This window comes from Nicotiana attenuata, chromosome 7 (assembly GCF_001879085.1).
Source record: "Nicotiana attenuata strain UT chromosome 7, NIATTr2, whole genome shotgun sequence".
Taxonomy (NCBI): domain Eukaryota; kingdom Viridiplantae; phylum Streptophyta; class Magnoliopsida; order Solanales; family Solanaceae; genus Nicotiana; species Nicotiana attenuata.
Genome location: NC_031995.1, coordinates 92,818,154 through 92,890,242, shown reverse-complemented (window position 1 = coordinate 92,890,242; position 72,089 = coordinate 92,818,154). Strand labels below are relative to the sequence as shown.

Sequence of the window (72,089 nt, the reverse complement as noted above, 5' to 3'; positions counted from 1 at the left end):
GGAAGGGTGGTAAAATGATTAGGGTTTGGGGGGTATAGGTTAGTTTAATTTAGGTAAGGGGAAATCTGGACCGTTGATCAAAATGATCAACGGCCAAGATCTAACAAGAACTGGGTCGGGTAGTAAGGGGTTTGTGCTGGGTAGACTCTGGGCCTGGTTTAATTGAATTGGGGCTGAAATTGGGCTAGGTAGTTAGGCTAAATTTGAAAATAAGAGGGCCATTTGTTAAATACCCATTTAATTGATAAAACAATTTTTAAAAATAACTAACAGGTTGTAAAAAATGATTTTCATGCCTAGAAGTATTTTAAAATAATTACTTAACATTTTAAAAATGTAAAAGGCTATTTTCTGGGAAAATAATGTTATGATGCATGCATAGGCTATAATTGCAAAGTAATTGCAATTGCATCCTAAAAATACAAATGTGGCTATTTGTGCAATAATTAAAACTTAGTACAAATGCAAAATGATAAAATTAAGCCACAAAAATTATTATAAAACTATTTGTGATGCAATCAGTGATTGTTTTATAAAATAAATGCTGGGATAAATTAATTAAAATGTTTTAAAAATGCAGAAGTTGTATGAAAAATATTAATTGATGCCAAAGCATAGTTCTGAAAATATTTTGGGGAAAAATTGGGTATCAACATGTAGAACTGTGCTGCACTGTTTCTATGTACAGTGCAGGCAGTCACTTTCCAGCTGTACACAGCTGACTTCGTACTGCTGTCAGGGAAACACAAGGGTATCAGGTCCCTGTGTTGATTCTCTATCTTCTGAAATTGTAGCAGTTCACATTAGCTGGAGTCCGTTGATTTGTGATATGTACCAAGTGTGCCAGGTTCCTTATCTGGTTCTTTGACAGTAAGTTTGTTGGACCATTAAAACATAAAGCTAAGACATTGGAGACCCATCAATTATACATTGAACACTTATGCTGCTTGAAACTAAACTTCTCGCATAGACTCTTCACGAGCTTGTTGTCAAATGGCGTTCCATTATCAGTGATTATGTATCTTGGTATGCCATACCTAAAAATTATATATGACTTGATAAAATCGGCAATAGTATCCTTTTTCACCTCCTTGAGTGGAACAGCTTCAGCCCATCTAGAGAAGTAGTCCGTAGCGGCCAATATGTACATCTGTCCCTTTGATGACTTTGGAAGCGATACAACAACGTCAAGTCCCCATGCATCAAAAGGCCATGAAGCTAAAGTTGGATGAAGAGGCTCTGGAGGTTGATGGATGTAGTTGGCATGAAATTGACACGCTTGACATCTTTTGGCATGCTCCATGCAATCCTTCACCATTATCGTCCAGTAGTAGCCCATCCTCTTGATGCAAAAATGGAGCTTGGGACCAGATTGATATGCTCCACATGAGCCAGAATGTGCTTCCTCCATCGCTTGGCGGGCTTCTTCTTTGTCAAGACATCACAATAATAGTCCTTTAAAAGAGTGGCAAAACAATGTCCCCTTATAGAAGATGAATCGTGGTGCTCTTCCTTTGATGTTTGTTCTTTGTCGCAGATCCTCAGGTAACTTTCCATGTTCAAGGTACTCTATCAGTGGTTTCCTCCAATCTTTCTCTTCAATCACTCAAACAGACGTATGATGGCTTTCATTGATTTGAAGATTAAGAAGTCTAGGAATAACCCATCGATGACACACATATACCTTTGTTGACTCATTCTCTCCAAGTGCCATGGTCGTGGCTAAGTTAGCCAGAGCATCAGCCCTGCGATTCGCTTCTCTTGGGATATGGTTTAAGAACACTTGGTCGAATCTTTCAAGAAAACCAAAAGCATATTGATGGTATGGAAAGAGATCTTCCTTCTTCACCTCGTAACTCCCCAAAAGTTGGTTGATGATCAGCTTAGAGTTGTCGTGGATCTCCAACTGTAGAATTTTCATGTCTAATGCCATTTCGAGACCGACGATCAAAGCTTGGTACTCTGCGGCATTGTTGGATCATGTTTCACCTAAAACAAAGGAGAATGGCAAGACTTGTCTTTCTGGAGAGATCAACACAACACCTGCCCCCGCACCGTTACGACGTGCAGATCCATCAAAGAACATTGTCCATGGTGGAAGTTCTTCGAACAAAACGTCTTCATATGGAAACTCATCCGAAAGCTCCCATTCCGCCGGAAGAGGGTGATCAGCCAGAAAATTGGCTAGTGCTTGTCCTTTCACAGCCTTTTGAGGTGTGTATGTGATCTCGTATTGGTTAAACACTATGGACCATCTTGCTAGGCGTCCAGAAAGAACAGGTCGAGCCATCACGAACTTTACGGGATCTGCTCGAGAGATGAGTTTGATGGTGTATGCTTCAAAATAATTCCTTAGCTTCTTTATCGCATAAACTAACGCTAAGCATATTTTCTCAACAGGCGTATAGTTCAACTCAGCTCCTATCAGAGTTCGACTAAGGTAGTACAAGGCTTGTCCTTTCCTTCCTCATTCTCTTGAGCAAATAGTGCTCCAAGTGAACGTTCTTGTGCCGTGATGTAGAGTATCAATGACTTCCCAAGCATTGGCGCCCTTAACACAGGTGGATTTAGCAAGTATTTTTTGATGCTTTCAAAAGCATTTTGACATGACTGATCCCAATGAAAAAGGATATCCTTCCTCAATAGGTGACTGAAGGGTTGACACCGTCCGTCCAGATTAGAGATGAACCTCCGGATGAATGCTAAGTTTCCTTGGAGACTTCGAAGCTCCCTCAAGTTCATTGGCTTGGTCATTTTTTGGATGGCGTCAAACTTTGCAGGATCAACTTCAATTCCATGATGATGCACAATGAAGCCAAGAAACTTTCCTGAGGTAACTCCAAATGCACACTTGAGTGGATTCATCTTCACGTCGAATTTTCTTAACCTTTGGAAAACAATTCGAAGGTCTTCAAGGTGGTAACACCTACTCTTCCTCTTCACCACCAAGTCATTGACGTAGCATTCAACCCTCTTATGAAGCATGTCATGAAAGATATTTTGCATCACACGTTGGTAGGTGGCACCAGCATTCTTCAGACCGAAGGGCATCACCTTGTAGAAATATATCCCTTTTGGAGTTTGAAAAGCAGTACACTCTTTTTTTTTGGGGACATTCTGATTTGATTGTATCCGGAGGACCCATCCATGAATGGCATAGCTTCATGCCCTGTTATAGCATCGACCATGAGTTCAACAATTAGTAGCGGAAAGTCATCTTTCGGACATGCCTTGTTTAGGTCTAGAAAGTCAAAACAAACACGTATTTGACCATTCTTCTTCTTGACAGGTACAGTATTCGATATCCATGATAGGTACTTCACCTCTCGAATAAATCCTGCCTCGATAAGCTTGTTGACTTCGACTTCAATTTGTGGTACTAACTCAGGTCGGAACATGCGTTGTGACTGCTTCACAGGGCGTGTTCCACTTTTGATCCCCAAATGATGAACGGCTACCTTAGGACTAAGACCAGGCATTTCTTTATACGACCAAGCGAAGACATCTTTGTACTCAGTCAATAACTTGGAGTATTCCTCCTCCTCCTAAGGCGTAAAAAGCGTACTAATGAAGGTGGGGCGTGGATCTTCTAGAGTGCGTAAATTGAGTTTCTTAAGCTCATCCACAATTGATTGTCTGCCATATTCTAGTTGAGTGGGAGCCTCGTGTACTTCATCATCAACGTCAAGGCATGGGCTATCTTCCATAGTTATGTGAAAGGATGTTTCCACAAAGTCTGACTTTTCTGTTTGACTGCCTTGGATAGTCGGCATGGCTTCTTTCTCTTTCTCTGCTTCTTTACGAGCTAGGCAAGTGTAAACAATGGTTCTCTTTTGCACATTTAGTGGACCATCTGTGGATATTGACAAAATAGACTTCCTCTTCAAACGTGATGGGAAAGCACTACAGATTTCTTTGTCAGCAATAACTTCAAAATGATCCCGCTCCTCATGGAATTGATCCTTATGTTTTGCTAGTATCTTTCTAGATGGTGACTTCCTTGTGGTTCCCGGGCGACAAAAGACAGAGGTCTTTGAGGTAGTGAAAAATTCCTTTAGATATTTGGAAGATACACGTTCACTTTTGTGACTTAGCCTTTCAAACACCAAGACCCGAGGGGTTGAGCCTCCAATGCGATCGAACACTAAAGTCCGTTGTTTTATTTTCTTGCCCTTAACTTCCTTCATCTCCTCTACCGAGGTGTATTGTGATGAAGCTATCTCTATGCTTCGCTTAGATGAAATTTGAAAAGGCTCTGCCAAACTGAATCCCAACCCAAACTTTAGAGTGGCGACGTACTGCCCTTGCTTTCTCAACTTTATTTGGGACTCATTGAGCCCATGTATCTTTTCACCAGTGACTTTGTGTTTGAGTTCTCCTAGTCTTGATGGATTGGAGAAGTCGTACCTAGACTTTTCAAGCAGTATGAAGGCCTTAGGATCAAAGTGCCCTTTTATCTTATCAGCTTAGAGATTGCCCTTAGCAGACTCGCAATTCACGGATGGGATTTGTGCAACTGGGACAGTCATATGCTCCTTCAAATCTTATATCGCTATGTGACTTATTTTCTTTTTTGTAGTACATTCTTCTAAGGTTGTCCTTTCTTTCGATGCTCACGCGGAACATAGCAAAAAACTAGATGCTCTTTATCAGTCTTTGTTTGTATGTCACCTTCAGATGATGATAGCTTAATGGAGACTTCTTCAGTTCTCTTCTTAGACAGCTTGGCGACAGTCCATTGAGCCTCATTTTCCTCTTCTGAATTGACATCAGCTTCGTCGACTAATGACAGTCTCTCCACTTTCGGTTCACAAGAATCTAAGTAGAATTTTGCGTCTGCAAAGTATGACTCCGTCTAAGTGAAAGGCTTAATGTCTGCATCAATTTTGACTATCTCTCCATCCCTTCTGTACTTCAGACATTGATGCAAAGTAGATGATACCACCCCATTCTCATGGATCCAAGGAAGTCCAAGCAACAAGTTGTATGATGTTTTAGCAGCTATGACGTGAATCAGGGCGTTTGACTTCATCTCACCAATGTATAATCCCACGCGGATCATACATATGGCTCGTTGTCCTCCTTGGTTGAAACCTTGGATTGTTAAGTTACTTTTGGATAGCTCATCGATAGAGATCCCAAGCTTTTTTAGCACCATCTTTGGCATGATGTTGACAGCCGAACCATCATCAACAAGTATGTGATTGAGATGTTGTTCTCGAATGGCCCCTACAACAAACAAAGGTCAGTTATGTGGCTTAGAACCCAACAACAAGTCATCATCTGTGAAGGAAATTATTGCACAACATGTGACAACTTTTCCGTTATCATGATGTTCTTGTGTTTTCATTGGAGCAAGCTCATCGTTGTTTTCCTTTGTTTCGTCAGTACTAGAAACTACATGAGTTGCACTAACGTGACCTCTATGAAGGAATTTTCCAGGAAAGAATTCATGCAATGTGATGGGCTTTCGGAACTTCGGCGATAAGCACTGTTAATCTTCTTGCTAATGGAAGATTTGATAACTCTTGGTGGTTGTAGCCTATCCAACCCTCATCATCTTTGTCTTCGGACTGAGTTTCTAGCTCTAGTGAACCTTCAAGATTTTTCCTTGGAAGATCAACTTCAACGGGCTCGAAACTTTCAAATTGTAAGAAGGCAGTGCTTGACGCATTTTGCAACCTTGAACACTTCTTTTCTTTGAGCGCGATACTTACATAATTTGCTTCTGCTGTTTCATCCATGTCTATGATGATTTTTCCTTCACTTACAAGAGTCATGATTTTCTCCTTCAAGACGAAGCATTTCTCTGTAGGGTGGCTAATGACGCGATGAAACTTGCAGTATTTCGGACTGCCAACTTTACCAATTTCCTCTGGCCTTTTTGATTCAGGGAGATCGATGACTTTCTTGGCCAGCAATTCATCAAGGATTGTGGGTACATCCGAATCTGGAAATGGATATACTTTCGCCTCTAATTCCATCAAGGTGGGACGACGTTTCTCCTCTTTGGGATATTGACTTGGGGTCTTATCCTCCTTCACCTTTTGCTTGGTTGTGACTTTCACGGAAGTTGCTTTCACCGCCATAGATTCTTTGGTTTGGTGCTTTGATGCAACATTTTTCTTGAACTCCTTCTGATCAACAAATGGAGATGCCTTTCCATGACTTGCGATACTTAACTCCATGTCGTGCACTCGCGTTGCAAGTTCTTCAAAAGTTCGCGATTTGATCCCTTGTAGGATGTACAAAAGGCCCTAGTGCATTCCTTGAATGCACATCTCCACAGCAGATATTTCTGAAAGGCAATCCTTGCAGTCCAAACTTCACGCCGTCCAATGATTAATGTAATCCACCAAGGGCACGTCCTTCCTTTGCTTGGTGCCTGTCAACTCTATCATGCTTACAATTCTTCGGGTACTGTAAAAACGATTGAAGAATTCCTTCTCAAGTTGCTCCCAGCTATCAATGGACTCGGGCTCCAAGTCAATATACCAGTCAAATGCGTTCCCTTTCAGAGAACAAATAAATTATTTTACCAAAAGGTCACCATGCGTTCCAGCATTGCTACAAGTCTCGACAAAGTGGGAAATATGTTGCCTCGGGTTCCCTTTACCATCAAATTGATGCAGTTTTGGTGGTTGATAATTGGTTGGCATGGTTAGACAGTCTATCCTCTTAGTATAAGGCTTAGAGTAGTACAACGAACTTTGCGATGATCCGCCATATTGAGCTCTGATGGTGTTAGTTATCATGTCTTGCAGTTGTTGGACAGATAACGCCGCAACTGAAGTGGATTGCTTTTTCTTTTGAATGTTGAACTTGGCAAGTGATTCCTCAATAGTCGTCTTTTGTGAGGTGGATCCAGGTGAACGAGGAGGGACGTGGCTCGACTCCAGGTGCATAGGCCTCCAATTTCTTCATGAGTTGAGCGATTTGAAGGTCTTTGTCTTCAACAGATTTCTTCAAGACTTCTATAGTCTGTTCCATCATGGCAAACTTCTCATACACGTTAGTTGCGTCAGTCATTAAGCGTTGACTTTCGTTGAAACTGGAGAATCCACCAAATCCTCAAATTCCCCAAGGTTGGAGGTTGTTTGAGAAAAATCGTCAAATAGCGAGAATGGGGTGTTGCCCCCAAAGATCGCGGTTGCAGACGTCGTGTGAGATCTGCTCTTCTTTGCCATCTCCAAAGAGGCGAAGTATTCGGTTCCATCCAAGCCACTAGCCTTGAACTTGCTTCGAGTGATTGGGCCAACATGACTGAGCTCAGCAGACACGACAACAGTAGCATCTTTGCATGAAACACTACACTTGCGGAAGGCCATTGTAGCAGTAGATCTGAAGTTTGTAGTTTTCAACTTGCAAGGAGAGATGAAAAGCAGAATTGGTCCCACTAGGCGTGCCAAAATTTGTTTGTTGTTGTATGGAAAATAAACTGCAACAAAAATAATATGAAAAAAAAGAGATTTTATTGATGAATATTTGTGAGTACAATTCTTTATATCACTTGATTCTCCTCTATGAAATTTTCCGTGATTCGAGGGCTTGAGAAGCGTCTTTCTCGAATGTAGGACAATGTAGACCTCCTTGTAATGTATTTAATCTCCAAGAACATCGAGCAGTACTTTGTTGTTTCGGGTTGATCTCCGAGAAGAACTTTGTTGACCACTCCTTTGTAGAAGAACTTTGCACTTGATGATTGATCTCTCTGTTTGCGGATGTCTTCACCAATTGCGGAATGCTCTCCTCCAACTCTCAATCTCCCCTTAGAGTAATGAACTCTCTTGCTTGATTCTGATTGGCTCATGTGAGTCATCAAACTTATCGCATAGCTTATGTGATAAGCTTGCTTGTGATTGGCCAAGACATGTCATGTTAGACACTTGGAAACTCTTGATTGGTCACTATTTTGGACTGGGATTGCCACATCATTAACACGTGGTGCCATCTTGTTAGCTTTGTTGACTGGACGTGCCATGTCACTTGACACATGGCCTGAGTTTGGGCCTTAAGATAAAATGGACCTTAGGCTTAAAAATAATAAAATGGAGTAATTTAATTCGTAAAGTTTAAATTAGTTATTTAACTTAATTGAATTTAATCCAAATCTTGTATGGATTAGACCCAATAATTTTATATGTTTACAGAATCAACTTTGATTCACGTCTAAAGTCCATAAAAAGGATTGTCGGCAACCTCAATCCAATTTTCAAATGGATTACTATAATATTTTATTAGAAAAATATTTTGGCAATAAACTTGCACAATAAGTCACGGCCTTGGATCTTTTCTTAACCTATTGGAAAAGGATTACTAAAGGTGATATTTAATCTTATATTAGAAGAAAAAGAGTTTCGACATGTCTGCTAAAAGTCCTTTAATAAAAAGTTAAAGGTATTGTTGACGAGAAAGTGCAAAATATAATGTATCCATGAGCCGCACAATCGAGAGAGATATTTTGACACGGAAAATTATTTTCTTGTCCTATTATTATTATTGTAGGCATGCAAAATTTATTGAATTTAAATTTAATAAAATAGTTTGTCCTATACTTTAAATTTATGTTAGTCCTAATAAATATTATGGACCTATATGATTGGATTGATTATATTAGTCCAATATATATGGATTAAATAAGTAAATCCAAATTTATTGGGCTAACCCTTTCACTTGGGCCATAAGTGATGAGCCCATTTTATTAGGCCTAAGATGTCATCTTCCTAGAGGCCCAGTTTGGTGCCACATGTCAAATGACATGGCACGCCCAGTCAAATGAAAAAGCCAATAGGATCATGCCACGTGTCAAAATGACAACGCATGCCAACTCAAAGTAAATGGCCAGTGAAATTGCGCCACATGTGCAAGTGACATGTTATGGCCATCAAATGTGGCCTTATCACGCTTCAATTTGATTGGTCGGAAAGAGTTTGTTCTCGTCACAACTCTTCTCTTCCACAACTAGAAATAGGGGTCTTCATACTTAAGAAAGGACACTAGAAGTTATAACATGAAGAAAGAGAGAGCTCGTGGATCAAACACCACAAATTTCTCTACAAGTTTCAAGCTTCAAGAAATCAAGTTCAAGTTCAAGAAATTAAGTTCAAGCTCAAGAACGAAGAACAAATCAATTTTCAAGGAGTACGAGTTCAAATCAAAGTTCCTGCTAGTTGAATCCAGATCATCGTTCACGGCGACAAATATAGATTCAAGATCAAGCTCAAAGGCCCTTGAATTTATTTACTATTGGAAAGAAGAATCAAAGGAATCATAGAGATTGTAACACTCAAATTATTTGAAATAAAGAATTACAATTATTGTAATATTTTTCAGTCTCGATTATTTTCTTGATGAATTTTGTTGTCTACAAATTCTGGCATGCCCAGTGGGACAATATCTACCTCTCATTTCAACTTTCAATCACCAAAGTTCAAAAACATCGAAATGGCTTCACAGAAAAACACCTCAAGATCAACTTCCACTAAGAATGCAAATTTTGAGTTCTATGCTAATGTGAAAAAAATCCTCGATATTACCTTTGGACGTTTTGGGCTAGTTACAAGGAGCAAAGCAAGCTCTTTAGGACAACAAGCACTCCAAGTGTCGTCTGTATCAACCCCTATTTTCAGATCTTCATCCTCAAAAGAAGCAAGATCCTCTACAAGCACGACCCAAAAAGGGAATGACATTGCCGAAATTATCGAAAAGGTTCTTGCCCAACTCAGTTTGTCTAAGTCCAAGAAACCCTTCATTCAAACCGATGATGATGACTTGAGCACTGGATCTACTCTAGTCGCTATTAATGTGACATCTAGGCTCTATCCCAATAATGATCCATATCATTTTTCATCCTCTACGGTGATCATGCAAGCAATGGTTATTGAAGCTTCTACCATAGAAGAACAACTTGCAAATTTGACAAAACCAGTTGAAGGCTTGTCAAAGCGCGTGCAAGATTAAGATGCTAAACTTTCCAAGTTAACAAATAAATTGGATAGCATATTAGACGGAGAATCCACACAAACACCTTTAAATCTTCCAATTTCATAAGAGAAAGGAGACTCTTTCGAAAAGCAAGAAATAACAATAAAGGAGATCCAAGTCTCCGCTGAAGTTTTGATTCCCGTTGAGAAATTGAAGGACTTCATCATAAAGGCTATCAAAGATAAGCCTGAGTTATCATCCAAATTATCTCTCACATATGCAAAGCCGTATACGCAAAGAATTGATAACTTGAAGATGTATGTTGGTTATCAACCTCCTAAGTCGCAACAATTTGACGGGAAGGGAAATCCCAAACAACATGTAGTGCACTTTGTTGAAACTTGCAACAATGTTGTACGTACGGTGATTATCTTGTCAAACAGTTTGTTCGATCTCTCAAAGGTAATGCAGTCGATTAGTACACAGATCTCAAATCTGGTTCCACCGATAGTTGGGAGCAGTTGGAGCATGAGTTTCTCAATCGCTTCTATAGCACAAGACGCGCCGTAAGCATGATCGAACTTACAAATGCTCATCAACGAAAGGATGAGCCAGTTATTGACTTCATCAACCATTGGAGGAGCTTAAACATCAATTGCACAGATCGCCTTAGCGAAACTTCTGGCACTGAAATGTACATTCAAGGCATGCATTGGGGTCTTCGCTATATCTTACAAGGCATAAAGCCTAAAATATTTGAAGAACTAGCAAAGTCAAAATGGAAGATTAGCAAGCAATTACAATGTTCAACGTGACTGGAATTTGGAACTTTGGTGTTTCAAAATTTGGAGTTATCATTATTACTTTTAATGTAGATTGGCCAAATTTTACATGAAAAGAAAGAGAAGAAAGATGCTGTTTCATAATACTTCGAGCCTAGTCTTAAAGCTTATATATAGACAAGTCTTGAAGTAGGGGGCATTTTGTAACAACCGGCCGGTCGTTTCGAGAGTTATAGCCCCATTCCCCTATTTTTTGCTTTTTTTGTGTTCTACAGCTGTATTATGACTTGCCGGGTTAGTTGGTTCGGGTCCAGAGTGATTTCGAAGTGAATTGAGGCACTTAGTCTCTTAATTGGAAGTTTAAGTTGGAAAAATTGACCGGATGTCGACCTATACGTAAACGATCTCATATTTGAATTTTTATGGTTTTGTTAGCTTCGTTAGCTGATTTTGGATCTTGGTCATTTCTGCAGAACCGGACGAAGGGCTGCAGAAGCAAATCCGCAGGAGCGAGACTTGGAGCACAGGTGCGAGCCCAGTAGGTTTAAGTGAATTCCACAGGTGCGGAAATTGTTGTGCATGAGCGGTTCCGCAGGTGCGAAAATTAGGCTGCAGGTCCGAAAGGCCTAGGCAGAACATATAAATACGGGACTTCGAGATTTTTCACCATTTTCACATTTTGCAGCTCGGATTTTGAAGGATTTGAGGAGGATTTTGAAGTGATTTCTGAGGTAAGCTCCTTGTGTCAATTTATCTTCGATAATGGTGCTTCCCCACTGATTTTGCACCTAATTGGTGAGATTTTGAAGTGAAATTTGGGGGTTTAGGGCTTGAGAATTTGAGAGTGAATTTTGGGGATTTGGATGACCAAATGGTGTCGGATTTTGATAACTTTAGTATGGATAGACTCGTGAGTGGATAGGCTTTCGGGTTTTGTGACTTTTATCAGATTTCGAGACGTGGGCCCAGGGGGCCGGGTTGAGCCTATTTCGGATTTTGGTTTAGAATTTTATGTTTTTCTTATGAAATTGATTCTTCTTGTGGCTAGATTCGGCGCATTTGGAGACTGATTCGAGGGGCAAAGGCATTTCAGAGTAAGATTTTTGCGTAGTTTGAGGTAAGTAACAGTCTTAAATCTGGTTCTGAGGGTATGAAACCCCGGAATTTAGTATGATGTGAGTATTTGGAGGTGATGCACATGCTAGACAGGCGTGTGGGCGTGCACCCTGGGGGATTGTGACTTGTTCCGCCCCGTGAGACTGTAAAGTCGAATAGCTTATTATTGATTATATGTCTCCCTTGTTTTCTAGAAACTAACTGCTATTCATGTTAGAAACCATGCTTAGGCCATATGATATCACTGTTGGGACCGCAACGGTCGTGTACTTGTTGAATTGACTGCTAATTATTGTCTTGCACTCAGTCACAGTCTTACGTGTGTGTCATACCTCCATTCCCTCTTGTTTCTTGTTAGTACTTGTTATTATTTCTGTTTGGGCTGAATTGTATGGTTTCTGTGAGCTGAGAGGCTGGAGAGGTTAGTGACTTTGATAGGGCCTGAGTGCCGAGCGGTGAGCTATGTGAGAGTATATGGATCAGGTTGCATGCCACAACGAGCCTGAGGGCTGAATGTATATGGATCGGGTTGCACGCTGCAACAGGCCTTATGGCTATTTACCGATTGTAGATCGGGTTGCACGCCGCAACGAGATTGGATCGGGCTGCACGCCGCAGGGTTGTAGCGCTTGGGCTGAAGGAGCCCCTTCGGAGTCTCTACACCCCCAGTGAGCGCGGGTACCTATTGAGTGTGTGTATTGAGGGCTAAGAGCCGAGTTTTGAGCTATTGAGAGCTTGAGTGACTGTTACCTTGAGAGGTTGTATTTGTCTCGCTTTGTTGCTACACTTAGCTGATTTATGTTATTGTTCTGAACTTCTGGGAAATATTATATCTGGTCTACCTGAACTTAGTAAATATGCAGCTGACTTGACTTATATTGCCGAAATTTACCCATGTCTACTTTCATTGTTGAAATTACTTAAATGAACTGTATTTGTAGAGATCGTCACTGGTTCTCAGTTCTTTATTTGTTTCTGTTACTTACTAAGTTGGTTGTACTCACGCTACACCATTCACTTCATGTGCAGATCCAGGTGTGTCCGGTCACGGAGAACGTTGAGCTCGTGCGTGATCAAGTATCGGAGATTTACGAGGTAGCTGCCGGCGTTGGCAGTGCTTGTCTCTCCGTCTTTGCTATCTTTCTTTTCTGTATTGACATTGAGACACAGACTCTTGTAGACACTGTTTCTTAGACTGGTTGCCTAGATGCTCGTGATTTGGTGACACCCCCATGTTTGGGGCTATCTTTCCGCTTTGTATTTTGAGTTTAACTCCTGTTTCTATGAAAAACTATGTTATGAAAAAGCTTTTGGTTTATCTTTTATGAAGTATCGAAGTATCTTGTAAAAAATTAGTTTGCCTAGTACCATCGATAGGCGACATCACGACAAGTTAGAGTTTTGGGTCGTGACAAGTTGGTGTTAGAGCCTAGGTTACATAAGTCTCACAAGTCATGAGCAGATTTAGTAGAGTCCTGCAGATCGATACGGAGACGTTTTTACTTATCTCGGAGAGGCTGCAGAACCCTTAGGAAAATTCCCATTCGTGAATTCTTATCGTGCAAATCTGTTGATTCCGGTAACTAAACTTCTGTTATTCTATTCTCTCATATATGGTGAGGACACGTGCTACTGGGCAGGACGGACAGCCACCAGTACCACCAGCCAGGGCCACGAGAGGCGAGGTCGCAGTAGAGGCTGAGGTCGTGGTAGAGGCCGCGGTAGGGGCAGGGGTAAAACTTGCACAACGGCTAAGGCAGCACCTGCAGATCCACCAGTTGCCCCAGTTCAGGATCAGGTCCCAGTTGTGGATGCACCAGCGGGAATCAACTCAGGCACCAGCTGTGCCCATCGTGATCCTAGGCTTTCAGGAGCCCTTAGCTCAGATTCTGACCGTGTGCACCAGTCTTGCTCAGGCGGTCTCTGTTTCAACTGCAGCAGCCACTTCAGAGGTTGGGGGAGGCACTTAGACTCCCGTCGCCCACACACCAGAGCAGGTGATACAGGGGCTCCAAACACTGGGGGTACCACCAGCCCAACCAGTTGCAGCTGCTCAGGACTATGTGGTCCCTATCATGATTGATGATGAGCAGCATAGATTGGAGAGGTTTGGAGGCTCCAGCCCCCATCCTTCAGCGTTGCAGAGGGAGAGGATGCGCAGGGCTTCTTGGATAAGTGTCAGAGGATGCTCCGTACAGCAGGTATTCTGGAGACCAGTGGGGTCTCGTTCACTACTTTTCAGTTCTTTGGAGATGCCTTCACATAGTGGGAGGCATAGGTCGGTTGGTGCAGCGCCACTTACATGGCAGGAGTTCTGCGTTCTCTTCTTGGAGAAGTATGTGTCGCAGTCTCACAGAGAAGAGCTGCGCAAAGAGTTCGAGTAGTTGCATCAGGATGATATGACTATGACGCAGTACGAGATGATATTTTTTAAGTTAGCCCGTCATGCTGTTTGGTTGGTTCCCACGGAGAGGGAGAGGATCAGGAGGTTCATTGATAGCCTCACATTTGAGTTACGGGTGCTTATGACTAGAGAGAGGGCATATGGTGCTACCTTCGAGGAGGTTCTCGACATTGCTCGGCAGATAGAGTTTGTCCGCGGCTAGGATCGGGTTGAGAGGGAGGCCAAGAGTTCTCGTGGATCGGATAGTTTTGGTGATGTTCCTTCTGGAGGCCAGTTCCACCACGGCAGAGGTCGTCCTTACAGGCATGCTCATACGGCGCGCCCAATTCACCGTGGTGCATCCTCTGGCCATGGTTCTCACAATTCTTTATCAGGGTCACTCATCTCTCAGTGCCCTTCCAGCTCAAAGTTCGTCCTGTGCTCCATCGGGTCAGGGCTCATCTATGTTAGGTCCTTCTACAATTTATCCTGGTGCTCGGGGCTCCCTTCAGTCCCCACCACCAGCACCGGGGAGTTGCTACAAGCGTGGAGAGTTCGGTCATATCAGGAGGCAGTGTCCCCGCCTAGTGGGAGGTCCGGCTTAGTAGAGGGGCCAGCCTATGACTTCAGCACCAGTTACTTCACCACCGACCCACCAGCTCAGGGTGGAGCTTAGTCAGCTAGGGGTCTCCCTAGAGGGGGAGGCCGATCAGGTGGCGGTCAGGCCCGTTTCTATGCACTCTCTGCCAGACCAGATGCCATTGCTTCAGATAGAGTGATCACGGATATTATCTCAGTATGTCATCGAGATGATTCTGTATTATTTGACCTTAGTGCCACCTATTCATATGTGTCATCATATTTTGCTCATTATTTAGAAAAGCCCTGTGAGTCTCTAGTTTTATCTATTTGCGTATCTACACCGGCGGGCGATACTATTATTGTAGACCGTGTATATCAATCGTGTGTAGTGACTATTAGGGGAATAGAGACTAGAGTTGATATGTTGCTGCTTAGTATGGTTGATTTTGATGTGATATTGGGTGTGGATTGGTTGTCTCCATGTCATGCTATTCTGGACTGTCACGCTAAGACTGTGATGTTGGTGATGCCGGGGTTGCCACGGATTGAGTGGCAAGGTTCTTTAGACTATGTTCTCAGTAGAGTGATTTCATACTTGAAGGCCCAGCGGATGGTTGGAAGGGTTATCTTTCTTATTTGGCCTTTGTGAGGGATGTCAGTGCAGAGACCCCTACTATTGATTCTGTTCCGGTGGTGCGAGATTTTCCGGATGTGTTTCCTGCAGACCTATCGGGCATGCCGTTAGACAAGGATATTGACTTCGGTATTGATTTGGTGTCGGGCACTCAGCCCCTTTCTATTCCACCATACCGTATGGCACCGGCGAAGTTGAAGGAATTGAAGGAGCACCTTCAGGAACTCCTTGATAAGGGGTTCATTCTGCCAAGCGTGTCACCTTAGGGTACACCAGTTCTATTTGTGAAGAAGAAAGATGATACTATGAGAAAGTGAATTGGTTACAAGCAGTTGAACAAAGTCAAAATCAAGCAAGTATCCTTTGCCTCGTATTGATGATCTATTTGACCAACTTCAGGGAGCGAGGGTGTTCTCCAAGATCGATCTGAGGTCTAGGTATCACTAGCTGAAGATTCGAGACTCGGACATTCTTAAGACAGCTTTCAGGACCCATTATGGTCATTATGAGTTCCTCATGATATCTTTTGGGCTGACCAACGCCCCAGCAGCGTTCATGCATTTGATGGACAGCGTGTTTTAGCCTTATCTCGACTTGTTCGTTATTGTGTTCATTGATGATATCCTGGGGTACTCTCGTAGCCAGGAGGAGCACGCCCAGCATTTGAGGGTCGTATTGCGGCGGTTGAGGGAGGAGAAGCTTTATGCCAAGTTCTCCAAGTGTGAGTTTTGGCTCAGTTCAATGGTGTTCTTGGGGCTCGTGGTGGCCAGTGAGGGTATTCAGGTAGATCCAAAGAAGATAAATGCGGTTTAGAGTTGTCCCAAACCATCCTCAACTATAGAGATTCAGAGCTTTCTTGGTTTGGCTGGTTATTATCGTCGGTTCATCCAGGGTTTCTCGTCTATTGCGTCGCTCTTGACCAAAATTGACCCAAAAGGGTGCTCCTTTCATGTGGTCGGACGAGTGTGAGGAGAGCTTTCAAAAGCTCAAGACTGCCTTGACCACAGCTCCAATTCGAGTTCTGCCATCAGCTTTCGGTTCTTATATAGTATATTGTGCTTCTCAAATCAATTTTGATGTAGGAGGGTAGAGTGGTTGCTTATTCTTCGGGTCAGTTGAAGCCCCATGAGAAGAACTACCCTGTTCATGATTTGGAGTTGGCTGCCATTAATCACGCGTTGAAGATTTGGAGGCACTATCTCTATGGTGTGCCTTGTAAGGTCTTTACTGATCATCGCATCCTCCAGCACTTGTCCCAACAGAAGGACCTCAATTTGAGGCAGCAGAGATGGTTGGAGCTACTAAAGCACTATGATATCACCATTTTGTACCACCCGAGAAAGGCCAATGTGGTGGCCGATGCCTTGAGTAGAAAGGCAGTGAGTATGGGTAGTCTTACATTCCTTCCTGTTGGTGAGAGACCTCTTGTAGTTGACGTTCAGGCCTTGGCCAACCGGTTTGTGAGATTGGATATTTCGGAGCCCAGTCGGGTTCTATCTTGTGTAGTTCTCAGTCTTCCTTGTTTGATCGCATCAGAGAGCGCCAGTATCATGATCCTCATTTTCTTGTCCTCAAGGACAAGGTTCATCACGGTGATGCTAGAGATGTGACAATTGGTGATGATGGGGTATTGAGGATGCAGGGCCGGATATGTGTGCACAATGTAGATGGGCTACGGGAGTTGATTCTTAAGGAGGCCCACAGCTCGCGGTATTCCATCCATCCGGTTGCCGTGAAGATGTACCAGGATTTGAGATGGCACTATTGGTGGAGGAGGATGAAGAATGATATAGTTGGGTTTGTAGCTCGGTGTCTCAACTGTCAGCAGGTCAAGTCTGAGCATGAGAGACCAGGTGGCTTGCTTCAGAGGTTAGAGATCCCGGAGTGGAAGTGGGAGCGGATCACCATGGATTTCATAGTTGGACTCCCTCGAACTTCGAGGAAGTTTGATGTTATTTGGGTGATTGTGGATCGGCTGACCAAGTTCACGCACTTCATTCTAGTTGGTACTACTTATTCCTCAGAGCGTTGGCTGAGATTTACATCCGAGAGATTGTTCAACTTCATCGGGTGCTAGTTTCCATCATTTCAGATAGAAGCACGCAGTTTATATTGCAATTATGGAGAGCCATGCAGCGAGAGTTGGGTACTCAGGTTGAGCTGCGCAAAGCATTCCACCCTCAAATGGATGAACAATCCGAGCGCACTATCCAGATATTGGAGGACATGATTGTGAGCACGTGATTTTTGCCCTATATATGAATTATTCCCAAAAATTCAAACAAAATAATTTCTCTTTCATTATTTTACACTTTTGTGAATTTTGTGTTATTTTCTGTTAATTGTTTGCATTTTATTTGTGCATCTTTATTTCATATGAAAAATATAAAAAATATGCCTGACATTTGCATTTAGGATCTAATTTTATATTTAAGGATTACTTAGTGGTTAAGTTGCTTTTAGAACAAAATTTAAAGAAAATAACAAAAATAGTCCATTTTTGCATTTTTAATTGTTAGTTGTTGAATTTGTCTTGAGTTTACTTTAAATAGGAATTAATTAGCTTAATTTTGGAAATAAATTAGGTTTCATTTTAATTTTTGCATTTTTATAAAATCAGGAAAAAAAAAGAATAATACAAATTGAAATACAAAAAAACAAATAAAAGAAATAAAAATGAAAACAAAAGCAATTAAAAGGGGCTGCCTTAATAATGCCTAATTGGGCCATTTAATTGACTTCACCCAGCCCAAACCAGTGTCACGCCCGTCCAGGTCTGCCCCAAACCCGGCCTGCTCCCCTACCCTTTAAACGACGTCGTTTGATTAAGTTTTAATCTTGACCGTCGATGTTTATTGATCTAACGGACAGGAAGCCCATGTTCAATGATATATATATATGTCCTAACCTTACCCACCCCCCACCCCCAAGTCCGTCTCCCTCACTCCCCCATAACCCATTCTCAGAGACCACCGCCCTCCACCGCCTGCCGCCTGCCGGAAATCGCCTGCGGCGGCGGCCGGTCACCAAACGCCCCCAAAAACACACCACAGCACCTCCTCCCTCTCCTCATTCCCAATCTGGGATCAGTCTTCCTCAATTCCCTTCCCAACTCCTCGAATCTTCAAAATTACTGTCACCGCCTCCGCCGTGTCCGGCGGCGGTCACCCCAAACCGGTCCAAAATCACACCTCTTGCTCCTCTCCTCCTCTCCTTTCCACATCCATGTCAATTCTCCCTCAAATATCACCCGAATTCCTCGAATTCCGATTCAAAGTTCCGCCCCAAAACCCTAATTTCTCCAAACAGTCCCAGATTAATACCATACACTCCCATCACCCTCCTCTACCCAAATCCCTAAACCGTTGTCCCCAAATCCAACAGGCACTGATACAATTTCAAATCTAGGGTTGGAGAAGTTTGAACCTCTTCTGGGTTTTTGAAGGTTCGACTTGGCTCAGTTGATGTATTGTGTTTAGTAAAGTCCGAGTCAGTAAGTTCTTTCTTCTTTATTCAATTTTTTCCGTTTATGGTTGATTCTCTGCTCATGCTTTTGATTTTCTGTAGTTTAATCTTGTATGTGGATTGATTTTGTTCTCGTGATCTTGTGTGAATCAATGTTTGTCTCTACTAGTATAGGTTTAATCGTTACTGATTAGTTTAGTTAGGCTTCATCTTTGTTTAGCCTTCTATTCGTTTTTAGGATTAATCTTGACTCAATTTTGATTCATATGCTTGATTTCAATTATTTGATCAATAGATGTTACTTTTAATTTGATTTTAACCTAGTTCATTTATCGTTAATCCTTAGTTCACTGACCAGCCCCGGTAATGAGTGGAGTTAATGTGAATAATCTAGATTTTTGTTAACCATGGTCAATCCTTGACCAATTATCAGGGTTGGAGGTTTAGGTTTGCCTAGGTTAGTAGTTTCAGGGGTATCCATGGGGTAATTTGGGCACTTAAAAGGGGTTAGAATGTTGTAGTTCAAGCTAGAATCCTCTAGGACCTTCCAAAGTAGGGCTTTAGTGTAAGGTTCAGTAATTTTAGTGTGTTAACTTGAGAAACAAGTCAGTAAAGAGAGGACTAAGCTAAAAATAAAATAGGGACTAAGAGGAAAATAGAAAATTGGGGGCTGCCCTCATCTTTGCCTATAAAAGGCAGCCTCTAGTGCCTTGACTAACAAGTTTGGGACCTCACAAATCTTACACAAAAAAAAACTAGGCTATAGTTTCCAGAATCCAAATTTGAATTCCCAGATTCAAATTCTAGATCTGAAATTTTGAAGTCTCTTTTCCATCCTAAAATCAAAAAAAAAATACACAGAAGCTACAGAAAAATTCAAAAAAAAACGTACAGTTCCATTCATTTCTTAGGTTGAGTTCAAGTTTAGTGGTTGACTTGCATTTCTTAGCTCAAATTCTGATAGCTGAGGTTCAGAATCATTTCTGGTTTGATTTCGATTGAGTTTTGAGTTCAAACAAGTCAGTTTTGGGTCAGTTAGTGGGTTTTTGATTGCTGAAATGTTCCTGGGGGTTTGAGAAGTTATCTTGATTGAAATTGCTCTTGATGTTGCTGCGTTGACTGATCCATTGCTGGATTCCTGAAATTGTTCCTGAATTGCTGTTGAGTCCTGCTATTGCTGCTGACTTCTCTCATTTCCTATTCCTTTCTAATTCCATGTACACGGCTTGGCCTTTGATAATTGTAAGTTGAAACATGAAAGAGTTGAAGCATGAAATCTGAGTTACTCCAATTTTTGTAACTGTGTGTTCAACATTCAGCTTATTGATGTAGATTAAATTTCTGTTTGTATTGTACTAATATGGACTGTACCGGACTGTTTAGACTATTGGGCTTGTGATTGTTCATCTAAAAATTAGCCTTGAACTAGCATAGTTTAGTTAATTGTGTTAGTCTGACTTTTAAAATCAGGAGAATATTGTAGACTTGGGATCAATTCTGGCATTAGCGCGTATGCTCATATCAAGGACAATTTTAGGCCCAGTAAATATGTGTGGTAGTGCAGTACTTTAGTATCTAAAATTAGTAATCGTAGATGTAGTTACTCAGTACACGTTCGCTACACTAAGTCCATGAATTTAGCAAGAGTAGTTAGTTCCATGTCAATTCGGTGAATCCTATAGGAACACGCGGCAAAGTTTAAACGTGGCTGGAGCATGAAACTGGAGTCTGTTAACCAGCAGTTCGTTGATTTGAATGAGTGTATCTTGTTTCATTTGTTTTAAAATCATTGATTACCATTAAAGCAATATGAAATAAGAGCAAGGCTCAACAGCCTGTGCTGACCGAGTTGGACCTCAGCTCTGCTAAAGCCCGTCCCAACTCTAGTCCTAATTCGTTTCTCATTTGGGCCTGTGCAAAGGCCCATAAATGGTTTACAGCCTTTTATTTAAAATATAAAGCTGGACTGAAACTCCACCTCTCTGGGCTAATATCGAAGCCCAGTGACCTGACTTTTGCAAGTAGGCTAATAACTAATTAAGTAGGGCCTTTCTTTTTTTTTAGAGAGACAATACATGAATATAAAATTGTAGATTACCCCAGGTATGCCTTTAATGAGATGAGCCTCGCTAAATAAAATACATAAACCGCGGGGCCCTCAATAAATGTTACATAAAAATACTTAGAATTCGGGCAGACCGTTTTAGCAAATTTCACGGTCTTCCCCAAAGATAATGAATGCATAATTGCTTAGGGCGCGTATTTTAATAATATTACCTTCCTAAATGTGGGTGCACATTTATGTGACCCAAATCCGAATCTCAACGAAGTTGAAATGTATTGACAATCATGGGTGCACTGGTGCGACGTGGTTCGAGACGCATTTTTCACGACGTTGCAATTTTTATTAAAAATAACAATAAAAGCGGTTAAAATAAAAAGCACATAGGTTAGAATATGTTTAAAAATCAGATAAAGCAAATACAACAGTTGAGCGACCGTGCTAGAATCACGGAATCCGGGAATGCCTAACACCTTCTCCCGGGTTAACAGAATTCCTTACTCGGAGTTCTGGTTCGCAGACTGTTAACAGAGTCAATAATTTCCTCGGTTCGGGATTCAACCGGTGACTTGGGACACCATTAATCTCCCAAGTGGCGACTCTGAATGTTAATAGTAAATCCCGTTCCGACTGTCCTTCAATTGGAAAAACTCCTTTACACCCTTATATACTCCTTTCGGGGGTGTAGTAGTGAAAAAGGAGGTGTGACAATGATATGTGCTTGTGTCATTGATTTTGGGGGTTCATGGGACCAGTTTCTGCCACTCGCGAAGTTTGCTTACAACAACAGTTATCAATCGAGCATTCAGATGACTCCATACAAGGCTTTATATGGGAGGTGGTGTAGATCTCTGGTGGGATAGTTTGAGCCGTATGAGGCTAGGCTTTTGGGTACAGACTTGGTTCAGGATGCATTAGACAAGGTGAAATTGATTCAGGAGCGGCTTCACACAGCACAGTCGAGACAGAAGAGCTATGCTGACAGGAAAGTCTGTGATGTGTCTTACATGGACAGGGAGAAGGTTCTACTGAAGGTATCACCCATGAAGGGTGTTATGAGGTTTGGGAAGAGCAAGATGAGCCCTCGATTCATTGGGCCTTTTAAGGTACTTCAGAGGATTGGGGAGGTGGCATACAAGCTTGCCTTGCCACCTAGATTGATGAGTGTACATCCAGTATTTTATATTTTTATGCTTTGGAAGTATATCAGCGATCCGTCTCATGTTTTGGATTTCAGCACGGTCCAGTTGGATGGTGATTTGACTTACGATGTGGAGCCGGTGGCCATTTTGGGGCGGCAGGTTCGAAAGTTGAGGTCAAAGGATATAGCTTCAATGAAAGTGCAGTGGAGAGGTCAGCCCATGGAGGAGGCTACTTGGGACACCATGCGGGAGATGCGGAGCAGATATCCACACCTATTTGAGACCCCAGGTATGTTTCTAGACCCGTTCGAGGACGAACGTTTGTTTAAAAGGGGGAGGATGTAACGACCCGGCCGGTCGTTTTGAGAGTTATAGCCTCATTCCTCCATTTTGCTTCTTTTTTGTTATACAATTGTATTATGACTTGCCGGGTTAGTTGGTTCGGGTCCGGAGTAATTTCGGAGTGAATTGAGACACTTAGTCTCTTAATTAGAAGTTTAAGTTGGAAAAGTTAATCGGATGTCGAGCTATGTGTAAATGACCTCGGATTTGAATTTTGATATGTAAATGACCTAGCGCGTTCGGAATGTGATTTGGAGGTCCGTAGTAGAATTAGGCTTGAATTGGCGAAAGTTAGAATTTTGGCGAATTTCACTGGCAATGGAAATTTTGATATCGGGGTCGAATTTGATTTCCAAGAATTGGAGTAGGTTTATGGTGTAATTTATGACTTGTGTGCAAAATTTGAGGTCAATCGGACGCGGTTTGGTAGGTTTCGGCGTCGTTGGTCGAATTTGAAAGTTTAGAAGTTCTTTAGGCTTGAATCCGGGTGTAATCCGTGTTTTTGGTGTTGTTGGGGTGATTCAAGGGTTCGACTAAGTTCGTAATGGGTTATATGACTTGTTGGTATGTTTGGTTGAGGTCCCAGGGGCCTTGGGTTGATTTCGGGTGGTTATTGGACTTGGTTTCTAGTTGGTGAAGTTGTTGAAGTTGGTTGTTGCTGGTGTAATCGCACCTGCGAGGGGCCTAGCCGTAGATACGGCAAGATGGGCGTAGATGCAACAAGCTGGGAAGGAGGCGCATGTGCGAGAAAGGGAGCGCATCAGCGAGCCCGCATATGCGAGGCTGAGCTGCAGATGCGGAAAAGGGGATCTTGGTCATTTCTGGAGAAGCGGACGAAGGACCGCAGAAGAGACTCTGCAAGTGCGAGACCTGGAGCGTAGGTGCGAGCCCAGTGGGTTTAAGTGAATTCCGCAGGTGCAGAAATTGTTGCGAGGAGCGGTTCCGCAGGTGCGAAAATTAGGCCGCAGGTGCGAAAGGCCTGGGCAGAATATATAAATACGGGACATCGAGATTTTTCACCATTTTCATAGTTTGGACTCGAATTTTGGAGGATTTTTAGGAGGATTTTGAAGTGATTACTGAGGTAAGCTCCTTGTGTCTATTTATCATCGATAATGGTGTTTCCCCACTGATTTTGCACCTAATTGGTGAGATTTTGAAGTGAAATTTGGGGGTTTAGGGCTTGAGAATTGGAGAGTGAACTTTGGGGATTTGGATGACCAAATGGTGTCGGATTTTGATAAATTTAGTATGGATAGACTCGTGAGTAGATGGGCTTTCGGATTTAGTGACTTTTGTAAAATTTTGAGACGTGGGCCCGGGGGGCCAGGTTGAGCCTATTTCGGATTTTGGTTTAGAATTTCATGTATTTCTTATGGAATTGATTCCTGTAGCCTATATTAATTTTCTCGTACTGCTTGTGGCTAGATTCGGGGCATTTGGAGACTGATTCGAGGGGCAAAGGCATTTCAGAGTAAGATTTTTGCGCAGTTTGAGGTAATTAATAGTCTTAAATCTGGTTCTGAGGGTATGAAACTCCGGAATTTGGTATGATGTGAGTATTTGAAGGTGACGCACATGCTAGGTAACGGGCGTGTGGGCGTGCACCGTGGGGGATTGTGACTTGGTCCGCCCCGTGAGACTATAAAGTCGAATAGCCTATTGTTGATTATATGTTTCCCTTGTTTTCTAGAAATAGACTACTATTCATGTTAGAAACCATGCTTAGGCGATATGGTATCACTGTTGGGACCCGCAGCGGTCGTGTACTTGTTGAATTGACTGCTAATTGTTGTGTTGCACTCAGTCACAGTCTTACGTGTGTGTCATACCTCCATTCCCTCTTGTTTCTTGTTAGTACTTATTATTATTTCTGTTTGGGCTGAATTGTATTGTTTCTGCGAGCTGAGAGGCTGGAGAGGTTAGTGACTGAGATAGGGCCTGAGTGTCGAGCGTGAGCTATGTGAGAGTATATGGATCGGGTTGCACGTCGCAAAGAGCCTGAGGGCTGAATGTATATGGATTGGGTTGCATGCCGCAACGGGCCTTATGGCTATTTATGGATTGTGGATCGGGTTGCACGTCGCAACAAGATTGGATCGGGCTGCACGCCGCAGCGATATAGCGCTTGGGCTGAAGGAGCCCCTCCGGAGTTTCTACACCCCAGTGTGCGCAGATACCTATTGAGTGTGTGTATTGAGGTCTGAGAGCCGAGTTTATTGAGAGCTTGAGTGACTGTTACCCTGAGAGGTTGTATTTGTCTCGCTTTGTCGCTACACTTAGCTGATTTATGTTACTGTTCTGAACTTCTGGGAAATATTATATCTGGTCTACCTGAACTTAGCAAATATGCAGCTGACTTGACTTATATTGGCGGAATTTACCCAAGTCTACTTTCATTGTTGATATTACTGAAATGAACTGTATTTGTATAGCTCGTCGCTGCTTCTCAATTCTTTATTTGTTTCTATTACTTATTGAGTTGGTTGTACTCACGCTACACCATTCACTTCATGTGCAGATCTAGCTGTGTCCGATCACAAAGGACGTTGAGCACGTGCGTGGTCGAGTATCGAACATTTACGAGGTAGCTGCCGGCGTTGGCAGTCCTTGTCTCTCCGTCTTTGCTATCTTTCTTTTCTGTATTGACATTTAGACACAGACTCTTGTAGACACTGTTTCTTAGACTGGTTGCCTAGATGCTCATGACTTGGTGACACCCCCATGTTTGGGGCTATCTTTCCTCTTTGTATTTTGAGTTTAACTCCTATTTTTATGGAAAACTATGTTATGAAAACGTTTTTGGTTTAACTTTTATGAAATATCGAAGTATCTTGAAATAAAAATCGTCTTGCCTAGTACCATCGATAGGCGCCATCACGACAGGTTAGAGTTTTGGGTCGTGATACATTTATAGGCATGCAAACTTTATTGAATTTAAATTCAATAAAATATTTTGGACTATACTTTAAATATATGTTATTCTAAATAAATATTATGGACCTAATGATTGGATTGATTATATTTGTCCAATATATATGGATTAAATAAGTAAATCCAAATTTATTGGGCTAACCCATTCACTTGGGCCACAAGTGATGAGCCCAATGTCATCTTCTTGGATGCCCAGTTTTGTGCCACGTGTCAAATGGCATGGCACGCCAAGTCAAACGAAAGAGCCATTAGGATCATGCTACGTGTCAAAATGACTAGGCATGCCAACTCAAAGTAAATGGCTAGTGAAATTGCGATACATGTGCAAGTGACATGTTATGGCCAATCAAATGCGGCCTTATCACGCTTCCATTTGATTGGTCCGAGAGAGTTTGTTCTCATCACAACTCTTCTCTTCCACAACTATAAATAGGGGTCTTCATAATTCAGAAAGGACAACAGAAGTTATAACAAGAAGCAAGAGAGAGATCGTGGATCAATCGCGCAAATTTCTCTACATGTTTCAAGCTTCAAGCAATTAAGTTCAAGTTCAAGAAATCAAGTTCAAGCTCATGAACGAAGAACAAATTAAGGTTCAAGGAGTACAAGTTCAAATCAAAGTTCATGCTAGTTGAATTTAGATCATCGTTCACGGCAACAAATATAGATTCAAGATCAAGCTCAAAGGTACTTGAATTTATTTACTATTGGAAAGAAGAATCAGAGTAATCATAGAGATTGTAACACTCAAATTATTTAAAATATAATATTACGATTGTTGCAATATTTTTCGGTCTCGATTATTTTCTTCACGGATTTTATTGTCTACAACTATGTCGATGTTTTTGAGAAAAATTTCAGTTTAAGTTTTTCATTCAATTTGTTCGCGGATTCCATGATCAAAGAGTTGATAGCAAAAATTGGTCTCAGTGTGGATATGCGGAGAGTCTTCGTGCTACCGAAGAAATTTTCAAACGAGACTCTCTTCACCTAGGATTGTTATTGTCATGTACGTCTTAGATCCGATTTGATATATAAATAAATTTTAAACACGAAAAAAATTATCTAGAATTGTTATTGTCCTCCGCTACATATTACGAACACTTTATGCAATCTCATACCTTCTATAATCAAGGTTGTTTAAATGTCATTTTAGATGATACTATCATTAGTGCTAGCATTTTAAAGTTCATTCTAATATTAATTAATAACCAACGAGAATCTTCATTTTTTGAAAGAAAAAAGAAGAACACTTTTTTCTGGATTATGAAGAGATACTTGATGGAAATTTAATTGTTTTAGAGAAAACTTTATAGAAAGATAAGTTTGATCAAAGGTCAAATATTTGAATATGACAATTTATCTAATAAAAGGGCGTATTTAAAAATCTTGGTACAAGATAGTTCATTAATTACAATTAATAAAAGGGCGTATTTAAAAATCTTGGTATAATTATTAGGCAAGAAAAATAATTGAGACTATCTTATTTTTATTGTACTAATATTTAGGTGTTAGCTTATAGTGATATTTGAACTCAATTAGAGTTGTGTTCACTTAAAATTTTGACAAATTAGTGATGGACTGTATCTCTTAATATTCAAATTGATTATGAATTTGATAAAATTGGCATTTTCGTGAGACGCGAGAAAAAAGTTATGGGTTGAATAATATCTGAGTTAAATATATGTGTTGTTTGAAATTTTTATATTAATATTTTATTTTAAAATTTTCTCCTATAACACATTATATGTATGAAAATTTCTATATGGCAGAATTTTTGCCTCTACTGATATATGTAAATACAATCAACATTAATTATTAAGAACTCGTATTTTTTAATTTTTTTTAAACTAAGATACATTATTTAATAATATACCTTTAATTGTATGCTCATTGACATATGTACACACGCATTGTGAAATATTATTCGCGTTTTAAAATTATTTTTTTATATTTATCGAGATAAATTACACACGTGATGCACGAATCCTTAGACTAATTACTTTAAAAAGAATAAATGAAAGAACTAGAACAAAGTTGAAAAAGAAGCATTGAAGCGATATATATAAGTCTAGCAAAACAATTAGAAAAGTAAGAAATGCTCACATGAAAAGATATATATAAAGAAAGAGAGACTTGAGAAAGAAACGGAAAACGGTTGGCAGATAAATGGCGCCAAAAGTAAAGAAAGAAAATTCTTTTATCTCCCATTTCTGTTCCATCCATTTCTTCTTCCTCCTTCACTTTTTCTCTTTCTCTTTTTTTTCCTCTGCAAATTTCAACCTTTTACCATGTCTGTGAAGCTCCATATTCCCTCTACATAATATACTAAGGTATTATGACGATAATTATGTTACAATTAGAATTTCCTTTAATAAATGTCACAGACGAATCCAGAATCTAAAAGTCGTAAGTACACCATTTAATTAATATTTTTACATGCTTCTAAAATTTTAAACACCTTTTCAGTTTTTATCTTTATTGCATGGACGTCAAACGTTTTTTTTGTTTAATCATCTGGTATCTGAAATCCACCAGCTCGACTAATCTGGATTCGTGCTGCGTAGAACTAGTTAAGAGAAAAGTGCTTCCTTTCAGGAATTTCTCCATTCCCGAGCTCAAATGGGAGGTCTCCAGTAAAGATACCAGAGGCGGATCCAAAATTCGATAGTCACGGGGGCACCATTATATTCAATATTAATTTATCACTACTCATAGAGATTGGTACGGGGGCATTTGTTAATATTTGACTATTTTTTGAAAAAATTAACAAGTATATATACATGAAGTTTTTGTCGAATTTTTCGGGTGCCGGTGACCCCTCTGCCTACAATGTAGGCTCGCCTACCATTTTGATGCATTTTGTTGAGATATCCATACGATGAAATTTAGAGTTGAAACTCAAATTACAGATCTTACTATATGATAATTGTATGGGAGTTTTATGAAATGGGAAAAGTTTGATCAAAATTTGATGCCATGTTACCCTAAATATGAATTGGGAAATTTAAAGATGCAATTCATTTTATAGATCTTGCTCTATGTATTTGTATGGTATGGGGGTTTCGTGTAAAGGAAAGTGTTTGAATGAATCTCATGTGATTTTACCTTGAATATATATCTTTGATTTTAACAAAGGCAATTCACTATTTGCTGCTATTTATTTCTTTTCCTTTTGCCACTTCTCTTTTTCTTTCTAAGTTTTTACATTGATGCATCATGAATTCATATTTGAGATGGGGAATTTCTTTTCATAATAAAGATCTATTTTGAATTGTTATTTAGTTTCATTTCTTAGAAGGGGAACTTTGGAGCAATAGTAAAGTTATCTCCGGGTGACCTACGTGTTCGAGCCGTGGAAGCAGCCACTAATACTTGCATTAGGGTAGGCTGTCTACATCACACCCTTGGAGTGTGACCCTTCTCCGGACTCTGAGCTAAAGTTGTCTCCGTGTGGCCTTTAGGTCACAGGTTCGAGCCGAGGAAGCAGCTATTAAAACTTGCATTAGGATAGGCGGTTTACATCACACCCTTGGAGTGCGGCCCTTCTCCGGACCCTGCGATAAAGTTCTCTTCGTGTGGTCTATAGGTCACGAGTTCAAGCCGTGGAAGCAGTCATTAAAACTTGCATTACGGTAGGTTGTCTACATCACACCCTTGGGGTGCGGCCCTTCTCCGAACGCTGGATAAATGCGTAATGCTTTATGCACCGAACTGCCATTTTTTCGTTTGGTTGATCTATTGGTTTTGGCTAAATTGGCTTCTTATATATGGTGCAGGTATTGGAAGCAGGAAGATTTTAATTTGATTAAGTAGTAAATTAACAAGATTTTACTATATGGGAAAGAGCTTGAAACATCAAGATCCTAGTATTAGTCCAGAAAATCCTAAGGGATGCATGTGGGGAATACTTCACAATTTGAATCACAACCGATGGCAACAAGTCAGGAAACACCTCCCACACAAAAGGCAGAGCTGTGGAAAGCAGATTGCTGGTGAGAAAAAAAATAAAGAAATCGAAAACAAATTAGTTTTTGCATAAGAGAGTACTTTTCCCTGCTACATTATGTTAATTAATCTCTTAAGACGGGAACCTTGGCGTAACCAGTACGGGTTCGAGCCGTGGAAACAGCCTCTTGCAGAAATGCAGGGTAAGGCTGCGTACAATAGACCCTTGTGGTCCAGCCCTTCCCCAGACTCCGTGCATAGCAGGAACTTAGTACACCAGGCTGCCCTTTTTAATCTCTTAAGCATGTCATGTTAGATGCTTAGTTTATTGTCTTTATTACTAAACCATTTCATTGAAAAAGGACAGTTGGTTTGTGTACAATTACTATAGGTTTAATGTTGGATTGAATAACTATTAGGGGTCGTTTGGTTTGATGTATAGCAAGAAATAACCATGTTACAAAGTGCAATTAAGAAGAAAAAAAAGGAGCCCATTTATTGTCGATACAGAGGCTGCTCTCCACGACGATGTTCATGTTCCTTGCGCAGTAGGATTCTTAATGGTTAGGTCGGGTGAAGATCTTGCTTCCAAGTCTGAATATTATATTGAAATATATTTCACTGAAGATTACGATTTCTCAATATCATATTTCAAATAAAGTTGTACTAATAGTCATATAATGTTTGGTTTACTTTTCTATTCATGTATGGTTAATCCTTGTATAAAGTTATACATCAATTTTGGTATAACTTTATACCACTATCAACATAGAATAACTAATTTATGTATAACTTATACATGGATAAAGCATTAAAGGACAACACTATCCTTGTCTTTTTTTCTAGAAGCCTATAAAAGTGAAGCATCCAAGGGTATAATTGTAAACTCATTGTGTATTAGTTTAAAAACGATATCAACTTTTGTGCAATGAACCAAATGCCCAACAAGAAATAATCTCTGCATTAGTAATCCTGCATTATAATCCATGTATAACTTATTTTCGAACCAAACGAAGTTCCTGGCATGTATTGAGATTGAAAGTTAGGGAAAATAGGATGGTATTAACTATTTTCTCTTTTGAAGATGCAGGGGATAATGCAACAACTACTGATTCTGGTGATATGCAAGAAAGAGTAGAAGGCAAATTGGAGAATTCCTCTGTAAGTTTACAAGATAGTATGAGTGTGAATTTGCTAAGAGCTTTTGTATTTTTCTGCTGTTGTCTTCTTTTCTAACTTCTTGCTACATTATGTACATATTTGTGCACTAGCTGACTATGTCATCAACCATAACATTTCAGATTGTAGCGAAAACTACAGCACCGGGTCAAGTGTCCAAAAGTTCAATGTTATCTCGGATAAGATCTTTGATTACAGAAGAAACAACTAAGAAAAAGGGTAGGCATCGCAGAAGTTCATCGTGTCCTATACAGCTCGAACGAATTAATTCTATTCATCATCTAGATCTTGCTGAGCTACAGTCTTCTCATGAAATTCCCTTAGTTGACAATACTTTGGAGAAGGAGAATTATTCTGTTGCCAGTCTATTAGACCCTCCGACAAAAAAGACACTCGAGCCTATTGAATCAGAAAACATGAGAAAGGACTTATCTTCACTGCAGCTACATAGTACTCAGGCATCCAAATCAAGGTTTGACTTTATCAAGTCGGTTTCATTTCCTTCATGTGGCTCACGGGGAAGAAGAGCTGTCAGGTCGAGGAATCATAAGAACAAGCTGGAATGTGACTATTATGCAAAAGGGGAAAATGAGTCCGGTTTTGCAGAACAGTTGAATAGCCATTCAGTGACATCAACGGATTTGAGTAGCGACGATGATGATGTTGGAAAACATGTGCAGACGAGACTTGAATCATTTAACGTCTCTCCACGTTCACCTCGAGCAGAAAAGAAACATCACGAGAGTAAACTCATCATCAATCGTTTTAAGAATCTACGAAGAAAAATAAGGCATGCACTTAAGGAGAGTAGAAAAGACAGGCGAATTATTATGGATGCTGTCCTTCATAAGGTTCCACACGGTCGTGGATCATCCAAAAAGGGAAACAATACAGTTGAGGAGAAAACTACAGATAGACATGTGAAATACTTCCCGGGGAGTACTTGTACTCATTGCAGTTCTCCGTTTAGCAAGAGTGAAATGAAATACTTTAGGAGAACATCATCTGTCAATGAATCATTGGACAGATATAATCAATTACTTGACTCCTGCTTCTATAGGGAAGGAAAACAGGACGGTTTTGATAGGTCGAGTTTTAGAGCATCTCGATCACCTTCACCAGCTAGAAGTAGTAGCCCTATAGGCAGCCTAGAGAGGATTCTTTCTATGCCTGATCTCAGGTATTACTCTTCTTTCAAACTTGAGGACTCTCCTGAACCCGGTTACTCATCATATAAACTAGCTAGAGCTGCATCGAGCAACAACTTAAGTGTCGGAAGTACCAAGTCCAACGAACAGAAGTCCCTCAATATCCCTTTAGGTTCAGAAAACCAAACTGAAAAAGGTTACTATTCGGATTCCAAGAGTACAATTTTTCTTGATGTCAACGAGACGTTTGATGATTTTGGTGGCTTAAAGACAGACGAGAACTCTTCCTCGGTTGAAAATATTATTGGAGTCACTTCATCTCTTAATTCAAAATTAGATAAATCAATTCCTCTTCCTCTTCCTGATATTATTTTTCAGAATGCTACTAGCCCAGCTAGGCTCTCGGCATCTAAAGGTATCATTTCCGGAACAATCTCTACATCTTCTCTATATTTTCCATTTTTTTAAGCCATCAATGTATAGTTTACACTGCTTTGGCTAACAAACAGGATAATATTTACTACTAATATTCTACAGGTGCAGAAGAGGATACAGTGACTACCGATAAAAAGGGAATTTCAGCTAGTGAAATCAACAAATTTCATTTGCAAATTCAGGTTGATAAGAGATATAAACCTGAATTCAATTATGTAAAAGATGTACTAGAACTATCTGGCTTCAGTGGAAATGATCAGTTTCTAGGAAAATGGCATTCTACTGACCATCCAGTGAATCCTTCAGTATTTGAGGAATTGGAAATTTGTGCTGATATGTCATGTGATCAACTGCTTTTGTTTGATTTAATCAATGAGGTCTTGTTACAAATTTATGAGAGATCATGTTCCTACTGGCCAAAGTCGTTAACATGTCGTTCTTTTATCCAAACAATGCCTGTTGGTTACCATGTTCTTGGGGAGGTTTGGACTGATATAAACTCGTGTCTCGAATCTGAAATGAAGATTGATCAACCAATCGATGATGCTGTGAGTCGTGATCTAGCAAAAGATGACACTTGGATGAACCTTCAGTTTAATGCTGTGTGTGTTGGACTGGAGCTCGAGGATCTCATATTAAATGATCTTATAGAAGAGCTGATTTTCATTTGATACATCGGACATTGCTTGGTCAACTTAATGCTCTAGAATTATAGCCCATAATTTTTGGCTGTGGTACGGGAAGGAGAGGTGAGATCTACTCATTGATATTATATTAGACGAGCAGTCAGACTATGATCGTTTCGAGACATGGCCACATGGGCACAAAGTGTGACGCGCTATACTCAAGAATGAATTGTTATGTGGTCAGTAAACTCTTTCCTTTCTGCTCGCAGCCTATCAAAGGATCACGTGTTTTTCTATGCAAATGGAATCTTGAGCACATATTTGTTCACAAAATTCTGAGACTGTACAGATTTTGGTAGATTAGGCAGTAAAGCTTGGGGATGTAGAATATTGTTGGGACTTTTTGTACTATAATAATAACGACGACAACAACATACCCAGTATTTTTTTTGTACTATAAGAAGCTGGAAAAAGCTTCTCCTAACAAAGCCAGCAGGGTTAATTTTCTGCTCTTCTAAAGAATTGACACATGTACTGTATGGCCAAATTTTCTAATATTTTCTAATTAAAGGATTACTATATGTTACTAGGAGAATTTGAACCGATTCCAAGAAGTTCTGCCTCAGGCTTGCGAGCCCAAATTGGATTTTTGGGTCCTGTTACATAAAATACAGAGGAGAAGAGGAGCCTATGGACATTAAGCTAGGTGAATCTTAGTAGTTAAGTTGGTTAGTTGCCTAAAATTTTACCTTGTTGGTGAGAGTATGATTTTCATCTTGTAATTCCCTCCTTGTTTCCCTTTTAAGAACAAATTGTAAGGCTTTAAAGGAACTCTTAAGAAAGATGTCAAGACCTTCAATGAATCAATGTAAAATATATTTTCGCTATTCCCTACTCCTATGTATAATAAATGGAAAAATGATGGGCATAAAGCCACTTATCCTAACTCATATATATCAACTTGAAAGATTGACCGGTGGTTTTACCATCAATGATGGGCATAAAGCCACTTATATGTAACTTTTTCTACTATTCATAATGTGTCTTTAGTATAAACTGCACATTAGTATAATATGTTGAATATTCTAAGAAAACAAGGCCCGTCTAGCTCAGTTGGTAGAGCGCAAGGCTCTTAACCTTGTGGTCGTGGGTTCGAGCCCCACGGTGGGCGCAGTTCTTTTGTTTTATTCTTTTTCTCTTTTAAGCTTGTCCTAACACTCTTGTTATTATGTATTCTGGCCTCTTCTTCTCAACTTTTAGTCCTCTAAGGTCTATATACAATAGCAACCAAACAACCCCCTTTATCTCTAGTTCTACATTTTTTGTACATATTGCTTCACTTTTTTAAAGAAAAACAACCCCCTTATCTCTAGACTATAGTTTATATTTTTTGCCTTCTCCACAATATTTTAGTTCTTCCCCTTTCCAATTAATGGACCAATAGTTACCTTCTTGCTTCCCGTCATGTGCTTATGGGCCATATGGCACCTAACAAACTAGAAATGAGAAAGAAGAAGGTATATTGCATATATAATTTCCTCTCCTTTTTTTTCGCCTTTCAATTCCTTGTAATTTAGCTCAAAATCCTCCCTCCCTTTCTAAAAGAAAAAAAGAACATTGTTATCTCTCTTTATTCTATCTCTTTCTCAATCTAAAATACAAAGAAATGCACAACCCCACGTCTATATTCCCAGGAGCGTAGGCACCTTGCTTGAAACAGTTTCACGTGACACCGCTTCGTCGAATTTTTTCGTATTCTGTATGTATAAATAATAAATAAAACTAAAATATTGGATATAAATATAAAAAACGGCATCGCTTGCCATTACAGTAATTAATTCATTTGCTTACCTTTTCAAATATTAACACCGTTTGCGAAAATTTCTGCGCACGTCACTTTTATTCCCCTCCCCTCCCAAGGCCAAACTACCTTTTGCCTAAGAGAAGGGTAGCAACTACCAACATATCTCCTTTATACTTCCTCATTTAACTACTACTTTTAGCTGAGCCGCGACCAAAATGAAGTAACCTAAAAGCTTAAAGTCTTCAAATATCAATCTTTTTATCGGTAAATCCAAAATTAAGACGTTATGGATTCTAAATTAAGATAATAATTTTGAAATTTATATCAAACTTTATTTATATATGTATTTTTATACACATAATCCAACGTCAAAGCATTTCACAATTACTCTTTTTTTAAGAAACGAGGAGAAATGATATTGTGACTTGAAAATTTACTCTTGTTATGAATTCCACTAACTAATGAAGTACACTTTCACTTAATCACATGAATCAGCAGTACTAATAACTCGGTACTAAACTAAAATTTTGGTACTACCTTGAAAACATGTGAAGATGGTACCAATAAAGTACTACTCCCTTCGGTCCAAAATAAGTGATTTTTTGGGTGTTTTCACACAGATTAAGAAATTCATCTTTTAGCATTAATTAGCAATGGAATTGACCATATTAACCTTTACTATCTCACGTAAACACTTCTAACACATATTTCAACACTATTTACTCCATGGATAATGTAGAAAAAAATAATTAATTCATTCTTGAAATCTGGAAAAATTACTTATTTTGGACCACAAGAAAAAAGCCAAAAAATCACTTATTTTGGACCGGAGGGAGTAACAAACAATAATTCATTGGGTTAAAAGGTAAAAAGGAAAAGAAGATTTCACTTATGTAGGCCATGTTTAAAAGATTCGACATCCATAATCGACGTAGGAAGTGCATTTTTACCCCCACACCATGATTGTAGATAAAAACAAATTAAACTAGAAGCCATAAAGCCTTTTCTCTTTAATTTTACTTTAACTATTTGGTATTTAAAATTTACTGACCGAATAATTTAAATTTGCATAAGTAAAAAAGTTTAAGAGGATAAAATTCTCCATATCGGAAAAAAAAATATTCCATTTTAAAATACAAACATATGTAATTAAGAGGGAATTTCAACCATCTCACTACGCCTCAATAATTTTCCATTTGATTTGATGTTGCATAAAATAAAAGGTCACTTCCCAAGACTCAATAGTTGAGAAGTAGGACCCTTGCACAATTATCTTCCCATGTGGTGACAAATAAAGAAATCTCTTATCTTCCTCTCCTTCTTTATATTTTTTTTTAAATTTTCCTTCTTTTTCCATGTTTTAATTTGATACAAGTGCAGATGAAGAGCTCCGGAGTGAGTGCATATATATATAACCATATATATATATATATATATATATATATATATATATATATATATATATATATATATATATATATATATATATATAGTTTAAATATTTGAAAAACATATTTTATCTAAGTTTGCACCTGTTATCACACAAAATGAAAGACTTTATAATCATGAATTAATCTATTTATGGTATAGAATACAAATTAATGATTTGAGACTAGTGGATCGCTACTACGGTAGGACAGATCTAGAATTTAAACTTTATGAGTGTGATTTCAGAATTCTATTATATTTCGTTTAATTTACTGGATTCAAAATCTATTATTATTACTTGTTTAAGAAATTTTTTAACATATATCTAAAGTTTAAGCCAAAGTTACTGAGTTCGAATGAAACTGTAACTCCTTCGCTAGATCCGCCCTAAAGGAAAGCCATTATTTTTCTCTTTTTTTTATGCTTTGCCGAATTTTTAAGAGAATTGTTTTCTTCTAAAGGGGAAAAGCTTTCTATGGACCTTAGTAAAAGAGTGGTCTCTTGTTCATTCATGCTTTTGAATGATAGATATTTGCTTCAATGCTACTTGCGTAGGGAATATTGAGCTCTTTCTGGCCACTAAAATTATTCTAGCTTTGGGACAACACTATTATATCTACAAAGGAAAAAAAGTTCAAAGTTGACTTCATGTCTCTGAATTATGAAATTTTTATCGACATAAAGAAATTAAAGTATGATAGTTGCTCTCCAATCCAATGAAAGAATAATATGACTAAGAATAATTAGCAACAAACAAAATGTTTTAATGAATTCAACAAAATTCATGTGAATCCAATTCCTCCGTGCGGTTGCTTTGAACAGGGCGGATTTAGACCGTTTTTACTGTGCACGTAAATCCATAATCTTTTCGCCAAATTAAATATTTTATGTAGATTCGCCTCTAACTACAAAAATAGATAAATGCGAGATTTGGATCAAATATGTAAGCAAAAAACGGATTGTTTGAGAAAACTAAGGGTTTAATGGAATAATAAAGAACATGCGTTATTGTTTAACCAGAAAATAGGAATCTCGGTCAAAATTTACTTTAGAAGTACTCGTGCTTCTGATAACCAAATAAAAGAATATCTTTGTAATGAAAAAGAAAAAATTAGAACGAGAAATAGTAGAGCAATCGGAATAAAGCAAAGTAAATAAGTATATTCCAATAATAGTCAGAACGTGTCCATACAAATGTCATTTTTCCCTCTTTTATAGTTATTTCTAAGTACAACGTCTCTTCTCATAATTGAGTCATAATGAGCAATTAATGATATTAATGAAACGTTATGTTTGGCAATCGTAACTGTTTCATGAAGATTCTGTAACGTTTCTAATCATTCATACTCATTATTTGAAGGTTAACGAATCTGTACATTTTGCTGTCTTGATTCATTCCATTGATATCTCTTCAAATTATAATGAGACCCGATCAACCGTTTATTCTTGTCTCTTAGACGCCTTGCTCGTACCTATTTAGACTCGCGTCTCTTTAAGTATTCTTCTCCAGCTGTCGCTTTTCTACTGATCCAGTGTCTTGCTACGTCAGCCACATAATTAATTACAAGGGTAATATTGATTTTTTTCCAATACAGATAGTCCACCTACTTGCCAATTATTCATCAATTGAATATTTGGGAAGTGGATCTCACTAAAGCGGGAATTTTTGCCGCCGTTTCCCTCATATCATTATACCTTCTTCTGAACCAACGCATCGTATGTCACTTCCATTTAATGCATGTGACACGTGGTGTCCTACGATTGGTTCTGCAACTCCTCAGCACCTTTTAGGGCTTTTTTTATGCCTGCATCAATCACGAAGTGACAGTTTTTATAATGACGTTTCCATCATTACCTTTTTATTTGACGGTTGCTTCCGAGTATATATATATCCTTTGTCTTTTCTTTTACGAAAAATTTTCCATATCTTTCCATCCAATACTTTCTACTTCTTCGTACAACCATGTCTTCTCCAAACCATGATCCTCGAAAGGTCCTTATTGTAGATGAACTTCCCCTTGCTCCTACCAGAAGTAGGAGAGGTGGTAGGCTGCGTAGTTTAGGGTCAGTTTCCATACGAGGTTCTTCTTCTCAACCTAGTTCTACTCCTCCATCGTCTTCTAGAACTAGGGCTTCTTTTTCACATAGGTCTTCTGCTAGAAACAGCGATTCCAGCGAGCCAATTCGTGAACCTACAGTTGACGAGATTATCCCTGCCGAACTTTCTTTTTATTCTGATAGAGAGTCGATTAGAAATCAAGTCTCCTCTATGTCTTCTCACGATCGTGCTGATGTTTATCCTTCACAGATTACTGAGGGTTTGATTTCTGTTGTTCGTAGAGATTGTCATTGGAAATTTGATTTTCCAATTCTGGTCCCCAATGAAAACCAAAGGATCACTTCTTTTAAGCCTGGCTTTTTTCTTTTGTGTATACGTATTCCTTCACATTAGATTTTAGACCTCCTATTGACCCAGTCATTATTGAATTTTGTTGCTTCTTCAATGAGTGTTTAGGACAGATTGGCCCCATTGTATGGAGGGGTGTAGCATGTCTTAGGTACTTGGCTAACCTCGCTCAATTACCTTTCACCTTTTATCATCTAATCCATCTCTACTCTCCTAAATTATTCCGTCATGGGATTTTTACTCTCGTGGCGAGGAGTAAGAGAGTTTTAGTCAGCCCTGAGGACGATAAAGATCGTGGCTGGTATGCCCGATTTGTTGCTGCTCCCATGAGTGAGTTAGTAGGTGAAGAGAATATGCCCTTCCCTGAGAAGTGGAACTTTGCAAGCAAGTTTTCTTTACAACTTTTATATTTTTTTTCTTTTTGTAGAGCCTGTACTTCCCGTAACTCTTTTACTTTTCCTTTTCAGCAACCATGGGAACTATTGAAGAGATTCCCGTCTTCCGTGGTTGGGTAGAAAAATTGTTAACAATTTCTCCTATGGAAGTAAGGTCTTGGAAGTATATTTCAAATAGTTTTGGTTGGAAGGTTAAGACTCACGGTAACTTTCTCTTCCATTTTCTCCTTTTCCTTCGTTCGTTCTTACTTTAGAACTTATTAACCCTTCTTTTTATCAGGGTTCAAGGCTTTCTTTAGCAAGAGCTCAGGAGATAATCTTGAGTTCTTCATCGAAAAGAAAAGCTGATAGACCACAGGATTCTGAAGATGAAGAAGAGCAATATGGAAGCTCGTTAGTTCGTAAGCCACGGGCCAGAAGTCGTGTCATTTCGGATGACGAAGCTACTCCTCCCCCTCATCCTGTTTCTGTGGTCGAGCCTGAAGAAGCCACTTTAGTGAGTTCTGATGAAGAGACACCTGCAGCACCTCGTGATTCTGCTGAACACCTCTTTTCTCTTGGGTTTGATGATGAGAATTTTGGCTTGATTTCCGAGGAAGCGCCTCGTGCCTCTTTTCCAGTGTCTGTTCCAATGGAACCCCATTTGCATGCTCCTTCCGTTGCTGCTACTGCTCCACCCGAAGCTGTTTTGACTTCTTCGTTCGTTCCTACCGCTTCTGCGAAAATTCGTTCTTCAAGTGGAAGTAGGTCAATGAAGCAGATTACCATTGAGATTCATGCTGATAGTAATCTTTTGAAGAAGTCAGGTCAGGTCGACATGTGGCTGAAACCCTTAATAGGCCAGGTTGAGAAGTCAAAACTGGAAAGTCATAGTTCTTTAACTTGGATGAATGACATTGTGCAATCATCTTTGAAGGTACAAACTCCTCCTTTTTATCTTATGTGATTTTCCTTTCGTTAGGATCTCAACCTTTTTTTTATTTATGTAGATCAATCTCATCGGTACGGAGATGATAAAAAGGATTGTCCATACGGAGCAGTTAATGCATGACTATCACACTGAGGCAGATAATTGGAAAGAGCAGTATGAAAGTCTTCAACTCGAGATTGAGGTTTTAGAGGAGAATAAATGTACCTTGGAGCAGCAGATAAAAGTTATGGCAGCAGAACTAGCAGTTGAGAAAGCCTCTTCCAATCAAGCGGTCAAGGACAAGAACCTTCTTGAGTCGTCTTTTGCTGAACAACTTTCTAAGGCCACAGAAGAGATCAGAGGTCTGAAGGCCCTGTTGAATGAGAAAGAAGTTTACGCTGGTGAGCTTGTTCAAACACTCACCCAAGCTCAAGAAGATCTGGGTGTCTTCCGATAGGGTTCAGTTTTTGGAGAGTTCGCTTGCCCCCTTACAGGCTTCTTATGATGCTGCCTTAGCTGAGAAAGAAAAGCTTAAGAATGAAATTGATCATTGGGAGAAAGATTATGAAGCTCTTGAAGACAAGGCTGTTGTTGAAGTAAGTTGGTCCTTTTTGAAGGCGCGCCATGATACTCTTATGGAGGTAAGCCAGGAAGGTTTTAACTTAGTTGCTGAGATAGAAAAAATTAAGGAAACAATTGAGAAAACCTAGCAAAAGCCAGAGTTTTTCTTCGCCCCTGGCTGATACTCCCGAAGATGATGAAGCTAATCCTGGTGTAGCAGTTGTTCAAACCCCTTCTGCTCAAGTTGAACCTTCTGTTGCTGATGATGCCATCTTGTATACTGGTTCAGAACATGCTCCATAGTGAAAGTTTGATTGAAAAGTTTGCTGTTTTTTTTTTTTGACGGATTACTTGGTGGTTTACCCCTGGTCTTATTTTGGGGTGATGTTTTGAAAGGTTTTGCCCCTAGTCCGTTTCGGGGCTTTTTGTAAAGACAATCGGGTTAAAACTTAGTTCATGCTTAGTTTTAACCATGGTATTATGATATTATAAAGTTTTTTTATGAAACCTTTATTTCAAGTTTCTGTTTTACTCTCTTAGTGGTTTGCCCTTGCCTTTTTCTTTATATGTTTGGGGCTTTGTTTTCCACTTTAATTTTAATATGTGGGTTTTTGTTTTACCCTTTTAACTTTTGCATTTAAAAATGCTTTGTTAATTTCTTGGCTTTTTGAATCAAGCACAAATTATAAAAGAGGGCCCTTTTATATACAACACTTAATGAAGAAGACGTCTCAACTTCATAATGGTGTAAACATACGAAAGAAGAAATAGGAACACACATGTTTCTTTGAACGACTTTCGAGAAAAGTTTTGTATCATTCGAGCTTTCGAACTAAATAATACTTTACATGTATTTAAGTATCATCTACAACTCTTTCGTAACTGTTTTCTTTACAACAGATTTGTAAAATTTCAAGGGTATATTTTGACAACTCATGACTAAATATTGCCTTTAACCTAAACATTCATAAGATTTTGGAATTTACATCCACGAGTGTATTCTTCATAGGTTTCTGAATCATGCTTGTGTTTTTGGCTCGTGGCTTTGCTCTGAACTTTTGATTTGTTGGGTAGACTTTAGGCTTTGACTTGAATTCTAATTGTTCCAGTCTTCCTTGCCTTCCTTACACATATATTATATAGTCCCCAAGTGTTTGAGGTTTGAAGCATGAAATCTCGAGCACTTGATTATTCCTTCCATGCGGTCCTTTTCCTGAAAAGGAAAAACATACGGGAGTCGGAGGTATAACTTAGATGAAGACTGCTTAACCCTTTATATTTCCATCAGAAAAGTTGTAACACTAGACCGAGAATTATGTTTCTTCCGCGTGTCTTTCAGGTCCAATATCATCATTTGGCGTGGGCTAGCTTTTTGCCTATCATCTAAAATTATTAGTATAACTTTAATAGTTCAAAAACAAAAATCGTAATTGAAGGTACCTGACCGTGGGTATTTCCTTTTCTTCCTTTTTCTTAGAAATAGTACTTTTTCAAATGAACAGCATTCCAACTTAAGGGTAAAACCTTGCCATCCATGGTTTCAAGTTCATATTCACCTTTTCCTGCGATACCCCGAACCTTGTAAGGTCCTTTCCAATTTGGACTCAGCTTTCCTGCATTGGCTGCTCTTGCGGATTGGAAAACTTTCTTGAGTACGTAGTCCCCAATCTTGAAGTATCTAAGACGAGCTTTCCGATTGTAATATAGCTCAATGACTTGTTTTTGCGTAGCCATCCTTATCAAAGCTATTTCTCTCCTTTCTTCAAGCAAATCAAGATTTACCCGCATCTCCTCTTCATTTGACTCTTCAGTTGCTTGAACATATCTCGTACTTGGCTCCCCTATTTCAAATGGAATTAAAGCTTCAGATCTGTATGCAAGTGAGAATGGTGTCTCTCCCGTACTTGTTTTTCCTGTTGTTCGGTATGCCCACAAGACTCCAGGTAACACCTCTGGCCACTTGCCTTTTGACTCCTCTAGTCTTTTCTTCAAGTTATTAATAATAACTTAATTTGTTGATTCAACTTGTCCATTTTCCACTGGATGATAAGGTGTCGAAGTAATCCTTTTAATTTGCCAACTTTGAAAGAATTCTGTGATTTGCGCACCTATGAATTGTGGGCCATTATCGCACACGATCTCTTTTGGAACTCCGAAGCAGCATATGATGTTTCGCCAAATAAAGTCTCTGGCCTCTTTTTCTCGTACCTGTTTGAAGGCACCTGCTTCTACCCACTTAGTAAAATAATCAGTGAGCACTAATAAAAATCGTACCTTGCCTTTTAGCTTGTGGTAGTGGACCCACGATATCCATCCCCCACTTCATAAAAGGCCATGGTGCAACAACCGGATGTAATAATTCTGTTGGTCGATGCATATTGTTACCATACCTTTGGCATTTTTCACATTTAGCCACAAAATTTTCTGCTTCTTCTTCCATCTTTGGCCAGTAATACCCTGCTCTAATTAAAGTTTTTACCAAAGATCTTCCTCCGGCGTGATTTCCACAATGTCCCTCGTGTATTTCCCTCATCACATATTTCGTTTGAGAAGGTCCAAGACACCTTGCTAGAGGACCACCGAACATTTTTCGATATAGATTGCCCCGATCTAAACAATAATGAGCAGCCTTTTGACGAAGTGTCTGAGCCTTTTTCTTATCTTCAAGTAGTGTTCCGTACTGCAAAAAATTGACAATCTCGTTTCTCCAATCCCAAGTTAAATTATTGAAATTTACCTTATTTTTATCTTGGTCGAGTACTGAATGAAACAAATGTATTACAGAAGCATTCTCTTCATTTGTTACTTCTGCAGCTGATGCAAGATTAGCTAACGCGTCTGCCTAGGCGTTCTCTTCTCTTGGTATCTGCATAATTTTCCAAGTTTGGAATTGTCTAATTAAGTCCCGTGCCTTTTCCAGATATTGCTGCATCCTCGCCTCTATAGCTACGTAAGTCCCCTGCATTTGGTTAACTACAAGTTGAGAGTCGCTTTTGATTATAACCTGCTCTATTCCGAGCTCTCGTGCCAATTCTAGACCTGCAATCATAGCTTCGTATTTCACTTCATTATTAGTAATAGGATGGCATTTTATGGCTTGTCGTATAGTCTCTCCCGTGGGTGGAATCAGGACAATGCCCAAACCTGCTCCTTTTACATTTGAAGAGCCATCGGTAAATAGGGTCCAAGTACCTGGATTAGACCCATTAAATACATGCAGTTCTTTTTCTGCCTCTGCTACTATCCCTGGGCTAAAATCTGCCACAAAATCTGCTAAAACCTGTGACTTTATTGCAGTTCTAGGTTGATATGTGATGTCATATTCACTCAGTTCTATAGCCCATTTGGCTAACCTACCTGATAACTCTTGTTTATGCAATATATTATGTAGGGGGTAGGCAGTTACTACAGAGATAGGATGACATTGAAAATAAGGCCTTAATTTTCTATAAGCCATAATTAATGCTAGTGTATGTTTTTCTAAATGAGGATATCAAGTTTCAGCATCCAAAAAGACTTGTTAACATAGTAAATTGGAGATTATTTACCTTGGTCCTCTCGAACTAATACAGCACTTACCGCCACTTCCGAAACAACGAGGTAGATGAGTAGTTTTTAATGGAAGTTGGAGATTTTGCATTGATGATAGGGAATTAAACAAAATAACAATTAAGGATAAGTTTCCAATTCCCTGGGTAGATGATCTTATGGATGAGCTTAATGGTTCTTGCATTTATTCAAAAATTGACTTGAGAGCTGGTTATCACCAAATAAGAATGAAGGAAGGGGACATCTATAAAACTGCTTTTAGAACACATCTAGGGCACTATGAATTTAGGGTCATGCCCTTTGGCTTGACTAGTTCCCCAACCACTTTTCAAAGCCTCATGAATCAGGTGTTTAAACCTTTTTTAAGGAAGTTTGTATTGTGGTTTTTGATGATATACTAGTTTACAGTTCTTCAATGGAGACTCATGTATTACATCTCAAAAATGTACTAGAGATCTTACAGAAGGAGCAACTTTATGCAAAGATGTCTAAATGTGATTTTGGACAGGATAAGGTGGAATACTTGGGACATATTATCTCAGGTAAAGGGGTTTCTACTCACCCTGCTAAAATTAAGGCAATGATAAATTGGCCTGTACCTAAATCTGTGAAGGCCTTAAGGGGATTCCTAGGATTGACTGGCTATTATAGAAGATTTGTTAAATCTTATGGAATCATAAGCAGGCCATTAACTAACCTGCTTAAGAAGAATGCCTTTCAGTGGAATGAAGAGGCAGAATCAGCCTTTCAGCAATTAAAGACAGCTATGTCAACAGTACCAGTGCTTGGTTTGGCTGATTTCATCAAGCCTTTTGTGATAGAAACTTATGCATGTGCTACTGGAATGGGTGTTGTATTGATACAATGAGGTAGACCTATAGCTTTCTTTAGCAAAGCCTTAGCACTCAAGCATAGGGGATTGTCTACTTATGAAAAAGAGTATATGGCAGTTCTATCAGCTGTAGATAGGTGGAGGCATTACATACAGGGGGGGGGGGCACTTTGTTGTTAAGACTAATAATCAAAGCTTGAAATACCTACTGGAGCAGAAGGTAACTACAGCCTTACAACAGAAAGGGTTAACCAAGCTTATGGGCCTTGACTATGAGGTTCAATATAAGAAGGGTAGTGAGAACAGGGTGGCAGATGCTCTCTCAAGGAGACAAGAAGATAAATCTACTCTATTAGCCATATCCAGCCCACAGGCTACTTGGCTGCAGGATATTGTTGACAGTTATGAAGGGGATCCTATAGCATTACAGCTACTGAGGGAGTTAACCATCAATCCTAACAGCAAGGAGGACTATACTTTACACCAAGGAGTCATCAGATACAAACAGAAGATCTATGTGGGGAAAGGTACTAATCCAAGGGAAAAGATTCTACAAACTATACATCATTCTGCTATTGGTGGACATTTGTCACGACCCAAGTTCGCCCTCCGTGAACAGTCGTGACGACACCTAGTCCCTACGACTAGGTAAGCCTAACAAATGCAGAAAAAGAAATAATTGCGGAAAGAAAACAATTAAAAGCCGAGATAACAAAATGAAACAGTGTTTAAGATGTCGCCCGACATATAATAGTACAAGAATCTCAACCTAACACTCCCAAAATTCGGAACCCCATGAATCACAAGCTAAGAGTACAAAAAAGGATCTAACTCCAGAAATGTCTATCAACAAGGAAGATACAGAAGGGCTATACTAGTACAGAGAATAGAAAGGGACTCCTCGATCTGCGGACGCGGCAGATATATCTCGAAGTCTCTACAGAATTTTCCTCACCTCAAGGGTGATAAGACTGAGTGGAAGTACCTGGATATGCACACGCAAAAACATGTGCAGGAAAGGGCATGAGTACACTATAGCGGTACCCAGTAAGTGCCAAGCCTAACCTCGATCGAGTAGTGACGAGGAAGGTCAGGGCCCTACCTGTCATATACAATAATATATAAGGAAGATGAGCGGTAGTAAAAAATATAGATAATGAGAGAAACAACAACCACAACCAAGGCAAATAATCACAGAAGGTATACAACTCAACATAGAGATAACAACCGGGGGTCTACCAGGATCCCGTCCTGTATCCCCAAAAGTAAATAATCAGTGGATCTCCCGGGTGCTGTCCCGTAGTCCATATCACTGTGCAGGGGGATCTACCAGAATACCACATCCGTAGTCCCAAATAAACAGACAAGGGGGATCTACCGGGAACCACCCGTAGTCCCAATGTAAACACGCAGCAATAACACAAGAATAATCAACTCAATTCAATTTAATATCAAAATAGACAGGTAATTCTAACCTAGCATGCTGCATAGAGTTCAGATAAGGCAGTTTGAGCAAGTAGGCAATTTAGTCATTTAGGCATGCTTTCCTACGCTAACAGTAAGCTCAAGGTTCATGTAGTGTAAACAGTGAAGAAAAATACGAAATTATAGATACTTAAGTGAAAAACAAGATTTTCAAAAATCAGCACAAGTACGCGCTCGTCACCTCACGTACAAGGCATTTCAAATATCACAGTACCAAATCCTAAGGGGAGTTCCCCCACACAAGGTTAGACAAACCACTTACCTTGAACCAGCTCAATCAAATCTATACCACGTTCTTGACACGAGTATCCGACTCCAAATGGTCCAAATCTATTCAAAGTAATTGCATAATGTAAATAACACTTCAAGTAACTAATTCAACTAATTAATTCTAAGCTAATACGCGAAATTAGGAAAAATNGACCAATAGTGATTCAATTTTTTGCTTGGTCAAGCCTTTCCCTTTACGCCAGTTGTAAATGCAGTTACGTGGTCCCGTGGATCAGTTGTTCCATCGTACTTCGGGATATCGGGCATCTTAAATTTTTTTGGAATTGGCAAATGAGCGGCACTTGGCTTCCAAGGTTGTTGAGAGTATTTTTCCATTTCTATTCCCTTGATTACAGGCGGTACACCAGGTATCTGCTCTATGCGATCGCTCTGTTCCTTGAGCTGCTTCTGCAAAGTTAGTACTAAACTTTATAAATCGGAGTTAACTGGGTTACTTGATCCTCCATCACGAGATTCGCTGGGAGTTCCTCCGCTGCCTGAGTTAACGTGTCCCGAGCGGGGATTTTCTACGGTTACGTTGATGTTTGGAGGTGGAGTTGGTGGTATAGTCGGCAACCTGCTAACAAAAGCTTGAAGAGCATTGTTGACCTGTTGGGCAATTAATTGCTTCAACGGTTCATCAATAGCTTGATCGTTCTCACGCTGCTCATTCATATTTGATTCAGATTCATCAGGAGTCCCCTTTCGAGACTGTCGAGGAGAGTTTCATGGTGAGAGGACTGGAGTTCCATCTCCTTGTTGATGTAGTTGATTCAACTGATGTTGTTGAGTTTGTTGGTTTTGTAAATTTTGTTGGTCGTTGTCGTTGACGTTCGACATGATTTTTTAATAGAAGAATGGATTTGGAAAGTGAGGAGATTATCAAATTCCCGATAACCGGACAATTTGTTTAACCAGAAAATAGGAATCTTGGTCAAAGCTTACCTTAGAAGTACTCGGGCTTCTGATAATCAAATAAAAGAATATCTTTGTAATGAAAAAGGAAAAATTAGAACGAGAAATCGTAGAGCAATCGGTATAGAGCAAAGTAAATAAGTATATTCCAATAATAATCAGAACGTGTCCATACAAATGTCATTTCTCCCTCTTTTATAGCTATTTCTAAGTACAACGTCTCTTCTTTCTCATAATTGAGTCATAATAAGCAATTAATGATATTAATGAAACGTTATATTTGGCAATCATAACTGTTTCATGAAGATTCTGTAACATTTCTAATCATTCATACTCATTATTTGAAGGTTAACGAATCTGTACTTTTTGCTGTCTTGATTCATTCCATTGATATCTCTTCAAATTATAATGATACCCGAGCATTCATTTATTCTTGTCTCTTAGACGCCTTGCTCGTACCTATTTTGACTCGCGTCTCTTTAAGTATTCTTCTCCAGCTGTCGCTTTTCTACTAATGCACGTATCTTGCTACGTCAGTCACATAATTAATTACAAGTGTAATATTGATTTTCTCCAATACAATTATCTAATGTAGTTTTGGGGTTACAAATTATTGGTGTCGAGGAAATCGTGGAGAAACAAAAAAGTACGTAAAAAGATCTTGATAAATGATAAGCATGACACTTGAAAATCAATGCCCATAATATCTTCCAACACAAGAATACTATTTCTATGGGTAGGTAAAAGGTCATTATCAATTGAGTAATTTAGACCCTTCAAGATGACCCCTCAGAACTTTCATTTTCAATTTTCACCGCCTCATATAATCTCCAACTTCTATGGACGTGGACCTCAGTTAACCAAGAGTATTTAAACCTGCCATTAATAGCACAGTTAGCTGTCAAGTTACATATCACATGTTCGGTCAAACTTCTAAAATCTAACTTATTTTGAAAAATACTTTCAAAAAAAATATTATTACGGAAAAATATTTCGTGTTTAACTAATTAATTTAAAAAGTACTTTTGAGCTGCAATTAGTATTTGATTAAGCTTCTAAAAGTATTTCTAAGTATATTTTTCTCAAAAGTATTTTGGGAAAAAAACTACTTTTTTTCTACTCAAAAGTACTTTTTTTCTTTTAAAAGCTTGACCAAACACCTTAACTTTGAAAAAAGAAAATTGGTCAAAAAAATACTTTTGGCCAAAAGAAGCTTTGCCAAACACTCATGGCCATTTCATGCCCTCATTTTTGATTACACATCTTAGGGGTGTTCATAAAAATTCGAAAAATCGAACCAAACCGACCAAAAAAAACGATACTTTTTGGTTTGATTTGGTTTTGGGTTTGAATTTTAAAAACCGATCAAATTTGGTTTGGTTTTTGTTTTAATCAGAAAAAATCGAACCAAACCGACTATAGGAGTAGCTATTTCAAATTTATTATTACACCTATATATATGTATATTTTTATATAAAGTTTCAAAAATTTAATGGTAAATGATAATAGTTTGCACTTTTAGTATAGTTCTTTACCTTTACATTCTAGTTTGGTTGGTAGTTTTCTTTTGTCAAGTGTAAGAATCCATTTCGTGTTAAAAATAATATATTTTTAATTGAGTCCTTAAATTATTCATCACTATTTGATTCGATTATCATCAATATATCTTGGTAAATAATAGATTTCTCAAAGGGCAATTGATTTGATAGTGTTCGTCGAAAATGTGGTCTCCGGAATATGTGTTTGGTAGTGTATGTCTTATATTTAAGAAAAAACCGACAAAAACCGAAAAACCGACATAAATCGCATCGAGAAAAAACCGACTTAATTGGTTTGGTTTGGTTCTAATATTTGAAAAACCGACTTACTTGGTTTGGTTTTTTTTTAGAAAAAACCTATCCAAACCGAACCATGAACACCCCTAACACATCTTTTAAGATTTCATTTGCTACTTACATATGTAATGCTCTTTATATTTCAAACTGGACTCGTTTAAATTGAATTAATTATACTTTTTTCCTTAAATTTCTTATTTATATATGGATAATATAAATGTTATAAAAAGAGATTAATGTGATTTTGATTTCTCGTGAATCATTTCTGTCTTACTTTAACAGATTCTTTTCTTGTTTCATTTAAATATGACTTTGATTTTTGAACTCCAGAAGACCGAACTTATTTATCCTTGTTCTCTGCCGTAGCATTGTTAGGCCAGGTGTCATGTGGAAGCTAGCAAAACAAATCTTCAACGACAATAAATAAGAAAACGCAAGAGAAATGTATCAAAAGATACACAAACATTTAACGTGGTTCGGTCAACTGACTTACGTCCACGACGGAGATGAGCAATCCATTATAACAAAAGAGAGTACAAAATATCGAGAAAAGAACCTGCAAACACAAATGACTTTCTAACACTTGTCCCATAAGTTCTCCCCCTAAACACGATTCTCAAGCCCTCTATGGCTATATTATAGATGCTATTGAATGAGAAGGACGGATCTTCAATTTATATAACTCCAAACCTTTTCCTACAAGAAAAGAGACTAGCCAAATACGGAAGATTATATTTTTCTTTTAGGAAATGAAAAACTCAATTATGATAAATATGTTGTCCGTTCCTTTATGAGATAGAAAAATCAATTATGATAAAAAAAATATGGACAAACACCTAACAAGCATTATCAATTTTCTTGGCGAAATTATTTGAGGACACTAAGATTGCCACTTGACATTGTGGAAGGTTTTGTCATTTTGGCAGACCAATAATTCAAGAAAATAAAATAATTGGGAGCATTTATAATTTTATATATATTCGAGAATACAAAAGTAGAAAAATGGAATCAAGAAACTTGTCACCCTCATGATCTTATCTTCTTAAGAACTGCGCTGACACCAACACAAAGCAATTAATTGTAAAAAAAAAAAAAAAAAAGTAATTAGAATAACATAAAACGTGAGAAAAGTTTCCATATACATAACCAATCTTTGTTTTGAAAATTTGTGCAAATGGAGAACAAGTTCTTTTCATTAACTTAATTCAAAATGCGGTGTTGGCATATGAGAGAATCAAAATACAATTCTGGTGTGTATTTGAATAATATCATTTTTAAATTTTTTGAAATGATATATATTTAGAAATAATTAAAAATATTACTATAAACTATAGCTACTAAAGTAAAAAATATCTATCTTAAGAAAATAATAAAGTATCATACTAGAAAATTATTTGATCTCCGAATAATAATAATGATATCCCTTTTTAAGGAGCAATAATTTTTTTACATTGAAAATTGAATTTTCACAATTTATGACCAGACTGGTGGGTCATATGTTCCAAAAGCTTATCTTATATTGTCTAATTTATCAAAAATAATTAATAATTAATAGATTGCGGCCCTTTTTTCCAAAAGAGTAACCTAATAGATTAGCTTTTGATTTTGATTTGACAAGACATTGCTTGAGGTTAATCATGGAACTTGAAAGTTGTTAAGTATATATTATCAAATAAAATTAATACTATTGCATTATTTTTTTCTCTTGAGGTTGGGAAAGAACAAAAAAAACTAGGTAGATGATAGTTTTAATCAGCATTTCTTATTTTTATTTAACATCACATGCAAAAGGATCACATAATCATTCTTAAGTAAGAACATATATTTAACTAAACAACACTTGTTAAGCTGCAGGAAAAAGAATTTTTTGTCGTAAGTGAAGATATTATGATATTGTACCTTTCACTTTGACTTTTAAGCCATAGAAAAATCACTAATATAATCATCTCTTTTTCTCTATGTTACAATCTTATCCTTTTCTCTGCATTATCAACCAAAAACTTAGCTCCCCTTTCTCTTTGCATCACAGAATAATTGTACGATTAAGATGCTTAGGGGTCGTTTGATTGGTGGTCTAAAAATAAGATATATTAATAATATTAGGATTAATAATGTTGAAATTAATTATACTGAAATTATTTTTTATCGACCGTTTGGTTTGGTGCATTAAGAATAACATGAGTTGCTTAATTTTTAAAAAATTATTTATTTGCAAAAATATGCACCACATTCTTTGAAAAGGATTTGAAAAATATTTTGAAATGTCAGTTATGTCTTTATACATGTTTATCCATGTATTAAAAATGATGATATTGTTAATGTCATGGTTTGCTATATATAAGAATATTACAAAACATTATATATAACTGAGCATACTAGTTATACATAGGTTGAAAAACACTATCAAACAAGAGATTAATAATACCAAAGCTAATATATATATAATTTTTCTTAATACATCCTACCAAATGACCCTTTAGGGATCGTTTGATTAGAGCGATTAAGGAAAAACTAATTCAAGTGCAAAATCTAATACTTCATTATTTATCTGTACTTGATTGGAATTACAACAATTAATATGTACTTTGATTAAATATTACTATCATACATTTTAATCTTTCTTGGTAGAATTAATTTGGACCCAAATGACCCCTTAGAGGAGGACGTACATTTCTAGAAAATACTCCTGATTAATATATCGTAGGGGTGAGAATAGGGAACAGATTTTAGGATGATCGAAAACGACAGATACGTGGAAGTAATTAAGATCATGAATGGACCGACTTACAAGGATTAGATATTCCTTCAAGATCTTGCCACGTGTACGGTCGATGTCACCTCTTCCCTCTCCTCCGTTGTTCTATAAATGGACACTCCTCGATACTCGTTCTACATCATCAAAACACACTTGTTTTCTTTAATTTGCATATTTCTTATCAACAAAACACTTTCTCGTTTTTGAAAATGTCTTGCTGTGGAGGAAGCTGTGGTTGTGGATCTGGCTGCAAGTGCGGCAACGGCTGTGGCGGGTATTCCTTCTTTTTCCCTCAATCAATTGATACAGAATTTGTTGCTATTTTATGTTATTTTTATTAACATACAGTTTTGCTGTATCAACTGATTTTTTTTTTTAATGACGGTGGTGTTTAGGCATGCACCTTTATTAATTAATTTTGCGGGATATCTGCGACCTTCTATCAATACAGGTGTCACCAAAGTCTAAACTTAGGCAGATGGGAATTTTTCTTGTAAGATTGTATTTGTTGGGAAATGATACGATCTCGATTGGGAAATTGCGGGGTTACTAGTAAGTTCTCGTGTGATGTATAGGTCACGGGTTCGAGTCATGGAAACAGTCACGAGTCACGAACCATTAGGCTATGCTGTCTATGTCACACCCCTTGGGGTTGCGCGACCCTTCCTCATGTTCTATCCTATGCGAATGCGAGATGTCTTGTGCATCGAACTGCTCTTTTTTGGGTAAATAGGCGAATCTAGCATGGATTTTGTGGCTTCAATTAAACCCATTATTTTTTGCTCAAACTCTGTTTACATGCCAAAAAAAAAAAAAAAGAAGACTGTGCATATAACAAGTTCACATCCATTCTAAACTTGCTTGACTTTAGGTTCTTGATTTGTGTATATGTTTGTGTTGGGTATTTGTTTTGCAAAATTTTTATGAGTGTGTTTTGTGGTAAAAAAAAGCTGAGGGGCACCCAGAAACAACCTCTCTACTCCCAACGGGTAGGGTAAGATTTGTGTACACTCTACTAGAAACAGCCTCTGTACCCGATAAAGGTAAGGGTAAGGTCTGCGTACACACTAACCTTCCCCAGATTCACACTGCGTATGTTGTGTTGTTTTGTGGTAGAAAAATTTCATAATTTTTGTGTTTGTGTTGAATTTTGGTTGGCAGGTGCAAGAATTACCCAGATTTGAGCTACAACGAAAGCACCACAACCGAGACATTGGTGCTTGGGGTGGGACCTGAGAAGACAAGCTTCGGCACAATGGAAATGGGTGAATCCCCTGTTGCTGAGAATGGCTGCAAATGTGGATCTGACTGCAAGTGTAACCCTTGCACTTGTTCTAAGTGAACAAATTAAATCTTAATTAAGCAGAGATGGATGGACGTTAGCCTTTTATGGCTAAGACAAAAAATAACTATAGTTTTAAAAAATGTCTAGTTTATAGTTCTTGTGTCTGTTGAAAACAGGGGGAAATTATGTGTATTTTCCTCTGTAATAAGAAATAGTAATTGAGAGTCTGGACAATGTTTGGGTTCTTGTCATTGTGGCGTTGTGTATACAAGTAGTTGTGTGGTATGTAACATGAGCATCTCTGCTTTTGGTATTTTAACCTATGTTTTGGAAGTGGTTGTGGTTTGGTTTCAACTAATTGAAGAACTTACTTCCTTGTTATTACTGTGTATTATTTCCTTTTTTCCCCATCTTTGCGTGGTTCATCCTAAAAATATTTATTTGATAAAGAAGAAAACTACTAGTATTAAGAACAAATACGCTAAATTAAGATTTTTGAGGTGGGAAAATTAGGATTTGTTTTGCTCGTCCAAAGTTGTTTCAGATTATATTTGACTAAGAACCCGTTTGGATTGGCTTAAAAATTGATTTTAAAGCCAAAAATGACTTGTTTTAAGCAGTTTTTTTATTTATTTTAAGCACCGAAAAAAAATTTACTAATCACACAAAAAAAATAAAAAAAAGCTTAAAGCTGATTTGATCTAACTTAAAAGCCAATCCAAATATAAGGCAATTTCTGAGTTGAATTCTTTCCATTTTGTGCGATTTCTGAAAGATTCATTTTCACTTTCTCCTCTTTAGGCATTCCTTTTTTTTTTTGGGTTGGATTAGGCATTCCTTTTAACGTGAAGGAATTGGTCCTTCAAAAATTCTTTGTAATTATTGTTGAGTATAAAGTTCTGTTCTATTCCCATCACTACTTGCTCTTCATCATTTATACGTGATACCCACCGGCCACACCACTAACCAAATTGCAGCTAATTCCTATCAAGATGACGACCAAATGCTTTAGAACAATAACAACAACCCCAGTGTAATATGTAAGGTCAAACCCAGTATAATAAGTAGGGTTTGAGGAGGACAGTGTGTGCATAGACCCTCGGTTTAAGGAGACCAAATGCTTTGGAGCCAAAGAAATTTCATAACCACTACCCTTAAGTTCAGGTAGAACAAAGCATGATTCATTAATTTAGGAAATTTTCGTCGTAGGAAAAATTGTTCAACAATCACACCTGAATATTTGTAGGTTTTTTTTCTTATTAAACATTATAATTTCGACAAATCTGGAGGTAGTAGCAGCAACTCAAGAAAACAAGCAGATATAACTGAAAATGCTGAAATTCCGAAATATCTATGGATAGAATTGGTACAATATATTACTTATAAATAGTCATTTGAAGGGGCATGAAAAGAATATTTTCGTTTCTCATAAATACAACACAGTTGATACAACACATTTTATATTAGCAGTTCACATTTTCCTTCTTTCTTAGCTCTCAAATCCAAGTACTCAATTATACAAATACTATAGTAACATAAGTTCTAGCACAGTTGTTCTCCTGCACATTCTCGTAACAACAAGGTGTTGCAAAGCAAATCAATTTCATCCCAGCACTCCTCTTGCAGCCCACCTGAATAAGTTGTGTACCTATAGTGGATGTAGGCACACTCTTCATTATCACTCCATAATTCACAATTGCTTAAAGAATACTTACATAAGCCTCAATCAGAAGCAAGTATGAGTACTATACATGAATCCTCACTATTCATGTCGGTCCATTTAAGCTCATCTCAGTTCAATACTGAAAACATAATGCATGTCATTACCTGTTTCGATGACAGTCCAATCTTCTCCAAATCGTCCAGCTGCATAAACCAGGTAAGTAGATTTAGTGTTATGCAGTCACAAACCAAGAAACTCTGACATCATAAACCTTAAAAAGAGTTTCTTACTGATTTCATTGGGCTTGTTTCCCTTAGTTCGATAATGTATTCAGCCATCTTTTGTCCAATTCCCTAGATTACATGTGAAAATGCAGTCAAATTCACAACTAGTAGAAGTGGTGACAATGTTAGAATCATGTGAAGAGATCAATTGCATACCTTTATCTCCATTAGTTGCTCCCTACCACAGTGTAGCACAAAATAAATTTAATCTCCATGTGAAAAGGATAAACAGAAAATGAAAAGAAAATAAAGACAGAGAGCAAAAACTCACTTGCTGGCTGTGTTCAACAACTCAATGTACTCCTGGACTAGAGAGTTCTGTATGCTCAACAGATGTAATAATTATAACCAGAAATGCTAAGAAATTAGAAGATAACGACAACAAGAGTTCCTGCTCACCTTCAAGTTAGAACTTTGTGTACTGAACTTATCAAGTGGCGTCCCTAATGCCGGGGTATTCTCATTGTTTATGTTGGAGTTGATGGGAGAAAGGACCTTTCTAGGGGTAACAACCTCACATGCTTTAGAGGAGCTGAAACAATCAACGGTTCTCACTTTCTCCTCAGCATTGGTTTTTTCATCTACACAAGATCAAATAGACAAAAGTCTTCAACATTTATTTCACTATATGTAGAAAAGATATATGATATTTCCTTATTGGAACAGTTTGTTATTCCCCAATTTTTGTCACAGCTATCTGTAAATAGGATCAATAGAGACAAATAAACTCCAATTCAGTTACATATACTACTGAGAGGATTAGACACTAATTCTAAATGGGATATGGGGGTTCGAAATGCTTCAAATAGATGATGAAATAGTAGTACGGATGCCTCTCTAGAGTATGTGGAAGAACAAGAAGATGAGTGCATTTTTTAGGATTAATTTTATATGGTGGAGGGAAACCTGATTCTGCAATGACCGTTAAAATGCTTAAAAGGGGAAGAAAGCACACTGGTAGTTCAGAGGGATTGATGATTATAAGTCATACAGAGGGATGTGCAATCTTATAGTAAAAATTAAGAAACTCAAAAAGCACCTAATACGGAATCATGATAGAAGAGATCAATATTATAGACATAATTGTCGAAAGTTTGCAAACAAATCTATGCAAAATAGTTATACTACCATTTTGTGTGGGAACATATATAGCTAGAGCAGTGCAGAACTAGCTTTGGCACATCGATAACTGAAAAATGATCTTGTGGTTGTATCTCAATATGAGTTGATGCAAAATAGGTATACTACTGCTCTCTGTGGGAATAGTAGGCGGAGGAGAACACTAGAACTATCGTTGGCACATAGTCAATTGCTTGTAGCTTAATATGAGTCACCTATATAAAGTTGGATTAAGAATACATGAGGCAGACTACAAGAACTGAGATATGGTTATAGTGGCCAAATACCATGCACCAGTGTATTAGACTCGGGCGCAACGCTTTCAGCAAAAACCTCGAACTTCTTTTCTTCTCTATTACCACCATCAGCAAGGTCTTGAGCCTGCATTTGCACATTAATGGAGAAATCCAACTTAAAATGATTTATCTATTTACTCCAATTCTTACATAATAAAAATTGTGATTAAATCATTCTGTTGTTCATGCAAAAAGATTCCACAGAAAGTTTCTAGTTGTTAATTATCACATATCAAAATCAATCAACTGAATAGTTCTCTTTGTGAAAAAGTCGAGTAAATTAAAAACTGAATTTTTAAAACTAATCAAGCTATCAGCCATACATCAACTTAAAGTGGGGTAATTCGAGAATCTATGGAAATGGCAATAGTTATAGTTTCGCGTTATTCAGTTCGTCGTAATTCAAAGAAATTGAGTTATATTCACAGTAGTTATCTAGTAGTAGTAAATAATAAAGGGCATCCAATGGACCATGTCAATGGATTTTATTCAATTTAACACGAAGAATTCTGCAAGGAGCAAAATGTTGCATCATTAACTCACAATGAACTTGGTCAAAATTATAGTTCTCTGTCTTTTACCTCCGCTGTGATGTTTGATCGATGTCCATTATTAAATAGATTTCTACAGGCCCCATCTGGATCCCTGTACAACAAAATTAAGCAGTCATCAAAATCAAATGCAAAGTTAAGCAATCATCAAATCTAACACAGGTAAGTACAGCAAGATCGTAGAGTAATCTCTTACCTCTTTTTTATGCTTGAAGCACCTTGTTTACTAATAAATTTATGCTTTGAAGAGCTCTCAAACAAACCAAGCTTTTTGGTAGAGCATATGGAATTTGGAGTTTTGCTAGTAAATGGAGAATCAAATGCCCCAATTCTTTGAGCACTTTTTGTCTTTCCTTTAGATTCTAGCCAGGCGCGAAGCTTTGCCTCCATATCAACTTTGACCTTTGGAGTATCTCCTTTTTGTGCTGAGGCAACAAAATTGGATATGCGTCTTGATCTGGCTGCCAAACTAACTGTATGAAGAGATTCTTGGTACTCTCCAGGATTCTATGAACAAAGAAAAGAAAATAGTGTTCAGAATAGTGTTGCATTCCGGCACCGAAAGGCAAGAAATAATATATACAACATCCTACCAAGCAAGCAATCATCAAAGCACGGCTTGTTCCTCCAAGAGAGTCTTGCAATACCCTTGTCAATTTGCTTTCTCTATAGGGTATTCGCGGTTGATTGTTGTTCAATGCATAAATCACATTTGACAATGCAAATAAGGACTGGTTGATCTTAGCACTCTCTTGTAGACGAATTCCAGTGTTGCAAGTTCTTCTATTATCTTCGTTTCCTAATTCAATGACATTAGAGTTACAACATGTGAGTTACCCTTTCAGTTAAATGGTCTTACACAATAATTCATGGTTAAATTTAGTAGTGTTAAAACCTGCCAAGTCAATAAGGTTCAACTTCCCGGTAACAACATTTCCAGTATCATCACAGCAAGGAGTAGAAACATAAATAGTGAGCACGGCATGACTACGGCTAGAGACATCATTAACACCCGTATGTGCAACTTTTCTTCTCTGAACCACACAAGAAAACGCCTCTTGAAACTCTGACATTGAACTGATGGTAACTTGTGCAAGTCCTTTGAGATGAATCTGCCCACTTTTGTCGTCCAATATGAAAATTTCCTTCTCCTTAAGTTCAAGTAGATCATAGCACCTATCCATGTATATTTCATAGTATGATATTGTTATGTTACTTTTTCCCTGACTCTTTGAGAGAATAGAGGACATTGCAAGTGGCATTAGACCAGGGAGGTTTTCAGTTCCCTGCATCAGCAACAAGGTATTTGCAAAACAATTCACGTGCACATCCAGGGAACTATATGCTTCACATACATATCTCTTTAGAGGTCAAATGTAAAATTCATAGATTAGGACTAAATGGCTGCATACATGGGATAAGCTTATGCATGGTGCCAATCTGAAAAATCTGATATCTCCTTTGGTCACTCATGGATCTACGTTATAGTAGTAGAGCAGCAAAAAAATTGAAAAGAAACATCGTGTACGTCTGTTGTAACTCTATATTTATTTCCTAATCTATGTGCACTAGTCCAATTGCAGGAGCCAGGAGTAACGGAGCAAGTTGTGCATTATGAGACAAATAAAAATATACCTGCATAGTGTAAGTTTTGCCACTCCCTGTAGCTCCATAAGCAAAAACTGTGACATTGCGACCATGTAATAACCCAGGGATCAAAGGATTAACTTCTTTGCCAAATATTTCGCTTATATTGTTGTCTTCTTGACCAAAAAAAGCATCCAACTTGTAGCATTCATTACGACTACAATCAAAAACCAAAATATCCCAGGATAAGGTTGTGCAACAAATAGTAGTCCAAGTAATATAATATGCTATAGTAGTAAGACAGATTAAATCTTAGAGCATGCCAACAATTGAGAAAATGATTACCAAGTTTCATAATCTTTGAGATGAACTGTGACATCCTCTGAAGGCTCAGATTCTGAGTTGAGAACAGAGACACAAGAGATTGGTTTTCCATCTCTCGAGTTAATTTCTTGAGGAAGAAAGGGGCGAACTCTAACAATAACTCTAACTTTTGTTACCACAGCAGATTCTAACTGCCCTATTTTTCCAGGAGTAGAAAAGTTTTCTGTTTGACATGTTTTAAGACAATCCATTTGCATATTAGTCCAGGGACAATAAAACCTGTCAATTTAACAGCAATAATAAACAACATTAGCATTTAAAAATACAGTCTCATTGAACAAAGTACTTATTTTTTTAACACAACACAGGTTAATCTCATGAAGAAAAGTTTCTTCTTTTTATGGAACAACGCATTTATCACTCGAAGAAACATCAAGACATTTCAAACTTAGCCAACTTTTATGCAATTGAGCTGAATGAATCGTAAATATTACTATAGATTACATTGTTCTAGGAATAATTTGCTATCATGGTATTTTTCCTTTTCAAATAAAAAATACCTTTTTTATCTATCTTGTTTACCTGAAACTAATAATTCTTAAACTGAAGTATAGACTCATGGTGAAAAACAACTTATTTAAAGTATGATCAGTTAAATGACCTACTAGACAGTGAGGAATTTAAGGTTTTAACAATTCTACAAAGAATTGTGCTTTATTAAAATCAAATACTCCTTTTTGTCAATGTTGTTCCAACTTCTAGCTTAGCCTTCCATTTAGTATACGTTTAAGTTATACTCACTGATGGTGTAAATACTTCATAGCTATTACCTGCAACTGTGCATAGAAAGTGTAGATATCGATTACCATAAAATAAGGTAAATAATTTACTACAGCGGGCTAAACTACACTGATAAAGTATGTGATACACAACTTAAATCCTTTACATAAAATAACTCGCTGTCTGATCAGACCCTAACTCAATTCTTTTCTGGTATGAATAATCAAATTTAGTAAAATTATGACTTAAATTATTCAAGAAAGTTTCTAAAGATAATATTTGTCCACAAAATTAAACTGAAAATGGACTAACAAACAATAAAACGTCAAAGAATTATGTGCTTACTTAGAAGAAACTGGAACAAAGAATAAGATTACCCAACCTTAGCTTGTGGATCACGCTCCAAAATTCAAACCTGTTTTTCCCTTTGAGATACTGTGTGTGTGCGTGTGTGTGTGTGAGAGAGAGAGAGAGAGAGAGAGAGAGGACCGTTGGGAAGAAAGGTTGTGTGTGTGAGATCAAACTTTCAGATGGCGGTTTTGAATTTTGAAAGTTTTTGAATAGAAGTGTTTGGGCCTTTGCCTTGGTTCGCGTGGCCCACCTCGTAAAGCTACTGCTTGTTTTGATTAAAATATTGGGCTTATCTGTCGGAATGTTGGATAAGATACCGAAGAAATACAATGTTCTTCGAAAGAAAAAATAAAATATTGGGAACTTTTCTTAGATATACGATAATTAGGACTTTATACCTATTTTCTCTAGGTTGAGTAATTTTCAACAATTACCTTAGTTTTTTAATAATTGATATACAATTATATTAGTTGTCCAAGCCCGTAGTATTTTCCTTTAATACGATTGTGATCTGGGCGATCAGTTATATACCTCAAATTTATTTGATCTGCACCCAGAATCTCCCTTTTTTTCTCTTCCTACCATTAATGATAGCTCTATATAATTAAAATAGCATCTATTGAATCGGTATTTTGCTACAAATTGAAGAACAAAGTTCAAGACATAACAAATCCGAGGAAAAAAAATCACGAGCATTGTCATACAATTTTGAAGTTTGATATTGAGTCAACTTCTAATTCACCCTGATTGAGATTCCCATGGCGACTATGACAATCATGCTTCAACAGTTAGGCTGATGGGATATTACTGGCTGATACGTGGATTTCAACGTCGACGGAATTATAATCAACATAGAGGCAAGCTATGGGAGTTAGTTTCAATCATTGCTCGCCAATTATCTATAGATACCTCTGTTAAAATAATGGAGATCAAATATAGAGTCAATGACATGTGCCCTCCAATAAAAATTCCCAATGATATGGGGCTACGTATGTATATAAAGACGAAATGGTGTTGGGCCTATGCCCATGTTGTTCAGCCAAAGGCCCAATGTCGTAATCATATTCTCTTTTTGTTTTCCATTCCTATTCGAAATTGGATTCGGTTCTTATTCCTATTTAGAGTTGATTTGGGCTTTAAGAAAAAACATCACTCATTATCTATAAATAGAGCAACTTTAGAGAATTGTTCTATGCACATTGGTATAAGTCTTTGAAAAACTTTAGCACATAAGAGTGATTTTTGAGATAGTTTTCATCAAGAGAGAAGAGAGAAGAAAAAGTGTTTGTTTTGCTGCAGATTTTGTTCTGATCAGCCAACTTCAAATCACGTTTTCCGATTCGTTAACCATTGGAGCAGGCTAAAATTTTGACTGAGTATTCGTAATATCTTGATCTTTAATTTGAACGCTGGAGATCAGATTTTGAGGCATATAACATCCTATTTCGAGCCCCGAACTACAACTTTATTTTTGTGACTTCTCCTCATTCTCTAATTGATTTATTGTAGCTATTGTTGCACCGTGTTTGGCATTTATTGTGTAGCCAATTTGATGTTTTCCCATTTGTTTTATAACTGTCTTATTGTTATAGTGGAGCTTTTTGGATCCTTGTGATCCCGAGGTTTTTACCTTCGGTTTGAAGGGCTTTCCACGTTAAAATTTGATGTTCTTTATCTTTCGGTTTGCCTCTTCCTCGAAATAACAAACGGAACTACAAGGAGATAGGAATGTATCCATTATGTATAACACTGAAGGAATTCGCTCTGCATTGGTGTCACGACCCAAACTCCATATTAGGCCGTGATGGTGCCCAACACCATTGTTAGGCAAGCCAATACTAACCAAGTAGTAAATTCTAATTTGTGCAGTTAGCACGTGATAACTTCCATTATGGATTAAGAAATTCAGAGTTTAAGAATTTAAGCATATTTAAGTGGAAGTACTAAATGCGAATTTACATCATGAAAGCAAGCCAAAACATCATAAATTTACCAATATGTGTGCCAAGACCTGGTGTCACAAGTGTGTGGGCAATCTAGTAGAATATACAAACCATATTATCCTACTGTCTGGAAAAGAAATAGACAGGAACATAAAATAAAAGAGAGACTCCAGCTGCTGCAGATCGGCTCGAAAGGGCAGCTCACTGGAAAGTCTCGAGCTAAGGAGTCCACTCTATGCGCCAGACTGATGGCCAGATGTACCTGCCTCAAAGCATGTACAATCAAGTACAGAAGTGTAGCATGAGTACATAGGAATATGTACCCAGTAAGTACCTCGCCTAACCTCGCAGAAGTAGTAACGAGGAGTCGACTCCGACACTTACTAGGGTCAGCAAATATAATAATATGAAGTTCAATATATTTAATTCATAATGTATGTAAATAAAAACAAGCTCTAACAAGAATAATTATTGAGAATCCTTTTATTTAATTAATACAACTGAGCACTTTTCTCATTTAAAATAAGTGACCTTTTAAGCAATAAATCACACGAATTATAAGGGTTCCATTTCTATTATCACACACAAATACCACCGAGGACGTTCGGCCCGATCCAACATAAAAGTAAAATGTGGACCGAACCATATGTACATTTACCATCCTGCCGAGGCGAACGGCCCGCTCCCATGAGAGTAGTGGAAATAATTACCCAGTTCACGAAATGTACTTGCGACACGGTTAAGTATAAATATAACTTAATGTTTTCGTCAATTCTTATCAAAATAAACATTTACTTGAAAACCTTGAAATCATAACATCTTCAGCTTAATCCCATTCAATATAAATCAACAATTATAATCATATAACGGTACACTCAAAGCATGGCGTAAGCCTAGAACTATCCGGACTTAACAGGAATAGTAGCTACGTACGGACTCTCGTCACTTTGTGCGTACGTAGCCCCCAAAATTAATCGTATATATTAATTAAGTTCACCTATGGGGAAATTTCCCCCTTACAAGGTTAGAAAAGAGACTTACCTCGTTTCGAGCCTACTTCCAACTCAAGAACGCGTTCAAACCCTCAAACCAGAGCAGCACAATCCGAAATTATGCAAATAGTGTAAAAACCAATCATTATAGGTTTACGAATTCAAATTCTAGCTATTAAAGTGATTATCCAGCCCCAAAGGCAAGGTTCCTAAAGTTCACCCCCGGGCCAACTTGCCGGATTCCGGAAATTTTCGAAGGAAGTTGTTACCCATAACCTAAGGATCAAGAATATATGATTTCTTCTACATTCCATAACAAATTTCGTGGTTAAATCTTATTTTTATCAAAACCCTAGGTTTTACTCTAAACCCATGATTTCCACTAATTTACATGTTAAAATCTACCCATAAACTATGTATTAAACTCACGTTAGGTAGGAATAACTTAACTCACAATGTTAGGATGAAATCTCCCTTTTGGAAGCTCCCAAATCGCCCAAGAAATGAAGCAAATGTGTCAAAAATGACACTTTCCCGTCTTAAATGAAGGCACTGCCTTCGGCGATTTCCATACCTGCGGTTAGAGGACCGCATCTGCGGTCTCGCTTCTGCGAGGAAACGTCCGCTTCTGCGGAATTCCTACTGGGTCGGCTGGGCCGCATCTGCGAGAAGCCAACCGCTTCTGCGGTTCCGCTTCTGCAGAAAGGAGGCCGCTTCTGCGGTTTTTGGGTTGGCCACCCATGGCCATATTTGTGATGGCTCAGCCGCTTCTGCGGGCTCGCACCTGCGGCTGGCCAACCGCAGGTGCTGTTATGACAGATGCCTGGAGCTTCAGCTCCTTCTCCTATTTTTCAACTAAGCTCGAGCCTCGTCCGATTGATGCTCGGGGCCCTCGGGCCCCGCCCGAACATACCGACAAGTTTGGAATGATAAAAAGGACTCGCTCGACCCATCGGAACGCCCGAAACAACGCTAAATCTAAGAATCACGCCCTAAAACCAATTGAATCAAACTAATGAACTTCAAGTTCTTCAATCTACTTCCAATGTGACGAAACATAGTTATACTACTCGGGTTGATACCAAATTTTGCGTGCAATTCTTAAATGACATTATGGAACTATTCTCGATCTTGGAATTTCGTTCGGACCTCGATAACACAAAAATCCGCTCCAAACCAAATTTAAAAAACTTCAAAATCGTTAAGGAATCAACTTTCACTATTAGGCGCCAAAATGTTCCTGGTTCATCCAATATTCGATCTGGACATACGTCCAATTTCGAAATTATTATACGAACCTATTGGAACCGCCGATTCCGAGGTCGTTTACTAAAAATGTTGACCGAAGTCAAACTTGGGCTTTTAAGCCAACCTTAAGGAACCAAGTGTCCCGATTTTAACCCAAACTCTTCCAAATCCCGAACCAACCATCCCCACAAGTCATAAATCAGTTAAAGCAAGTACGTGAAGTCTTATTTAGGGGAACGAGGTTCTAGAAAGCAAAACGACTGGTCAGGTTGTTACAATTGGAGTACGCCAGATGAGACTACCATTGCAGGTTCTTCTTGAAGCTACACAAAATAGCCTGCTACAGTTACCATACAATGTTAATACATTGAGCAGTGTTGGCCAAGAAAGTCAAGCTACTTGAGGTGGTACATGTGATACCATTGGTGGTCGTGAATGTTTGATAATATTAGACACCTTACCTAAAAGTATTGAGGTCGGTCAGATTTACCAAGACAAAGATACAATTGTCAGTACGATAAAGCATCATGCAATTATGAATAAATTCTAATTCGGGTGAAAAGGTCATGTGAAAACAGGTAAAAACTTTTCCCAAATATACAAATATAATACAAGCGTTATTATGTATTAGCATATAAAAGATTGTATATAATGTCATGTTTTGTTTTTTATAATTTCCGTGAATGAATCCTTTATAATAGTTGTATAACATTTATTTTTGGCCAAATACTTAGATAGCCCCTTAAATTTATAATTATTTTTCATTTGAACAATTTACCTAATGATGTGACATATAAGACACTTTAAGTATATTTAGAATGTGCCTATTGGGCACCCTATTGCAATCTTTTCAGCAGAGTAAAGAGCGTGAAGGTAACGCATTGATGATACGGCAAACAAACAAGTGAACAAGCGATAGTGTGTCTAGCACACCACATCATACTTGTATGAGTCTCCTTGTTTTTTGACATTTGGACAAGTGGGTCCCACTGTCACCATTATTTTGAAACTTTTTCTCCTCCCACGATAAAAGAAAGCTTTCCCCTCCGAAACTAGCAGTTACAGGCTGCAATGGTGATAATTTTTAATTAGATTATTTTCCTTGTTTAGGTATATGATTTGAAAATTCTGTCCACAAAGTTGATACCATTTAATTGTTTTGCAGTATTTAAAATGCTGAGATTTCGTCTATGAATAACAGTAAAAAGGTTGATTATAAATCTAAGAGATCTCACGCCCCTTATGCAAACGCTATTCTCGTCGCTACTATAGCTTCATTTTGAATTTTTCCATTAATATTTACAGCGATTGCACGAACCCTAAAAGAAAAGTAATAATACAAACCTAAGCGCAAAATATTTACAAATAGCTGAAGTAAAAGTGGGAGAAAACCAGAGAAAGAAAGATGCTCCAAAATGGAAAAATTTTATTTTGTGTCTCACACAACTGACACTAGTTGTATGAGGCGTCCTTTTTGTCTCACAACTGTGTGGTCCCAGAATTTTTATGGACCCAGTTGTGTAAGATATGGGTCCACAAATATGTGAGATAAAAAGAGGCCTCACATAACTAATGTAAGTTGTGTGAGACACAAAATAAAATCACTCTCCAAAATGAGAGTAAAAGTGGGACCCACTGGTCCAGATGTCATACTTTAAAGGGCCTCATACAAGTATTACGTAGTGTGTTAGACACAAAGTAAAATTTCTCACACTTGCTATTTCATTTTACTTTTTACTTTTTTCTTTTGTCTTTTTTTTCTCTTTCTTCTTTGCTGTTAATTCCCACTGTACCAGTTTCATTTTTCCACCAACTTGTCGGAGTTCCGCCGGAAACACACAAGTAATACTTCCACTTCTTCATCTTCAAGGAAATAATCCCATTACCTCATTTTCTATTTCACAACTCCATTAATTGATATTTCGTTCTTTTCCCTTCTTAAAACCCATAGATTGCTTCCAAGACCCACTTACTCTACCCCCCCCCCACCCACCCACCCAACACACAAGTTCTGTAATTTTCATACNATATGAACACCATCAAGTAGGTTTTGCTTATCAACGGAATTCTGAAAAGCAGAAAAATTCTTGTCCAACTCGTACCAAACAAGAGGATATGCGTCAAGTACAGAAGCATACTGGCAATAAAATTGCTTCGGCCACTTTGTTTTCACTGAATCTATGTCTTTATAAAAGATGTCGCACTTCATTGCCAAAATAGTTGCGAAGTACTCCCTTGTAAAGTATACTGTAAAGTCTACTTCACTAATGGGAGATGTGGCTTTCACCGTTGTTGCACCCAAGTCCAAGTATTTTTGTAAGAAAATGCAACTGGTGCCTTTCTGTACATGCAAATGTGCCACCATATATGCATTGGAATTGGCAAAAATGTCAACAAAAACTTCCTGGTGTTCAACCATTGACTTAATTACTGTAATTTTGGTGCCCCTGCCAACGTTGTCACCAAACTCTCCCTCATAACTGTGAATGAACCCCCAACGTGAGATTTCAACACATATTGTTCAGTATCGGCACCAGCAGCAAGCGCCTCCCTAAATTCCATGACCCATATCCTAGCAACTTGACCAAGGTTGTTGTTCGGGATTGACTTTTCAAGCTCGCAAAAGATGGTAGCACGCTCTCCATATGTCAACGCCAAAGGAATAGCAGAAACAAAACGTACTAGTGCAGTGTAATGAACTGAAGTTGCAGCAAGTATACCTACCATCTTGAGTAGTGCATCCTCATGTGCATTCTCTGTGTCGAATAACTGTCGGCTTGCAAGGTGTAAAACTGTGATTAAGATACCAAATGGATATTTTAAATCCAAACTAATAACAATGCAGCCCCCCTTTTGTCTCGTGCCAGTAAGAAATTCTGCAGTAGAAGAAAAATCACCATCCAAAATAGAACCAAATATGACAGCAGTCCAAACAGTGATGTCGCAAACTGGTATTTGAAGAAGATTCCATACATCTCTATGTAGAGGGTGAGCATGACTATAAGTGGAAAGCAAAAAAGGTATCACCTCTAAGCATTGAGCAAGCCCTAGTCCAAGTTGAGGGCAGAGTAGTTTATACTGTCCAACAAGCAATTGGTAACAGCAACCATCCAGAGCTTTGTGAATATCAAACATGACCAGGTCACGGGGAATAGAGAATGTAGAATTAATCTCTAATGAAGCCTTCTTTGTGATTGCAACAACAAACTCTAGAGGTTCGTCTCTGGTGATAACAGTTTCATTAATCCGTAGTACCATTGTGAAAGTTAAAGCATGGTATAACGCACCTAGCTCGAGAGCCCTACCACTCGAAAAAGACCTTACCAGATCAACTATGTATTGCTCCTCAATTTGAGCAGTAGCATCAGCAAAAGAGCACAGAAACGAATTTGCGATAGACTCTCCCGGTAGCGTGCATAGTGCATAAGATTTTATGAAATTACCATTGTGTTCAACATGCATATCAACTCTACCTAAAGCAACCTTAAATACCTGCCCAGTGTCGAACGACTTGTCCACATAGCTACAAGTTGGTAAGCCAGTATCCCTTGCATTATTACTAGAGCAAATGCAGTTACTATATTTATGTGCTATTATGGGGACTCCTAACATGGGCAATTTAGCATAAGCAAGACATGGACCAGGATCAAAGACAATATACATCGAAGTAGACCTTGCTTTATGAACTGACCAAATAGAGCAAACAACAGTCGAGCATCTTTACCGACCCGAATATGTGGTGAATGCTTGGAGTAAATTTTAGCAAATGCCCGGTGCATCCCCTGTATTTTCTCCTTCCTAGCCTGCACTCTCGATTTGCACAACAAGAACCCTGGAAGATTGCACTCTTACCAAGTATCACACCAACAGTCTGAATGGATTTTGAAATCATAGTGGAACCATAATATATTTTGAACATTTTCCTTCAAAGTTGGTTTACAATGAAAGCCTAAGGATAGAAAATTTCCTTCAAACTGTCCATCTTCCAAATTCTCCAAGTTCGAGGTGATGACTTTTGTCTGTGAAAACTCATGGTTTCGATATAAATCCGAGACCAAGCTAGCAAGAGGAACCATAATCAGAGGAGCAAACTGAATGAGTTGTTAGTCGGTATTTCGTTGAGGATTTGTAGCAAACACATGATCTGCCATGTTGCCTGAATTGTCCTCCACCTTAGTGTAGCCTTGCCGGTTTTCCTCTAATTTTTCACCATCTGAATCAGATTTTATCTTCATTTCATATAAAAGTTCCGTAGAATCTATAGACAAAATCTCAAATTGTTCAACCGCTTTAGGCACAAAATAATTTCGTCCAACAGGAAGAACTAATAGAGCTTCATCCTTTGAAACTTGAGAATGCAGAGCAGTTTCATGACTGTGGAGATTTTCATCAAACACCTCGTCTACGACAATGGCATACTTGTCTCCCTAAACTACACGAGCATTGGGTTCATGAAGTTTAGGGATTTGAGTAGAGGCGGACTCATAAAAGTTGGCAATACGACTTTGAGCAGGAGACACATAGGTCGCTGGTGGAACCACTGTAGCGCAACTCAAGCAGTTAACACAAGCTCGTGAAGTATCGGACATTCTCGCAACATCACTGAAGGCCCGTTTCTGAAAATGCAGAAGAAATTTCTCCTTGAAATGGTTCCGATCATAAAATTGGTTGTTGCAAAATAACCAATTGAACCACGCGAGGGCATCGCCTTCTAGGTAGAAGGAAGGAAGAGGCAGCCAATCCTTCTTGGAGAAGCCAAGGTATGTGAAGTATAACTCGGCTCGAAAAATCCAACTTCCCGGGGTGTTTTCACCACTGAATCTAGGGAGAAACATCGTTACTATCGGAGTCCGATGGATGAAAGCACCAATGTAATGAATACTACAATCTCAAAGTATATTGATAAGAACTAACACTCTATTACAATTACTAGTAGCCGAACTAACACTCAAATTGCAAGCTAATGATTGGAATATAGAGATTGAGATAGTTGTGGATATAAGAGAAGACACACAAATAAAGAAGGGAGATGAGAAGCTTAGACTCAGAGAAAGGGGTTGAGGGGAACAAACATTTTTCTTCAAAATATGCATAATCCTGTTCTATCGCAGTGCTAGTCCTTTTAACCATTTGTTAAATGGGCCTGGATCCCAAATAAAACTCTCCAATATTTTACTCGGTCCAATAATTCCAATTGACTCAGCCTCATTCACCATTTCTAGCCCATAGGCCCTTACGGAATAAGCATGGTTCACAACAGATGGTCTTCAATTTCGAAATCGGGTGAAATTGATTGAAATCAAGAACAATTTTAAAAATTGAGTGAAAAGCTTAGAGCAGCTAGAGCTTAGTGCATTCGATTTATCGATTCGATTTTGACCCTTATCGATAATTACCTATCGATTATCGATTTGTACATATGCTTATCGTTATCGTTTCAATAAGGTTTCGATTTTTTCGATTTCGATTTATCAATTTTTGGGGCTTATCAATTCGGTTATCGATTACACCAACAAGAAAATTTGCGGGATTCCACGGAAAGTATATCGCTATAAACGCGCCTAACTAATATGGACCAAAAGAAGCTAAAATAAGACGAACACCGTTTATAACGTAAAAATTGTGTCAACAAGCACATGCAACAAAACTAAAGTAAGGGATCAAATGTATGCCACCAACACTCCAACGGTATAAAAAAAATACATCATCACGGCTAATTCTATTTTCCATTAATTTGAACTTCATTCCCTTGAACTTTAAATATGATCATTCCTTAAATGTGATAAATGAAATAATAGGGTTAAGGACTTAGGGTAAAAGAAAGGGTATTATAGAATAAGGGTAAAAAAAAAGTTAAAAAAAATTATTTTTTTTTTTGTATTTCTTATCGGTTTATCGATAAACCGATTCGAATGCACGCCCTAAGCTTATGTGAAATACTTGATGACCTTTGACTATCTCAGACTCTCTGCATTAAATCGATCTCCCAACTAACGAAAAAAAAATTCCTCATGTGACGTGACAATTTATCTTTTGTTTTGGATTTGTTTCTCACGTTTGGTATTGTAATTTGTAAAGATAAAGAGATATGACGGTAGAGACGGTGGCTGTGGTGAAAGTCAGGTTTGATGCTGATTTTTTGAAATGTGATTTATGTGGAAAAAAGGAAAAAGTCATTTGGCGGTCGACACCAACACACGCGCTTAACAGAGGTTAAAACACACATTCATTTGTCATGTCATATATATATTTGGCTTTTACTTTTTTTTAGGCATAATAGCCTAGGAAATATTTGTACTTATTCTGGTTTGACAACTCTGTTCATGTACTCCGTAATCTTTCATCCAAACACCTCTTTTCGTTCAAAATAAATCTTTTAAACCCGCTGATCTCAGATGCTCTTCAACGATGCTATGTAGATGAGACATTCATGTCCACCTCAGATTTTTTATGCCACATCATTTCAAAATTTTCTACTTCATTTTTTATTTTATTTTCACTTCACTTCACTCCTCCCCACTACTTTCTATCTCTGGTTATTCCCACCTCTATGCCCGCCACCTTCACCTCTCCATTAATCCACATTCACAAGCCCAAAAATTCCCTAACTCTATTACCCCAATTACACCCAGCAGTTATTTCATTAACAAATGAAAACATAAATAAGGAAAGAAACAAAAAAAAATCAAATAGTTAATAGAATTAACACTTCCTAAATCCTTACAAATCGCAGCAACCCCATCCAAAATAAAGCACTTTGGAACCATGCATTTCCCACTCTTTTACGGAGATATCAATCCTACTTATGATGATTTCAAGATATTGTTTCAACAAGAAGACCCATATGATCTTTATCAATTTTTATGAACAAAAATTGTTTCAAAAAGAAAAAAGAAAAAAGAAAACCCATTTTCATTTGGTTCTCCAGCTTCTATTATCTGAATGAAATCTCACCTACTGGCCTATATTGTTAGCAAATTACGTGTTGTTATTGACTTACCTTTAGATTTAATTTTCTTCTTTTACAAACAAAATGGAAGCAAAATCGGAGGTGAAACACATTTTTTTGCGATATCAAAGAGGTAAATCTTGGGACTGAACAATATAAGAAGGCAAGTATGAAAGGGGAAGAAGAAGAAGAAGAGTATATGAAGGGGGAGGGGTTAGCGAAGAAGAGCACTAAGGAGGAAATTAAGGTAGGGTAGCTGGGTTGGGGGAATAAGAGTACATGAAAGGGAGGGAACTTTTTAATAGTAAAGTAACAATTTCTTAACTTTTTTTATTTTTAATTTTCTTTTATTTAATTTTTTTTAAATCAACATTCATTGTTTTCGCTTACATTTCACATATTTCGTCCAAATCAACATATTCAATGCCACATAAGCTTGGTCAATGGTCAGAAGCGTTTAAAATACTAGTTTTGATCGAGTTCAGGTGTTTGGATGAAATTTTGTGAAGTAAAGGAACCAGAATGTCAAACCGAAACAAGTACAAGTGTCTCCTAAACTATTCTACCTTATATATATATATATATATATATATAATATACTAGTCTTAGGGTACGCGCCTTGCACGTGTTTTCCATTTTAATGAATAAATGTTTTTTAAAAATTACATAAATTAATACTATTAAATAATATAATTGAATTCTAAAATAAAAATAAGTTAGATAACTTTCTAAAATAATAAATGCTGATTCCATTTAGCAGGCAAAATATAGGATGAAACCCTGTAAATGGAAGTCTTCAAAGAATAATAAGAATAACTTATAAAAATTATTGTTAATTCTTTTCCTAATATAGAAACAAACAAGTAAAA

General features: G+C 38.1%; 3 protein-coding genes and 1 non-coding gene across 6 annotated transcripts; 3 read left to right on the top strand and 1 right to left on the bottom strand.

Annotated features, from left to right (window-relative positions):
- LOC109229490 (protein TRM32-like) lies at positions 27,521 to 33,589 on the top strand. Of its 2 annotated transcripts, none has more exons than XM_019394949.1 (5): positions 27,521 to 29,001; positions 29,146 to 29,361; positions 30,405 to 30,475; positions 30,616 to 32,056; positions 32,179 to 33,589. In XM_019394949.1, the coding sequence occupies exons 2-5, from the start codon at positions 29,205 to 29,207 to the stop codon at positions 32,745 to 32,747; spliced, it is 2,238 nt and encodes a 745-aa protein (XP_019250494.1). In that variant the 5' UTR covers positions 27,521 to 29,001; positions 29,146 to 29,204; the 3' UTR covers positions 32,748 to 33,589. The 2 variants fall into 2 exon arrangements, with proteins under 2 accessions (XP_019250494.1, XP_019250493.1); XM_019394948.1 differs by having other exon boundaries at positions 30,399 to 30,475.
- Positions 33,801 to 33,873, top strand: TRNAK-CUU. The gene has a single exon. It is a non-coding gene; the product is annotated as a tRNA-Lys (tRNA).
- On the top strand, positions 51,982 to 53,514 carry LOC109229489 (metallothionein-like protein type 2 B). Its single transcript, XM_019394946.1, has 2 exons — positions 51,982 to 52,122; positions 53,010 to 53,514. Exons 1-2 carry the CDS (start codon positions 52,058 to 52,060, stop codon positions 53,188 to 53,190), a joined length of 246 nt encoding a protein of 81 aa, XP_019250491.1. The 5' UTR covers positions 51,982 to 52,057; the 3' UTR covers positions 53,191 to 53,514.
- LOC109229488 (kinesin-like protein KIN-10B) lies at positions 54,488 to 60,284 on the bottom strand. 2 transcript variants are annotated; one of them, XM_019394944.1, is made up of 14 exons: positions 60,083 to 60,284; positions 58,979 to 59,236; positions 58,682 to 58,850; positions 57,942 to 58,332; positions 57,640 to 57,845; positions 57,243 to 57,553; positions 57,077 to 57,140; positions 56,487 to 56,580; positions 55,480 to 55,661; positions 55,352 to 55,398; positions 55,237 to 55,258; positions 55,087 to 55,149; positions 54,961 to 54,999; positions 54,488 to 54,781 (listed from the first exon to the last, which is right to left on the bottom strand). In XM_019394944.1, exons 2-14 carry the CDS (start codon positions 59,212 to 59,214, stop codon positions 54,737 to 54,739), a joined length of 1,869 nt encoding a protein of 622 aa, XP_019250489.1. In that variant the 5' UTR covers positions 59,215 to 59,236; positions 60,083 to 60,284; the 3' UTR covers positions 54,488 to 54,736. The 2 variants fall into 2 exon arrangements, with proteins under 2 accessions (XP_019250489.1, XP_019250490.1); XM_019394945.1 differs by having other exon boundaries at positions 60,120 to 60,284.

Bases quoted from the DNA above. Each gene is read 5' to 3' on its own strand.
- LOC109229489 (XM_019394946.1), top strand. From the start codon at position 52,058: ATGTCTTGCTGTGGAGGAAGCTGTGGTTGTGGATCTGGCTGCAAGTGC. The intron at 52,123-53,009 runs GTATTCCTTCTT...TTTGGTTGGCAG, and splicing joins TGCGGCAACGGCTGTGGCGG to GTGCAAGAATTACCCAGATT.
- LOC109229488 (XM_019394944.1), bottom strand. From the start codon at position 59,214: ATGCAAATGGATTGTCTTAAAACATGTCAAACAGAAAACTTTTCTACT. The intron at 58,333-58,681 runs GTATATTTTTAT...TTGCTGATGCAG, and splicing joins GCAAAACTTACACTATGCAG to GGAACTGAAAACCTCCCTGG. The intron at 54,782-54,960 runs GTAATGACATGC...CATCCACTATAG, and splicing joins TTGGACTGTCATCGAAACAG to GTACACAACTTATTCAGGTG.
- LOC109229490 (XM_019394948.1), top strand. From the start codon at position 29,205: ATGGGAAAGAGCTTGAAACATCAAGATCCTAGTATTAGTCCAGAAAAT. The intron at 29,362-30,398 runs GTGAGAAAAAAA...TCTCTTTTGAAG, and splicing joins CTGTGGAAAGCAGATTGCTG to ATGCAGGGGATAATGCAACA. The intron at 30,476-30,615 runs GTAAGTTTACAA...ATAACATTTCAG, and splicing joins GCAAATTGGAGAATTCCTCT to ATTGTAGCGAAAACTACAGC.